Source organism: Homo sapiens, chromosome 12 (genome assembly GCF_000001405.40).
Source record: "Homo sapiens chromosome 12, GRCh38.p14 Primary Assembly".
Taxonomy (NCBI): domain Eukaryota; kingdom Metazoa; phylum Chordata; class Mammalia; order Primates; family Hominidae; genus Homo; species Homo sapiens.
In genome coordinates, this window is record NC_000012.12 from 27,946,706 (window position 1) to 28,018,159 (window position 71,454).

The following is a 71,454-nucleotide window of genomic DNA, read 5'->3' on the forward strand; positions in this document are numbered from 1 at the left end:
CCAGTGGAAGGAACCACATGACAATAAATTTAGTTGGTGTGGAAGGTGAAGGCTAGGTTACAGTAGGAGATGAAAACAAAGAGGGCGGGTCAAGCTGGGAGAGGCTTTTGAAAGAAATACTCGGAAAATTGTGTTTGATTCAAAGTGTAATAGGAAATCAATGTAAGCTCATGAGAGGATGTGGTCAAAATGATGAACAAGGAAAACAAAAAGAGAAAAGGAGTAACTTTGGAAATTACAGTCCTACAAACACAATTTATGTACCAGTAAATATTATATAATCTATTTGAAAACAAGTAAACCATATTTGTTGAATGGGTGGAGTGAGTTGAATGCAATGGTGAGTGAACACGTGGGTATGCTGAGGGAGGTGGCTTCTAGAACCCAGGTAATAAGTGCCCATAATCAGGAGGGTGGCTTGTCAGAGACTCTCTGTGCGAATGTCAAGAGGGATAACAACAATAATGATTATATACACACATACATACATACCTATATAATATCAGGCACCAGGCAGCACTCCGATGAAACTATAATAAAACAGGTGAGGTAGATAAGTCCCTGGCCTTTAGGAAGCTTAAAATCTAGAGGCAACAATTCATACCCGTTCGACAAATTCTTGTTGAGCATTTGATACTGGCCAGGGTATGCCATGTGCTGGTGGTGGAATAAAAGATACAGTTCTCATGAAGCTTACAGTCCATCAGGATATAAACAAGTAGGCAGGTAATTAACATCAGTGTAAAGAGAGTCTCTAGGGGAAATACAGAGAGCCAGAGCTAGACAGAAGGGGCGGACTGAACATGCACAGAATGGAGTGAGTTGCGTTTCTAAAACTCAGGGGAATTACAATTATACTATTTTGATAAGCATTTTGGAGGAGGGTGGCGAGCAGGGGAGAGCTCCAAGAAGCATGCTTGAATAGCAATTATGGATCATTAAATTCCTTTCTAAAGAGATAGAGGCTGGTAATCTTCAGGGCTTTTCTTTTGCTGAACTGGAGATTCAAATCTGATGCTAGAGGGAAACTTTTCACAGGCCACAGAAGAGAAGCTAATTGCTGGCTGCCTCAGGAGCTCCCTCTCTACTCTTCCCCCACATAGTATATGGCTTCTCCTCTACACAAACATCTAAGAGAATTGATTTGAAAAGGCACTCATGGTTGGCTTGTATTTCTTGGTCTTGATTCCATTTTGCAGGGTGCTATGGGAACATGTAAGTGGGGCGCCTATCCCGTTTTGTTGGGCTGGGGAGAGGGGTAGACAGTGCTTCATGATGTCGTAGTTCAGAATGATGAAAAAAGAACTATGATCCCAGGGAGCAGCTGCCAGAGAAGACTTGGAAGGAGTTTGGTAACAAGAAACCCAGGAGAAACTACCTGATGCTTTAAATCTGTCTTAATATATGTGAATAGTGTGTCGTTCCCTCTTTATCCTGCTTATCTCTGTGGTCTCAAAATGATCTGTTAGTGCAGCTTGGGCACTCACAGAACTCTGAAGTACATAGGTGCTGTTGGTGAAGAAGTGAAAGTCAGAAAAAGTCAGAAGTCAAGCTTGTTGTTCAGAGCCTTTTGATCCAAGTAACAGAGCCCAACCAAACTATGTTATGAGCAAGGAGATTGCTCCTCTCTCATCCCTGCCCGCCTCATATCATTAAAAACTTTAGGAATGGGTGTGCAATGGACTGAATGTTTTGTTCCTTTTTTCATATATTGAAACCCTAATCTCCAGTGTGATGGTATTAGGAAGTGGGGCCTTTGGAAGGCAATTAGGTCATGAGGATGAAGCCCTCATAAATGGGATAAATGCCCATATAAGAAGAGGTGGGAAAGTGAGCTGGCCTTTTTTCTGCCATGTGAGGATACAAGGTGAAGCTGGCTGGCTGTAATCTGGAAGAGGGCCCTTACCAGAATCCAAATATGCTGGCACCCTGGTTTCAGACTTCCCAGCCTCCAGAACTGTAAGAAATAGATACGTATTGTTTCAGCCACTCAGTATATGGTCGTTTGTTATGGGAGCATGAACTGACTAAAACAAGGTGGATCCAGGGCATAAGCCATGGTGTCAGGGTTATCTTTTCCTCTCTCGTCTCTGCTTTTCTTTGTAACTCAGCTTCTTTCCCTGTTATCCTGGACAGCCTCCTTCAACCAGCTGGGGAGACGATGAACAAGAAAAATGCCAACATTTTTCATACAATTCAAGATTGTGAAGGAAACAGGATGATCATTCTCATTATGCTCAGCAGAAAAGTCTAGGGAAAATTCTGATTGGCTAATTTGATTACGTGCTCATCCCTGAACCATCATTATGGTTAAGGATAATGGAGTTCTCTGACCAAGTTTGGGTCATTTCCCACTTTGTGGACTGGAAGGTTGCATTAACTCTCCTATCCCTGAAACACACATGGTTTAGAGAAAAAGAGTGGACCTATCAAGTGGAAGATAACTGCTAATAAAATATAATTTTTTAAAAAGTAAAATCATGGGGGACTGGGTGCAGTGGCTCACTCCTCTAATCTCAGCACTTTGGCAGGCCGAGGAGGGCAGATCACCTGAGTTCAGGAGTTCGAGACCAGCGTGGTCAACATGGTGAAACCCTGTCTCTACTAATAATACAAAAGTTAGCCGGGCATGGTGGTACGTGCCTGTAATCCCAGCTAATCTGGAGGCTGAGGCACGAGAATCGCTTGAACCCAGGAGGCAGAGGTTGCAGTGAGCTGAGATCACGCCACTGTACTCCAGCGTGGGCAACAGAGTGAAACTGTGTCTCAAAAAAAGAAAAAAAAGAAAAAAAAAAGTAAAATCATGGGCCAGGTATGGTGGCTCATGCCTGTAATCCCAGCACTTTGGGAAGCTGAGGTGGGCGGATCACCGGAGGTCAGGAGTTTGAGACCAGCCTGGCTAATATGGTGAAAGCCTGTCTCTACTAAAACTACAAAAATTAGCCAGGTGTGGTGGCAGGTGCCTGTAATCCCAGCTACTCAGGAGGCTGAGAAAGGAGAATCGTTTGAACCCGGGAGGCAGAGTTTGCAGTGAGTTGAGATTGCGCCACTGCACTCCAGCCTGGGCGACAGAGCAAGACTTCGTCTAAAAAAAAAAAAAAAAAAAAGAAAAGAAAAAAAGTAAAATCATGACTGATACAGATGTGTAAATAAGCATATATAAAAGATTTATTATATTCACTAATCAACGAGAAAACCAATGTTGCAACTCGTTCAAAAAAGAAACTGATTTAGGGATATTGAAATAAATGTCCAAATGGGGGCAAAATTATTTTTTCCAGAGTGAGTGGGAAAGAAATCAATCAAACCTTTACCAAATAGGAAAAAATTACAGACAAAAATCACTTTGCATTCCTATTGGTTACCTAAAAGTCACAGAGTTGTAAATACCTCCCACAGTGTCAGAATCTGATAACCCAGAGGGGTTTCCTCTAGAGTATAGTTGCATAGTTTTCAACTGGAAGCACAAATATTTTGCCTACACCAGGCAGACAAACAACATGTGTTCACTAAACAAGGGATGTAGTATTTGAGAGAGAAATGTTTCCCCTTGTAATTCCAGGTGGCACCAGCAGAAAGCTTACCCAAATTCAGTTACCACAGGTAATGTATTGGTTCCTGGAAATAGGGTCTCCGCCTCAGTTGTCTCTGTGTTCTCTGGACCTAACACATGAGAGACATTTATTAAGTGTATGAGATGAATGTTGAATAGTGCACCTGCCATGTGGATTTCCTCTGGAGCAATAGAAAAGTGTCCCTACCTTTATGTTGCTCATACATAGCCTTGAACCATTTCTACAGCTCTTAGTTCTCAGCTAGCAGAAAAGCCCTGTAATTTTATTGCTACGAAATATATTGCATGTATGTAAAACATTAGAAACTTGGATTTGGGGATTTGTATTATAAATTACTCAAGGTTAATTTTGGTTCTACAGAGATACTATTTCTGTGGTGGCTGGCTATAGTAACACTAAACAAGCATGATGAATTGTTGCTATTATAACTACAGTAAACTACATTGTAATTACAGTAAAAAAACAGCAAACAGCAAAAGATGATAGGAACTGGGATTTGCATTAAACTACAGTCTATGTTGAATGCAAGCAAATGGAACTTACAATTCTAACGAATAAGATGTTTTTCAGGGCATCTAGTTACTCCCAACCAATGAGACACATACTTATTAGACCGTAAGCAGCTGCTGGGCCAACTCTCAAGGAAAAACATCAACTCAATAAGAAACAACGGCTAAAAATGTATAGGGAATAAGAAAAGATAAAATAAGCAATTGTGGGAATTTTTTTTTCTTTTTCTTTTTTTTTTTTGTTTTTTGTTTTTTGTTTTTTTTTTTTTGAGACAGAGTCTCACTGTCAGCAGGGCTGGAGTGCAGTGGTGAGATCTTGGCTCACTGCAACCTCTGCCTCCCGAGTTCAAGTGATTCTCCTTCCTCAGCCTCCCGAGTAGCTGGGACTACAAGCATGCACTACCACGCCCAGCTGATTTTTTTTTTTTTTTTGTATTTTTTGGTACAGGCGGGGTTTCAGCATGTTTGCCAGGCTGGTCTCAAACTTTTGACCTCAAGTGATCTATCGGCCTCAGCCTCTCAAAGTGCTGGGATTACAGGCGTGAGCCACTGCACACAGCCAGCAATTGTATTTTCAGTACAAGGTCCAGAAAGACCAGGCTGTATGTGAACTACAGGCCTCACAATCAAACTGTGGAATCAAGACTGCCTATCCTTTAACATGAACTGTTTTGAATTACTTCTCCTCCGAATTGCCTTTTAATGGTGACACCACAGCACATGTGATATCAGGAGAGAGTTAGACAAGCAGCATAGTAGTTCTCCATGGGAGCAATATAACTTAATCTGCCTTTAGGTTCACAGGGTAGCCTTCATTGCTTGGGGCAGATGAATCTGTGTGATTCTTGGAAAATGTGGGACAAGGAGACCCGTAATGAGAACTAGTCAATTTTAGGAACATGGTCTTTTACCATAGTAAAAGGTAAAAATATATTTTTCCCCCATTCGAAGAGTCAATAAAGTATATCCAGCCATTAGCCTAAGGCCTGTGTTTTCCTCTGGGCCATAAAACATATACTTAGTTGGGCATCTCTTTAAAAGATTCACTTAATGTAAAATGGAAAGACAACTTGGAGCAGGGCAGACTTCTTGACAACTGGATTGAGAGCTATGAAAATGAAAGAATAGAGAACAGATTTTTAAAAGGTAGGAAGTTTCAGACTCTCGGAGGGAAATCTGGGGAGAACTCAAGCAGCTTGAGTTGACAATGCTTTCAAAACAAGTCAAGCTAGCGCCTCTATAAGGTGGTGTCTGATCTTCACCCCCTACGCAAGCTGATTTCTTTCTAAATGGAAAGAAGCTGAAACTCAAATGAGGCCTGGCCTATTCTCCCCAGGGCGCCCTCCCATGATGAAAGGCGTTCTTCTTCCCTAATCAAGTCTATCCCAATGGAAAACTTTTCTTTCCTCTTTTCCGTGTAATTTAAAAATAAATAAGTCACCAAAAGCCAATCTAGAGATGAAAACCCATTGAAAAGAAATGTTGACACGCTTGTTACTGGCCCCTGTGTGGGCAGTGCACAGGGAGTGGGCACGCACTTCTGTTAGTTGGAGAAAGCATGAACTGCTGAAATTATTTCTGACTGCTAAATGAAGGAGGAAACCTGCTGTGCAATGTGCCAAGTGTTCACATAGAAAATCAGCATACCCCAGGGAAAGGGGGAGGGAGGGGGAGATGCCGAAAAACTGAATATTGGAGTTTTGGAGCAGGTTGAGAGGTAACAGGAGGGGAAAGATTTCATCTCTGAGGTGGTCCCATTTTAAATCTGCTTTCGCCTTCTTACAGAAAGTGGCTCTCTGTATACCTTTACACACCCGCCTGCCAGACAGCGCTTCCTCGCCTTCCTCTGCCACACTCCTTTTAAAGCAACAGCTGCCCATTCATGGGCCTGGGCAAACACCTGGGCTTCTTGGCTGTGTGTGTGTGTGTGTGTGTATGAGAGAGAGAGAGAGAGAGGGAGGGAGCAAGAGAGCATTTTAGAGCTTTGTGGAATCTAAGGTGGCAGTCAGCCTTACAAGATGCCTGGAAGGACAGAAGCTGGTAAAATGATGCCCTCACCGGGAAATAGAGGACTGAAGCAAAACAGGATTGTCTTGGACCTGTGATTGCCCTGAACTTGCCGACAACAAGACAAAAATAGTTTTGTCTAGAAGATGTTTATTCTGAACCGAGCTTTCCTGCAATATTTGTAAGCTATGGTGCACAGAGTACAAACTCTGAAGTCAGGCGAAACTTACTGTGAGTCCCATCTCTGCCACTTACAAACTTCATGAGCTTGGGCAAGTTGTCTAATCTGTCTCTGGCAAAGTTGCATCATCTGTAAAATAGAGACAAAGAATATCTTTCTCACAGGATGCTTGGAAGGATTAAATGAGATACAGTATAGTATAAATCAGATTAGAAAACAATAAATCTTTGCTCTATTATTTGTTGGCTAGGTATTATACTAACTTATTCTTTCTGACATAATAGTTATTCTAATGTTAAAAGATGTTGCTCTAAAACACAATTTCTAATTATTGAGGAAGATGACAATGAAGAATCTCTTACTATGTCATATGAAGAAAACACTATTCTCCCTAAGGAAACCTGCTAGCTTTCAGTTTCTTCCACCTATGAAGAACCATGACACATCTCTTTAATATATTCTTTAGTATTCTACATTGACTCAAGGGTTCTACTAAAACCCCTGACGAATGGAAGAAAGAGTAATGCGCATATACGGTTACCAAATTTAATGTGGCATGGTTTGTTATGGTTTTGCATTTATTTTGTAGAACATAGAACTCATCAGAGCTACTTCCCAGCAGCTTTGTAATGACAACCCAGTGAGCTGTGACCATCAATTACTTTACTCAAATGAAAGATGGATGGACTGTTTTACTCTTCAGACCCCAAAGCAATGTAGATTTGGCAGGGAGTAGTCACCGTTAAAACAATCCATTTTTTTAGAGGTGACACATTTTGTATTTATTCCAATTTGTAAATGTCTTCAAGTTTGGAGGAAAATGTAAGGAAACTCTTTGGAAGATGTTTTGGAGCTTAATTAAAATGCAACTTGAAAATGTACCCCTTATGCTTTGCACTTGTAAATATGAGCATATTAGGAACGTACACAGAGATGTGAATGTTCTCATCCTGATGTTGGGTTGGGAACTGTGTACATTAATCTTCTGTCAAAATAGCAGTGTGCCTCTTTTGCACAACTGAGCCCTGTGGGTAACTTCTGTGCGGTGTATTCATAGGAAGAAAACCTGATATTTTAAATTCTCCTCCCTTCCTCTGGGAGGTTGCTGTATACTCAACACAAACCCTTGCTTCTTGTAGTTACAGGGCTGGAAAAGTTCCCACTCAACCAGAGGCTAGAAAACAAAGGGCGCTCTGGTGAACAGTGGATAACTTAGAGCAGTTATTCTCTAAGCTTCTTGTTATCGGAATAAGAGAAGAGTGTGCCATGGGAATCTGAAATACTCAAAACTCAGATCCGTATCCTATTTCCAGCAGATTTTTGGGGTATAACTCTGCTTTTCAGTTGTTTAATACAGAAACTGAAAGAACTTTTAAATTTTGTTCAACAAATATTTATTGAGCACCTGCTATGTACTGATATTGTTAATTAGTGTTGACGGCATATATGGAATAAAACAAGGCTCCTGCCTTTAAAAGGTCACAAGCTCACTAGGGAAGTAACACTGACAACGTGAAAGGAATAGTCCTTATCTTAAGGAGTTAACCTCATGACACATGACAGTATAATTAAAGCAATACCTTTAGTCTTTGTACTCTTGGTAGCTACTGGTGTTTAACACTTTCCCTAAAATGTTCAATTGAATCTTTAGGAGTAGCTCACCATATGGCAGCATTTTGCTAACTATATGTAGAAACTTTCATAATAGTCTTGTACCTAACACCTTCTGGGTTGTGACATGAAGGGATGTGGCAAACATTTGTGCTTGGAATGTCTTTTACTCTTTATTTGAGGAAAGAGTGATGGCTCTGCTCTGCTAGGAACACTTCCTACCTGAAACTCTCAACAAAGTGAGCACTTTACACAATATGAACACTCTGTGGACATAGTTTCTGTCTACAACTGGTCCTGTTTTCCATGGGCTTTGTGGCCAAAGCAGGGAAAGTTGCAGTCAAACTGTAAGTTACTCTAATATTAAGTTCTAGATTATACTACCCAGTGACGGTGTAAGTATCCCAGAATTTCTTACAAGAGGCCACAACTTGAGTTCTTTAAGTATGTGGAGGTTATCTATCAAGCCATATTTCAGTATTTATTTGATGAATTGATCAGACAATAAAATTGAAGTAATACCTTCTTTTTCTTGTTGGGTTCATTACATAATATATTAAAGAGAGCATTTGGAATTTTAAAAAGATTGATTTGACTCCTTTTGTCCTTGTACTAAGAATAGATGATGAAAAATTAAAACTAAATTTGTAGCCATTATGGTTATAGTTATACTTTCTCCCAAGAAAATCTTCAGTTTCTTCATCTTTTTCAGATTGACACTGCCTGCATTCCAAACTAATTTTTGTAACAAGGAAGGGAGATGTCAATATTGACTTTAAATATTTTCAGGACCAATAATGTCAACACTGATTTTGGTTCATAACTTACGTAGCTCTAAATATATTAGTTGTATTATAAGCACATGCTTTAAAATGCACTTGTTTTACAGTGATGGCTATGAAAATACAGAGGAAAGGAACAGGGCCTTCATGCTTAAGTGTCACTTTCTATCTTTTGGAGGTGACCTCTATAATACCCATAAATACCAAATTTCTATCTGAATAGAATATGAGAAAGGTAGTGGTATGTTAGCAGATTAAGTTTTATTTTCTAAATGCCAGAATATTTAGTCCAACTTGCCTTTGTGTAAATTGTTACTGTTTTATAAACAGTACTTAAGTTGAAGATAAGCTATATTCACTAACAGTGTAATTTGCTAGGAGTTTGTTTACATTAAAATACTTATTATCTTAAACTACATATTTCAGTTTTTCTTTCATATAAAATGACTCTTTTACCCAAATATTTTTGCCTCCTTCATCTCCCAACTCCATCCCTTATCCTATGATTTTACTCTTTATCACTGCCAGAGGACCCAGGGTATGACTAAGGGCAATAATGGTATTAATAATGTTTTGGTAATAATTGATAACTATAAATCCCCAAGTTCCCTCTTCCTCCTTTCCTTTTCAGGGACAGGTTACTTGTGAAGCAAAACTTAAAGATGGTATACACTTAAAGGTGAATCTCATGCTTTCTTGCCTTGATAACTAAGTATTTACAAAGCTAGTGTTAGAAAAACTTATTTTTCATTTGAACAACTTATAAGGATTTGGTGCAATGCCACTTAAGATGTAGAGTTTCAAAACTGCTTCATGGAGTTTTGCTTGCATTTTATTAAGTCTTTGTGCATTGGCTTTAAAATTCTGAAGATTGCTTAGTTGTAAAACCATTTCCAACAAATTTTTAAGTGAAGCTAAGCACACGTTTCCTTATTTGCCTGCTAATGTAGGTTTAAAATTTATTTTTAAAAAATAGCCAAATAAGTCCTATTTTGAAGACTATGGAATCTAAGTGAAAGTATAAATTCAGTCTTAGAACAGTCCTCCCAGAAACATAATTCTACTCACACTCAGTTCATACTAATATCTCCTTATGTGTTTTTTCCCCTTTTCTAGCTATCTATAGGATTTTGGATCATTTCAGCATTTAGTTCTTTCATGTATATGTATGGAACAATCTACCCACTGGAGTAAAAGGCTCTTAAAGGCATTTTACTTCTTGTGCACCCCTCAAACATCTAATAGACATCTAACAGGATATGGGCACTAATAGAATACTTCCTCCATATGTGCTTGCTTGATTCATAGGTTTTTTGTTCTGTTTTTCACTAAGCTGCAGACAGCAAAGAAAACAGATCTGTAGAAGGAAATGTGTTCATGTTTCCATCTGAACATAATGGTAGGAACCACTAGGAGGATATTCAAAAGTCAAAAAATAACAGATGCTGGTGAGGTTGTGGAGAAAAAGGAACGTTTATACACTGTTGGTGGGGGTGTAAATTAGATTAGCCACTGTGGGAGAGAGTGTGGCAGTTCCTCAAAGACCTAAAGACTGAAATACCACTTGACCCAGCAATCCCATTACTGGGTATATACCCAAAGGAATACAAATTGTTCTATTACAAAGACACATGCATGCATATGTTCATTGCAGCACTATTGACAATAGCAAAGACGTGGAATCAGCCTAAATGCCCATCAATGATAGACTGGATAAAGAAAATGTGGTCCATATACACTATGGAATATTATGCGACCATAAAAAAGAATGAGATACTGTCCTTTGCAGGGACATGGATGGAGCTGGAGGCCATTATACTTAGAAACTAACACAGGAACAGAAAACCAAACACCACATGTTTTCACTTATAAGTGGGAGCTAAATGATGAGAACACATGGACACATAGAGGGGAACAATACACACTGAGGCCTATTGGATAGTGGAGGGTGGAAGGAGGGAGAGGATTAGGAAAAATAACTAATGGATACTAGGCTTAATACCTGGGTGATGAAATAATTGGTACAACAAACCCCCATGACACGTGTTTACTCTGTAACAAACCTGTGTATGTACACCTGAACTTAAAAGTTAAAAAAAAAATACAAAAGAGATTCCACATGGCATCACAACCAAGCTGTCTGCAACTAGAATTCCAGGAACTGTGATACCACAGGAAAGCAATGCTCACCTTTGAGAGCTTTTTGAGCAGTTACTTATTTCCCAAACTTGAGTCTTTCTCCTTTCTGTTAGGAACCTTAATAGGCAGTATTCTCAACTAGCTCTTTTATGCTTAATATCGTTGTTACTAGTAAGAGCAAAATCTCTTAAATTACACTTTACATTTACGGCCTTATAGTCTCTGACTGGCCTCTTTCCCTTTTTTCCAGCTCTGGCCAACCTTCTGGACTTAATGTCTTTAATCCTTTCTCCTGATTTCTTTCTGCTTCTTTTCTGCCCACTCCTGTCTGAACTTCAAATTGAATGTACTTTATAAAATGACATCTAGATAGTTCAGCCATGCTGTTGACTTGAACTGAAATATTGAACAAAATACATTTTAAGTTGTTTTTAACTAAAAGCTAATGTAGAATTTTTGGAATGTGTACCAACATAAACATACTGTGTTTAAGATTGTATTCAAATCGCTTTTTAAAAAAACATATCATGTTCCTTCTACTAAAAATCTTAAAGGATAGAATTCACTCTCTGAATCATGATGTAATTAGATTATATTTTATTAGACATTCTTTACAAATTTAAAATACTGTTATTTTTACATGCACAAAGGAAAATCAATTTGGATAATTATATTTAGGCATTCATTAAAATCAACCACAAAATAGAGACACTTCATTGTGTCATTTATCAACATACTTGATATGTATATCTAAAGTGCATTATGTTACAAAAAATATAGAAATTCAGCAGCACCAAGATACATTTACAAAATAAATACATCAATGGACAAAATAAATTATGGTAAATGTGATAATAATAATTGGATTAGCCTTGGCAAAAAAAAAATATTCACAATGACCAATGTGCAGTTTCATAGAGCAATGGGGGAGACAGTTTTATTCCAATGCATTTACAGTATTTACAGACAATAAATATTTCTAATACTTTCCATATGTTCACTATTACAGAATCCTGCAATATGTCCTTGGAAGGTCTCTGCTGAAAATTTCAATGCCTCCTGCAAAAAGAAGGAAGAGAAAGAAAAGGAGAAAACAGGTTAGTTTTCTTTACAAATGAAAACATAAAATATAAAGGATATAAGCTAAGGAATGCAAAATCACAATGGAAAGAGATTCAGGGAACTTCTTGTAAATATCTCCTGCAAGAGGTATCTGTGGGATCCACCCAGATCTCCATAACCTCTGTTACAGGCAGGGTCTTCAACCTGACTTAGCCCATATGTGCGGAAAGGAAAAGGGCCTGCGTTTCCAATCATGCTGTCAGAAAAAGGAGACTGTGGAAAAATTTTCCAAGACTGCCAGCTGGCAAGTTTGGGAAGAGAAGGGACAAATTTAAGAACTTGGAAATGAGGTTACGTTGGACCATCCATCATTAAATACAATTCACTTGGAAGTTTATTCCCCAGTGACACCTGAATTAGGCAATCCAAAGCTTGTTTATTTTGTTCAGGTGCTCATTTGGACAATCTCTCACAACATAGTGGGCTGTGGTGAGGATAGTGGAAGTGTGGACTTTGGGAACAATTGGAAGGATGTGTAGTTAAATAGAGTTGATGGTATAATGATATCCATCTTAGTTGATGATATGATATTTGGCATTTCTTTAGCTGTCTTTAAACACTAATGAATGAAACTATTATTGGATTTTGTAGTAGTTTTCAAAGCCAAAACTAAAACAGAATCATTTGTCTCTCACTCTGTTGGTTTTTGAATGGATTTTTCTGTTAGCATTGGGAAAGTCTACTGTAAATGCGGGAATAATTAAGAATAAATTAATTTAAAAGTATAAAATATCAGTATTTCATATCACCATGTCTGTTTTATTATTCTGAAGTTACTAGAAACTGACACCTTTTCTAATCTATCTAAATACTGTAATGACAGTATTTTAAGATGGGTTAGCGGAGTTTTCTTTGCTTTTCTGTCTCCCTTTCTCTTCTCTTTGTGTGGTCTATGTATTTGTTCCCAAGGAAACAACTACAGAATGGAATTTGATTGGCTATGTCATTGAATTAACAGTCAGAGTTGTGGCAGAGTTTTACATGGCAGACATATATGGGTGTAAGACCTACAAAGCAGCATATTCTTAACAATTTTGGGGTTTTCTATGCTGCTTACAGAAAAAGCAAATTGAACATTTAAAAGTGTTTTAATGTCTTAGGTTATTGATCTCTTCACCAATGGTTTTGGTGGGAATGTTAAAATCGCTCCAACTGCAAAGAAAAGAAGAGTTTAAGATTAAAATTTTAATTGGTGGATGGATGTGGATAGATGATATGAATAAAGCCAAAAAGATGACCTCAAAACTCAATAATCTGCATTCTTTACTGATTTTTAAATGTGTTTGTACTAAATGGTATTTTGTGAATTGAGTATAAGAATAACACAAAGAGGGAAGGAAGAGGATTTTTAACAATTATTTCCTCAGAAAGAAAGAAAAAGAAGTAAGTTAAAGGACCAAGGAGAAATCTTCTATGTATCTCACCCTGCTCAGATGTTTGCTCATTCTCCTTTCTTTTGATTTCTCCTTTAACAGAGGCATGTATTGGAATAGCCAAGTAAAACACCTAACAGGATCTAAAAGTGTATGTGTATGTTTACTATATGTGTGTGCATATGACAGCATTTTACAGTCCTAGCTCTTTTTACTATGGACTTTTAATATTTTTATAAATCAGTATTTTCCAAGGCAAAAATGATATGATTTCTAACAAATGAGTCCCACTGTATCTGGATATCACATTTGAAGCATTGAAAATTCTAAAATATAATTCCTCCAATTTAAAGCTATATATTTTTCACTGAATGGTTCATGTGAGAGGAAAATAGACAATTTTACCTCAGTTGTTTTTTCTAAAAGAATGCTGTATTATTGGCCGGTGTGGTGGTTCATGCCTGTAATCCCAGCACTTTGGGGCAGGTGGATCACCTGAGGTCAGGAGTTCGAGACCAGCCTGGCCAACATGGCGAAACCCCATCTCTACTAAAAATACAAAAATTAGCCAGGCATGGTGGCGGGTGCCTGCAATCCCAGCTACTCAGGAAGTTGAGGCAGGAGAATCTCTTGAACCCAGGAGGCGGAGGTTGCAGTGAGCCGAGATTACACCATCTCACTCCAGCCTGGGCAACAGAGCAAGACTCTGTCTCAAAAAAAAAAAAAAAAAAAGAATATTGTTTTTCAAACTATTGTATGTATTATAATCAAGTTCATGCTTGCCATATCATCAGATCTCTTGGTTCACCATGTAACAATGCAAAAAGACTAAGGAGGGGACGTTAATAAAAGACTTATCACTTATAAAACTTTAGGTATTCTGAAAAGATTTTATCTGGATTACAAAACTTGCATGGCCCCATACATTCTCATCAATACACTCCTAAGCTTCCTCACTCTTCCCTGAACCTCTGTTGGATTGTGTTGGGAGAGTGCCAACATTTGGCTGCCAAACAGTTCTTTCCATGAATGTCCCTCACAAACAGGGAAGAGAAAGGAAAAGCAGAAACCTCCTATTTCTTTCAGCCCTAGGTCTGGATTTGATTAGGCCACTGTCTAATTTTCACTAGACCTACTTTAACTTAGGGGTAGTTCCAGGCGTAAGAATTGACGAGTGTTAATTTTCATCAATTCTCCAGATACTTAAAGAACATTGCAAATTTGAAATAAATAAAATCCATCAAAAGTTATTTATACCTCTTTTTATAACTCATATATATACGTATATATATATACGTATATATATATATATATATACGTATATATATACTTTTTGCCTCATAGAAACATATCCCCCTAGATAGATAGATAGATATAAATAGATAGATGATAGGTAGAGGATACAATCAGAACTAGGTCTAAAAACACCAAAATAATATGTTGCAATTTATTGAATGTTTACTATATACATATATGTTTATATATATATGTTTATATATATGACATGTTTATATATATGAGACAATGGATAAAAATAGGTTTTGGCAATAAAGTAGGGTCCTTACATTAGTTATAAATATATACAGTTAGGATCCTATCTTAAAACACACTAAATATGTGCAGTAAGCCAGAATTTATAGGGTTTGTTACCCTTTAGAGATCCATTAGATGTTTGCAGGATAGGTCATTCACTGTGCTCAAGATTTTTCTAGTGCCACTGCCCATTGATTACTGAAGCTGTACTACTTATCCCATATGATTGCTATTTTATGTGCTATTTAATGATGGGTTTGCCAGCTTAAAGAGACAAATAATGGTGAATAGGTTCAAGGTCCCCTTTGAAGCATCATCCTATAATCCTATCTGTAGCAGAGTCAAAGGAAATGACTAAAGAAGTAACAGGGGACTCTTAAATAATGAGATCATTAGTTGCATATGATGTGTTCTTCTGTTGTTTTCCTTTTTTTTTTTCAAACCCCACAGAAGTGCTGTACTGAAAAGTGAAAAGAAAAAAAAATCATTTCAATGGAAATGCATCGATAAAGAAGCAGGGCAAACATAGCACTGTCTACGTGTCAGAAAACAGGGAGATAAATCCAGCTTTGGGGCCACCTATTTCAATTCCAAGGACTACTCAGGTCTTTTAGCCGTGGAATGCCTTGGCTTTCTATTTTATAAAATGGGATTAATATTTGCCCCACTTTTTGCCTCATAGAAACATACCCCCCTAGATAGATAGATAGATAGATAGATAGATAGAAATAGATTATAGATAGGTAGATGGTACAATCAGAACTAGTTCCAAAAACACCAAAATAATATGTTGCAATTTATTGAGTGTTTACTATATGACAGATATTTAGTCCACATATAATCTCATTTAGTTGACACCAAACTCTATGAGGTTGGTACAATTATATTTCACAGAAGATGTAAGTGAGTCTTAGAAAGGCAGAGTAACTTGCCCTAGGTTGTGAACTTAAATAAATTCAGACCCAAGACTTGGCCCTAAGTTATTTGATCCCAAAGTCTAGGAGTGTCATTATTACCTCAATCTGTGAGCTAAGGATAAACAAGCCACATAAATGTGAAGTTTTATTTTTCCTACGGCATTACCCTAGAAAAATTATTTCATCTTGCCAATGAACAAAAAGATACATGAGAAAAACCTATATCCTTGTAAGTTAATACTTAAACATTTTCAGAAACCATTTATTTTGTATGAGCTGGTAGAAACCAGAGTTAAATTTAATTAAACAAATTTAAGGCATGTGTTTAAAACATAATTTAAGTTCTTTACATTAAAATAAATTTGAGATTTAATTAAATACATTTAATTAAATAAAAAGTGTGAATGGCTCAGAATCGTTTATGACATGATGCTGTTCTGCAGTGTTTGTAGATAATATCAAATGCTTCTATATTCTCCCTTGAAGTGAAAGAACGTAAGAAATGAAAAACACTGAAGAAAGTTTGCCCAGGTGTGAGAGTAAGGGGAAGAAACACACTTCTCCAGCAAATTATGAAGATGGTCACTAGCTTCTGAAGCTTGAATATGAAATTATTTGGTAGAGTGGTAAAGGATTGATGTTGGGTGACGGTGGAGAAAGAGGAATGGGCTCTAGCGCCTCTCTATGGTGCTGGAGGACAGGGGTGTGTGTGGTAGGGGGGTACTGCTTTAAGGCAGACAATATTCTGAGTTATTCTCTGTCAATTGCTACACAATCGATAGAGATACATAAAGGGAGAAAATTCTAGGTTTGTCCAAGCCAAGGCAGAAGGGAGGCTCCAAAACCCAGCTGAGAGCACCCCGCTGAGGCTACGGGCCAGAGAAGCCTGTTACCGTGAATCGAGCTCCAGCGACGTTGTGGAGGTGTCAGACAGGTGGTCCCCTTCTAGCCCACTCCCAGTCACTCCAGAGTCTAACCAGGCAGAGCGAGTTCGCCGTTTTTTCTTTTCCTGCTCCTTGCGTTTCCCGGGCTTGCCTTTCTTTTTCTTCCCAGGTGTCTTGAGCGGCTGCTCTTTGTACGTCTCCACCTTGTTAGTTTCCTGAGTTAGGTATCTGCCCTCATCATCAGACCCAAATCGGACGGGGTGGTTCTTTGTGTTGGGAGAGGGCTTGGAGTTAGGGGACACCTCCGAGGTAGCTCTGATTTCAGCTGTGTGGATTTCTGCGATCAGATGGTGAAGGAAGAATCGTCGCCGTAAATCTTGGATGGACTTCCCCTTGTCATGGAGGAGCTGATGTTCAGACACAGCTCTTTTGCTTTGAAAGAAAATATTAGAGGGGAAGAAAACAGTTAAATTTTAGTTGCTGATAGAGACAACAAAGACATGAGTAAATCTCTTTAGTTTTCTAGTTGGTCCACCGTAAGACACAAGCTGGATGGGTAGCAAGCTCATTGCGCAGGGAAGGGTAACCAGTGGGAAGGAAAGAGCTGGCAGTTGGAAGGCTCCAGCTCATGGTCCCAGTTCTACCACTCACTAGGTTGTGACCTTGGTGGGAACATGAACATTCTTGGGCCTCATGGGCTTCAACTGTATAAAAGGAAGGGGTCAGAGACAGTGATTTCTATACTTCCTTCCCGGTTTAAAACATATGATTCAGTTATGATCAGAAATAGACAGAAACCACGGAGTATCTCTTCACATTTTTCAGAGTTCTGCTGAGAAAATAAATCTAGAAGTCCCAGCCTGGGAAATAAAAGGCAGCTGCTTTTACCTGAGTATTCTCTCTCTCTCTCTCTCTCTCTCTCTCTCTCTCCTCTCTCTCTCTCACACACACACACACACGCCCCATTAAGAAAATAATAATATTGAAACAGCAAGCCGTAAGAGTAAAAACAAACAAAGGCTGAAGGAGAAGTGAGCAGTGTAGCCTGTCTAGGAAACCATCTGATTCACAGACTGAACTTTAACATTTTAGACTACTGGCTACCAAGAACATACATTTGAAGGCCAATCGTCAGAGAGAGAGAGAGAGAGAGAGAGAAAGAGAGGGAGAGTATGTGTATTTTTCTGTAAAGTAGTGGGTGGTCTCCTTAAAATGGGTTTCTTTGTGTGCTTAAATGAGCTCATTCTATTTCTTCTGTGCTTCATGTTTTTTTTTTAAATTTAGAACTTCAGAGAGTATGATCCTTACTACTTAGTTGAGAAGTTCACTTTTCTACTTGCTCTCTTTGTCTTAAAATTCTCTAGGAAAAAATATAAAGGATTTTTCTATTTAAATGACACTCTAATGAAAATATCGTGAGAAAGAATAAACTAATTCTCTATCAATCCTTTTAGATAACACCCAAACTCTTGCTTAAATGTCCATTGTGTATTCTTTTATTATTTTGTGTATATTATTAACCATATTTACGGACTGCATCTGTTAATCAGTCATATCATGCCTGCTTCAACTCTGCATTAACTCCAATTTCTACCATTGGAATAGTCCTCCAAACTGGCCCATCCTCAAAAGCATCTCAAAGTGTTTCCCAGGGCTACATCCCATGTACTCTTACTTCCCTGAAACAATGGTGTCTGGGTCCTTTGTTGCCTTTGTTGGTGCAATGTCTTTAACTCCTCAGAGAAATATGGCAATCATAAATAGCATTATTACTGCCCCCATTGTATTCATGGGGAAAGTGAGGTGCAGAGAGGTTAAATGACTTGCCCTAGTCTACACAATGAGAACTGGCAGAGCCAGGGCTCCAAAAACTAGGTCTTCTGATTCTAAAGCCAAGACTGCTTTTTCAATTTCCTCAACGCTTTCTCCTGCCTAAGCGGAAGCTGAAGCTGAAGTCCCAGCCTGTTCCTGTGTTGAGGCAACACGGTAAGGAGAGTACAGGGTATATGCATGGGGCATAGAGTAACAAGCCACCACAATAATAGGCAGATTGGACAGAAATTTATCAGTTTCCTTGAAGATCAAGCCTATTGCCCAGAAAGTTCATTTTCATCATCAAATTTAGGAACTACAAGAGTTTGGATTATCACTGGATGAATGAGTCAAAGAAAAGAGTAAGAGATGAAAATACAGTCATCATTTCTCTGGCCCTTCTAGCTAGAATGTCAGCTACCTTCTAGTATTTTAGTGTGTGGACTGACTTGAAGCCATGTAGCTCATTCAAAAAAGACATGACTTAATGGAAAGGAATTTAACAGGAGCCTGGTTTAAATGAGGCATGAAGGAGTCTCTCTTTCTTTTAGAAGGTGCCACATGTGACTAGATTAAAATTCACTTACTCTGCGGTAATAGTTAGTATTCTGGAAACTTTTAAGAATCTACAAGTTTGAGGCTTTGGTACAAGGTATTTATATCCTTTAATAACATTTATAAAATAATAGGACAGATATAATTGCATATTTCATAAGCACTACAGTTTAATAAGTATCTTTTAGCAAAATGTCACATTAAAAAGCAGTTCTTAACCACTGATAATTTATAGTATTGGGGGCTTTTATTTCTTTCTCTGTTCCTGGCAGAAGCCCTCGTCTTCTGTATTGCTCTCCAAATGGATAAAGTGTAGCCCATTTTAGCTTAACTTGAGGCCAAAACTTTTAATGGTTGGTCTATTCTAATTAAGCCACCATTGCTCATATGCCCCTTCTCATGGGCATATGTGCTTGTCATCTTGGCCAGCCTGTCAACTGTGAGTCACAGTGCCTTCCTAACTCAAGCTGCATTTTCCCAGGATAGTTCTCTTGGGAAATGCAGTGATCATTCCATCCTTCTAATTTATAAAAAGCCTACAATATGGCACAGCTTTGTTCAATTTAAAATAGTACATTGCTTACGAGGGACAAAGCTTTTCATCTGCCTTTTGGGGGAAACTGTTAGTATCTTGGAAAACACAAGTTTTCTTAAATGCTAAATTGGAAATGCTGTTAGACACTTTACTTAGTATTTCAAAAACTTCTGCAATTAAAGTATTGTGAAGAATGAATCTCTCACTAGGCAGTTGCATTAGAGGATCAGGAATATAATGGCATCAGTATAAACTAGGTATACAGAGGTAGTGAGTAATAAATTCAAATTAAGGACGTTTTCAATTTAGATAACTCTGAAATATTTAAGTTGTAAATATGGCCTCAATAATAGTCTTTTACTCAATTTGTCTGTAAACATTACATAGCACTATGGTTCACATGACACTTACATACCTAAGCTCCAAAATGGAAAAACAGGTAGGTTATGTATCATGTTCTCCTTTGATTATTGTAAAAAAAAATTGCAAAATTTTGGGGAAATGCTTATCATAGATAACCCTAAATTCAGCCCAAACATAGTTCTTCTCCTTTAAAAAAAAAATCACTCCAAGGGAGTTTTTAGGGAAGAAGCTTAGATTTCTAAGGAACTATCAAGGAACAGAGGGCATAAAAACAGTGATGGAAATTCCCTTTCCAGCACAGGAAGAAGCAGTATGCTTGTACTGATGCTAGGCTTCTAAGGACGGACTCTGTGTTTGAGAAGAAAAGTTCTGTGGTACATGCAAGAGACAGGGTTAGGGTGTTAGAGTTAAGATGACTCACCAGAAGGTCCTTCCAACCCAAATGACTCAGTAGAAAGTTATGCTTTTCATTAAATGGAATAGACCCAGTCTGGCTCCTAAGCAAATCAGCCAATGACGTTTTAGGTTTCTGAATCTGTGGAGTTCCCTCTCTAACTTAAACATAGAGATAGCCACCTGCCAGAAGCCTTGTTCATCTGCACAAGAACATCCATAGGCCTCACTTTCCAGTATCCAACTTGATCATGCTCTAGCTCCATTAATTAAAATCTTTGGGATTAACAGGTCAAAAAGACTCACAATTTGTAACTGCTTCCTTTGCATGGTTTAGGAAGTCTTATTGTTATAGTAATTTCCTCTCCCTTAAAAGTTAGCATCTAGTTAAAAAAAAAATCTATACTTCTAAAGCAGTTTCCCTAATACTTGGTGTGAAAACCGGGGAGTAATATGGTTTGATTATATGTTAAAATTTCTTTCAAGAAACTAGCTTGATTTAGCATAATGGTAGACTTATGTTTTGTCTAGCACACAAAATTTACTGTTACTTGGCAGCAAGACAAAAATAATGACTTGTTTTTAAAAACTCCATTTGGCTATGATAATTTGATGAAACATCTTCATCTACTGATGATTTCAGCCTCCATGAAAAACCATGCCTGTAATGTGATGATCTATTACCCATTAACTATGAGAATGTTTTGTGGTAGTTTTATAACCATCTGCTGAGTGTGAGTGTTTAACTACAATATTATATTTCACCCACAAACAAAACTATAACAGTCGCTGGCTGCTAAATGGTTTCTGATGTGTGTTTTGTAAGGTGCAACAAAGAAAGAGTTAAAAATAGCCTTTAGGACAACTTAGCAGTATTTTTATGCCATAGTTGTGTATATAATCGTGAATCATTTGCTGTTTCTCAAAAGAGAAAACAGGTATTTCTTAAGCAACTTTAAAGAAAAAATTGGCTCTGTTCCAAGGTAGTATTTCTTAGCCAAATAAATATAGTATTTAAGTGTGCTTTTAAAAATTCAGTCTTCATTTCTATTTATGTATGAATTTCAAATTATTGAATTTAAGACAAGTTTCAAAATGAGCAAAAAGTCTGAAGACAATTTTCAGAAACACATCGGTAAAATGTTGATCTGAAGAATACAATGCAGCCTTATCTTCGGTATAATGTTCTACACAATTTGCCTTAGGAGATTCATAATAGATTTTCATTTTGATGCCAAGGTTCCGACATGTCTAAAGTAATTTCATTTAAGGATTTTCTCCTCTAATAATAATAGACCACAAGCACGTATAAAACAGTTGCCTTTTTGTACACCCTCGGGAATTTACAAGGAAGCACCATAAACCTGACTGTAAATATTAGATACTGCTATTTTTATTGTTAGTGTAAAAATTTGCCTTAATTCCTTCTCCAGAGTCAAACGCATCTCAGTTCTCGAACTTTATAGTTTTCCCATTCTGAACACTGAGTCTGCAGTTTAAAGATCACCCAACTATGGTGTTATACACATTAGTGAACTGCTAGGTCCAACAGATTATTAAGATCATGTTACTCTATCACTCTTCCAAGTTTTCAGTCACACGACATAGTGATATTTCTCTGGTGTGCTTGGATGTATGATTATTTCAAAGTTGAAGTTATCATTAAAAGAATCACCAAGTGAGAATGCCAAAATACAAGTTTTCAGTCTACAATGCAAATATTTGACTCCAGATTAAAGAACTGTTAGCAATAACTCCAAGAAAAAAAAGGTTCCACACCTAAAATTCATTTTGGAATCAAGCGCTCTAGCGTTCCTGAACTGTATCAATACTAACATTGGAGTCGTGCCACTGCAAAGTTGTTGCTACTTTATTATATAATACGCTTTTATTATGTAATGTGTTCCTATTTTATATGCTTAAAATTATGTCATTCATAATAAAATTAGATGTACGGCTTTTGCTTTTTCACACGCAAACCGCCACCCACATTCAGTATGTATACAAGCGCGCAGGCCATACGTCCCCAGGACCGCTCAGCTTCCTCCGAGTTTCAGAAGCTTCCCGGGTCCTGACAGTAACCACCACCCCCCAACTTTTTTTCTTTTCCACTAGAGGCAGAGGATCTTTCCCTAGAAGAGATTCTGTGAAACGCTCCCTCTTATGGAAACACACATAAAGTCTCTCTCTTGCCTGTCTCCCGTTGAAGATCAACCAGTTCTCCTGCCAGGTTTGAGGACCCGGGCTCAGGCCCCGGCAGGTATCCGGGATGGTCCCTCTCCCTAACCCGGGCAAGGAGCATCGGTGACCGCTGCAAGCCCTCGGCAGCATCCCAGCTTGGCAGCCCCTCCCCCTGGCCTCCCCAACCCGGCGCCCTGGGGAGGATGGGGCACTTACAGGCGGCGGCTGAGACCCTCCACCGAGCGCCCGCAGGAGGGCACCGCGTAGCTCAGCAGGAACACCGCGACGCTCCACTGCTGAACCAGTCTCCGCTGCATCGTCTCCGCTCGCGCTCGGGACCTGCAACAGAAGGGAATGGGACCCGAGTGTCAGTCTGGACTCTCCATCTCCCCGCACTACTCCGCTCCCCCTTTTTAGCCCGCTCTCAAAAAGCCTCTTCAACATCAAGGGCATCTCCCAAGTTGAAAAGAAAAAAAATTTCTCTGGAGCCTCTCAGCACTTACTTATTTAGCAACCGGCTACTCCAACTGTGCTTTCTCCAAACCACACAGCCAGAAAGAGCAAAAAGGGAAAAAAGAAACAAATCAGAGGCGCTTCCTCTGAAATAATAGCGAAAATAAAATGGTTTTATATATGCATCAATGATAAGTAGTGTGTTTACACGTCTCCCATAGCAATGTCTAATTAATCTGGCCAGCAGTTCTCCTGGGTTCGTGGAACAGGGCTAACCGCCTCCTAAAAGAAGAAAGTTTCCCCCTCTGAAGTCAGCTTCTTTGCGAACCAGGCCCTTTCGTTCCAGAGCCACTTGTAGCGAAACCCACATATATATACATAGCTGTCTGTCTACCTCCTCTGGTGGGCTGGTTGCTTCCGGAAAGTTGATTCCACACACCCTGAGAACAAGTTTCAAGTGCGTGTGTCGTCGATCAGGAGGGCCAGGTGGCGGCGAGGGCGGGTCGTTAGTGGCAGCCGGAGCGGCAGGGAGGCGGCAGCCCCGCTTCACGGGCGGGGAGACATGCTGGCCGGGCGGCGCAGGTTGGAGGCGAGTTGAAAACCGAGCGGAGGAATGTTCACACGCTCCGAGGCAAACCTGCCGGAGAAGTGAGCTAGTCGCAAAGAGGTGGCGCCCTAGGAACGCGCGCGGGGCGAGCGAGGGCGCAGGCGGGCTGGCGGGCGGGCGCGCGGGGGGCGGGGGCGGCGACGGGCGGCCCGAACGGGCCCCGCGCCGCCCGAGCGAGTGGAGGGGAGCCCCGAGCCGGGAATGAGCGGCGAGCGGCGGAGCTCCCCCCTCCCGCGCTGCCGACCCCGGAGCTGTCAGGAGCTCTGCCGAGCCCCACCCCGGAGCCCGGGCCCTGTCGCGCCATCCCCGTGCCGGGGGCGTGGGCGCATCCGCTTGCTCCCTCCAGGCCCGGCCGGCTCCTGCCGGCGCGGCGGATCCGGGAGCCGAGATCCCCGAGGGCGTGCGGACTGCCCCGGGCAGCCGGCGGTCCCCGGCGCGCCGAGCTGGACGAGCGGGCGCCAAGACCACCAGGGGCGGACCGACGAGGAGGAGGCCAAGGAGCTGGGCCGGGGACCGCGGGCAACCGGGAGCCTGCGCGGAGAGGACGCGGGCTGTTGGCCTGTGAATTTAAGGAGCCCGAAGCTCGCCTGGCAGCTCGGGGCGATGCATGAGAACCTTCCTCCCTGGCCCATTCCCGGGATGAACTGAGTGGGGAGCATCGGCTAGAGAGAGGGAGATCTTTTGCTTAGAAGAACAAAAACAGTTCCAGATTTCATATCTAAATTGCACTTTTTGCTGTTTCAGAACTGCTGGGAGACATCTGGAGCCGGTCCCAAAAAACCCGCGCACAGGAGAGATCCCCCTTTTGAATTGCAGAGGGGGACCGACACTCCTGGAGCACGCACACGGCCCTTTTCACTCATGGTCGGGAGTCTAACCCATCCTTTCTCTGATACCCTACCTGCTTGTCCCCTCCCCCTCAAAAGTCCCAGGTTACAGATTCTTGGAAGACTGTATCCGAGTCGCTGCAGCCAGCGGACAGATGCAGTGGAACTATGGTTATGTGCTGCTCTGCCTGGGAGAAGCGACGGGAAAGCCGAGGTTCTTTCCAAAGCTAATGGGCGGGGAAGAAAGACTGCTCGGAATTACTGGGTAGTATCATCTAGGAAAGGATTGCAGCGGGAGTGGATACCCTCCCCAGGGCTCCTCTAACTTTTTGAAAAGAGCGCGAGTGGACTGGGAACCATTCAAGGGATATTTGTCTTCTAGGCAATCCTGCTGGTAGGGTTCATTAGTTTCTAGAAGGCTAGTGTGATTTAGATTCTTGAGATGATTCAAGGAATGTGGCCTTTATCAAGCCCGACTTTCCGGGTGATGCTCCACATATTTTACCCAGGGTGGGAGAAATAGCACGCTGTCACCGAGACCCTCGCTCATCGGGGCTCCCACTGGTTCACTGCAGCTAGCTAGCAGTTAAAGTTTACTGCTTAGGTTGGGTGGGGGGGCATATTTTCTTAGAAGCTCCTGCCTTCCTCAGTTCATTACTGTAAACCCCGTACCTTAAAAGACTCGGCTTCTTCTCACTAACAAAGAAAAAAAGCAAAACAAAACCAAAACACACACACGCACACACACACACTCTCTCTCTGGGAATTTCCACAACTTCCCTTGAATGTGTAAGGATTTCTAAATGTTAGACTTGTTTGGATAGTATGAAAGGACAAAGTATCAGCACTCAGAAATGTCAACCTTTGAACCTCGAACACTTTCTGATTTATAAAAAGAATCCTTCCAAAAAGATGCAGGAGCCCTAATGTAATCGTTAGATCTGAAGGGGGAAATCTGTAAAAAAAAAAAAAAAAAAAAAAAAAAAGTCAATCACAAATGAGCCATTTAATACTTGCAAGTTGTTTAACATTGAAATGATAATATTTGCTTCCACAATAAAAAGTCCAAGGTACCTAGCCAAGTTTCAAACTATCCAGGCTTTAAAAAGTCAACCCTTCTCCCAATAGAAGGTTAAAACAAAAATCAGATTGAAATTATCAAATCACTTATGTTGTAAATAAATTCACTTTACTTTCAGAACATTATAAATTAAGGACTGGCATCAATAGACTGCTTTGATTTATGTTGCTTTTTCTACTAATTAAACAAAATTAACCCCCCACTCCTTCCCTCCTTTCTTTTTCCCCACACACTTTTCTGGTGTTAATGGCAAAACATCTATCAAATATTTTTAGAATTTCCTCTCCTCCACAAAAAGAGAAAATATAGACACAGGAAAAATAAATAGTCTTTATATACTCGGAATACCAAAGTTCCCTCCTAATTTATTACTTCACCTTTTCCTTGATTTACAATCTTCTCTCTGCTCTTCTGGCTGAAAGAGGGAAATCTTCTCAGCAGTCTTTTCCAGAAATATTTTTTGTTGTTCTTCAGAAAACATAAAATTAAATCTTAAAATGAATTAAAAGCTTCTTGAAAGGAGACTTCTGTTCCCACTAAAGGCAATTATTAGAAAGCAGGTACCTCTTCCAAGCTGCCCTGTTTATTACTTTCCGTAGAAATTCTCCTCAATATATACCCAGGACCCTGACTTTTTGCCTGTTTTGGAAAGGATATTTTCTGACATCATAATCTAGTTCCTAACATAACTGAGTAATCTCCATCATAATAATGCAGAGGATGCATGACTGCAAATGAGACACAGCAAGAGCACCCCCTACCACCTCCCTCCCCCCCCCGTCCCCCCAGCCCACACACACACCTTTTTTCTAAGGTTTAGAAATAGAACAAGTGCCAATAGAAGCTAAATGTTTGCTTAGGCCTTGCTGTCATGTAAATGCACCTTAGCAAATGGGAAGGCCTGCCTCTAATCTGAAGTATTTCCATGTTTAGCATTATAAGATCTACACCTACACAAATGCCTAGCCCATGAGCACCAGGCTTCCATCTTCCCATCCCCAGTGGCAGTTTATTACAGTATATCAAATTTTAAAAGAGGTTGAAAAAATTTTAAATGCATTACTCTTAAATTCAGTTGAATACCCAGTTAATGTATATCTCCTGTCATAGCTTAGAAAAAAGTAAATAGCATTTATGCTTAGCCTCTTCATCCTTCTTTCTTCTTTCCTCCTTAACCCAAACAGCAAACAGATATACATTATAAACCAAATATGAATCTATAGCACTTTAAACAGTGCACCTGGGCTTGGGAATTCTCTTATTACCAATAAGCATCCAGATTTCACATTTACCAATCTGTAGCTGCAAGCTATGTCTCTAAAATCCCCTGGAACCAAACAACTAAACTCATCCCATCTCTTCTCCAAACTTTTTTCAATGTTTACAAAGAGACGTTGCATAATCAGCTCAAGTAATGCTCTCATTGGATTCCATTAGAATGTGGCTCTCATCGCTCGCCTGGACTGAGACTTGAGAGGAGGCTGTTGCCAGCTGACCTCAAGGTAGCAAAAAAGAAAAAAAGATGTAATGCCTTCAAACCCCAAGTAACAATAGGAAAGGGTGTGTTTCTTTATTAAATCTTTTTGTAGTTAGGTGAGGATAAGACTTCTCCAGGAACAGGGCGGGCTGCTAACCTCTGGAGGAACTGCCTCAGGGAGGAGTGTATAGATATGCATCAAGCTGATGGGATCCTCCCATGGGAAAAGTGGGCCTCACACCCTTCCTCACCCTTCCCTACTTCCTGGGCAATGTTCTGCTTCCCCCAAACTGAAGCAGGAGGCCCAGAGAGGAGGCGGTTTCCTGGGAGGAACCCAAACCAATGTGAGATGAGAAGGTCTTTAGGAAATGGGGGTCTCTGAGAACCGGTTCTTAAAGGTCAAGCACTTGAGCACCTCGCAAACTCCTGACAATTGAAACATATCTGAAGAGTCTTCTTCAGATATGTCTCTGTGTGTGTGTGTGTGTGTGTGTGTGTGTGTGTGTGAGAGAGAGAGAGAGAGAGAGAGAGAGAGAATATGAATGTGCAGTGTCCCAGTCCTGATCTCCTGGACTGGTGCCAGCCAGCCAGATGCCTGCCCTTGGCTGGCCAAGTTTTTGGCTCCTGAAAGTAGGCAGCTCTGGACTTGTACGAGGCCACAGAGAGAGTTCCAAGCCCCACCTGGCTCAGGCGACAACCTCTCAACCTGAAGTCAATCTCCGGTGGCATCACAGGGCCCTCCTGGCAGCAGCCCAGTTCCCCACATGAACCGAATGGTCCTTTCTTAAATTTTGAGCCGGGGGCTGCCTAAAAGGGGCTGCCCCCGCAAGCATTTTACCTCCCTAACACCATTCTCTGCCCGTGCCACGCTGGCCTCGAAGTCCCTTCCCAGGGCAGCACCCGGACTGAGATGTCTAAACTCTCCGGCAGGAAGGATACCTATCCAGACACCCGCACTGGATGTCCTGTCTGTTTGGCTTTGAGCTGGTCATTACGGTGTCTTTGGATCCTGCCTAACTTTTCTGTAATTTTTATCAGAAATAAGGCTTCAGGAGAGCAAACGTTGAGTTATGCGCTCCTTCTCTGGAGTCTCCTGCCCTGGTGTTTGCGCTCCCACTGCAGCAAGGGAGGCCTGAGTCTCTTAGGGCAGGGGTCCAGGGTCTTGGGAGAGGCCTTAGGGCAAGGGGGATGATCTTTTTCAGCCTCCCCTCCCCTCCTCCCACCCAGCGTCCTCATCCCCACCGCCTGCGATAGACTTGGGTCGCCCATTAGGAAGCTGATCCGCAGGGACGGGGCAGGCTTGGCTCCTGGGGATCTTAGGCTCCATGGGAACTTCGGGGGTCTCGGGGCCCGTGAGCGGATCTAGCTACTACTTCCCCTAGGTTCTCCTCGGGCTTCAGTCCCTAAGAGTCTGGACTCCGGACTGCCGCACAGAATCCTTCTTGCCCGGAGCGGTATTATTGAGGTCTTTGCGTTCTGCCCCGCCCTGTCCCGCCGGCTTGGGTGCTTGGTTTCTAACCCGAGTATACTCGGAGTCTCTGGTCCTGCGCGCCCCCCTCCTCCCGGGAGAGCCCCGTATCTGGCTGCGGGTAAGGGAAAACTTCGGGAACCCCGAGACCCAAGGACAGGGTCGGAGGGAGCGCGCGAACTTCCTCTGAGCAGGGCTCTTCCTCCCCTCCCCTCTCCCTCCAGGTCAATTTATGACTCAAACATGAGATAAGCCCTAGGCAGACGGTGACGCTGACTTCCCCGTGGGGGCGCGGGGAGAGAAGGATGAGGCAGACGTACCCCCTCCCTGGCCTGGCCCTGTCCGGGGCCGCGTCGGGGTGTGGAGGGGCGACTCCCTTCCTCCGGGAGCCCCGACTCGCTCTCTCCCAGCGCGCCTCCCCTGCGCCCGTAAAGCTCGGCCCTGCCGGAGCCCCGGGACCCGTCTGTTTTATTTCACTTAAAGCGATCTGCAAAGTCAAGGCCGGGTGAGGTGCGGCGCGGGAGAGGAGAGGATATGAACGGACGTGGAACGAAGTTCTGTCTGCCAACTCCCTCCGTCTGATTCTTGGAATCCGGTGGCATCTTAAAGGACGGAATTGAGGGCAAGGAGAAGATTATTAATCCCCGAAGCCCGCTCTGTCTATATATAACTGCTCAGTGGTTACAGTTGGCGATCGCAGGGTGGGGGTTGGGGGTGTAGACCGTGGGCCATGGAACACGTGGCATCTCTCCAGGGCATAAAAATCAATCTAGCTGGTGGCTCCTATGGAGTTTGTAAATTGCGCAGAGCTGGCTGGGGGAAGCCAGTGAGCTGTCCATGGTGGTTAAGGCTCGTTGATGTGCGTCCTCGGGCTGTCCTGGTGAGGCACAGACCCCCCTACCCCAGGGGCCGCAACGCCCCAGAGCCCCAGCCTGCCAGCGATCCAGCCGGTGTGCGCCCGACACGAGGCTGGACGTGTGTTTGCACAACTCCAGGACGCGCTCTTGCACAGAGGCCGAATTCCAGAGATAGACGGAAAAATCTCCCGATTCCAAATTGTGGGTTTCCTTTTAGTTCCTTCCTGAACGTGTCTTTCCCCACTCAGGCAACGTTTCACATGCTTTAAGAAACGTCCATCCATTTTAGTAGCCTCTCTCCTTTTCCTTTGCTAAGGTTCTGTTCTCTAAAGAGAGAGAAGCAAGTTGATGATCTTGTTAGGCTTCTGTTTGTTAAAAGCATCCACCAGCATTTGCACCATGTGGGATGTCCCCAACACCTGCTTTCATTGAGTGGGGAAACTGCTGCCAGGAGATTGTCCGGTATCTCAGGAAAATTGGACAGTTTCTTCTCTAGGAGTGGTGAAGCCCTTTGTAGCATATTGTTCAGTGGGGCGACTTCATTAATCACCATTGTCCTGAGCAGTGTGTCTGATCGCCACTCCTAGCAAAGGAGAAAACAAATGCTATGGGAGTTTCCTTGTAGGTACAGTTTTGCCCAGTTCTTGTGACATATTCTTATGAAAAAACATTTACAAAGGTAAGCTTCTATACATGTTTAAGGCAATTAAATTATCTCCACATTTTACTTTTTTGTCTCTTAATTTATCCTGGCAATTTTCTCCTTACTTAACTTGGATAGAGATCTCATCTTCAACTGAATAACGAATTACCTCAAATACTACAAAAGACTGCAAAATATTATAAACATTTATAACTCATTTGTATTACACACCTTTATTTATGGGAATATATTTAATAAACATCCAACACATAAGAGAATCTTTTACTTATTTCTGTACAAGATATCAGATTGCTGCTTTTACCCTTCCTTCTAATTGTGGTGTGGCAAATTAACAAAAGGGTGTGTGTGGGCGTACTTATAAATAACTTTTAGAATATTTGACATTCAATAGAAAATATTAGGATTCAATAATTTTTAATAGCTTTTTTCCTCTCTCAGCTTCTGGGTCTAAGTATAAACATTGTCCGTGGGGAAAATGAAATATTTCTATAAATTCTTCTAAATGTTTTCCCAAGTCAATAAAATCGATATAATGTATTTTACTTTCCTTCTCTCTATTTACAAAAATTAAGGAAATAAGATTTGAATGTGTACCCAGGTTTTGAAAAGCAAGAAATAAACCATCATCGTAATATTGTATTATTATTTTGAAATGTGGGAGTTTAGTTTTGTTCCGTGACTCTTTGGTAGCTGGCCTTCTGTGCATCTCTTAGACCTCCTTTCTATGAAAGAAAAGAATATATAGTAATATAAATAGATTTCATTCTCTTATACTTTATCTGCTTGTACAACTTAGGGTGCTTTTTTGTTTTGTTTTTACCCTCTCTGTGGCTTCACATTTTCCTGTCTCCCATAGTGATACTGATTGAGAGTTTTCCCTTTAAAGTTCAATCTAATTTTCTTCAGTTTCCTTATTGTTTTTTAAAAGAAAGTTTTCTCCAACAGCTTCTTATTAGATTTTAAAGATCTCATTATTTGATCAATTAAATTCATCACATTTGTTAGGGAGAAAGCATTCTACCAGTTGTTCTGTTGAAGATGCTAGACCTTTTCCCCCCTTGCTTTTAAAAGGAAAGCATTCAACTGGTGGAACTGATCATGAGCTAAAACCCAAACAAACAAATAAGCACCTCATGAGTCTCTTGTTTGTGTTGTGATCACTTTCCCCATGTGCCCAACACTGCTGTGAGCCCAGAGCAGGTCCTCCAAAGAGATCTGTGGAATCAAATTGAATTGCAGTTCTCCTCACTTTTGAGAGATGAAAGTATATTTTTAATTATTTTAGACGTCTTTTCCAAAATCCATATACAAAGCTTTTTGATCTGTTGCTGGAAAACTTTGCTAGAGCATATTAAAAAAAAAAAAAGCCATGGTAGATTTGGGGGGCATCCCGGGTCCCTTTCAGCCTCAAAAACATCTCCATGTGCTGAATGCATGGTATTATAAGCTTTCCTGAAGCTATTTCTCTCCTCACTTCATTTGTGCTTCTCTTCCCAGGGACAGGTAAATAAGGGGGCGTGGGGAATGAACGTGGACTCTTGCTGCATCATGATATATTGAGATCAATTATTATGTGGGAGTACTTTATGCTTAAAAAAATTTCAACTGACCTTAGCACAATTCTGTTGCACTTTGCTCTTTTACTTTCCATCCTGCTAAGCTGTTAATTACACAGAGAATTGCCAAGGTGCTTCTAATGGTTAAAAAAAGGAAGCCGCTTTTTGTGGAAAGGATAAAAAAAGGTTTTTGTCCTGTAAACACAGGTCACATTCTTTGTAAAGCTGTTCTTAATAGGCAAAAAAGTACATGTCTGTAACAGTTAAATTACTCTTTAAAAGACCTATGATGGCCTTAAATGGAGCAGGAGCTCCAGTGTGGTTGATATGGTTCCAAAAAACCCACGTCTTAAAAAAAGTTTCATTGTCGAGGTGCACCAGGGTGTACTTTCAGATCTATAATACACAGTCTGGCCATCACAACCGCATTATTTCCCTCATCTCATTCCAACCCTGGTGTGGTAAAACCAAAGAGACACAGGATCAAGGAAAGTTTGAGGATATGCAGGGAAAGGGCTGTGTAAGTATAGTGAGTACAGATTTTTAAGATCTTCCCCAGACTTCTAAACAGTTGAGAAGGTAGCTTGTTTGCTAAGTAGTGCAAAGTGTCTCCAGGTCTATCGCTGGAACTGCTGACATAATTAATGATTTCATTCGGAGCCTGAAAGAAGGTACTTGTATTCCCTCTGGCATGGGCAGGCCAAGTTCATGTCCAAACTCTAATACTTTGGGTTGATTTTAGCTAACAAGACTGTTGGTCCTCTTGTTGCACACCCAGAACATGAAAGCCAAATATTATATTAGGCCTTGATACTTCCCAGCCTTGAGGAGGTTGACACATCCTAAATATATAAACAGCCACTATTATCTAAAGATGGATTATGTTTGGCTGGGAGAGTCATTACTCCTAGGTCAAACTGAGAAAACTAAAAACCATAGAACACCCTACCTCACCAAACACATAGCAAACTACTTAAAAATCATTATTTTCCACTCAAACCTTACATGCAAAAATTTTCTTGTCCCATCTCATACTATGAGGTTAATGGCAATCCTTGAAAATTAATTATGTACTGAAAAGACTTCAATAATATTTCTGCTAAAAATAAACTGGAGGCAGATTAGTGCCCTGGATTCATGATTGCTTACATCTGGTTTCTATTTCTGTGAGTTTCATTTGGTTCTCAGAGAGTTCATTCACAGTCATCACAAGTCCAGTTTCCTGTTCTCCAATGGGAGAGCTTGTCTTGATGACCCATATATTTTTTCATATGAATGCTGCTTTTTTTTTTTTTTTTTTTTTTTTTACATTAGGAGATATGGAAAGGGAGAATGAAAAATACATCAGGTCTAATCCAGCCAAACTAAAACCTGAACAACATTTTTCAGCACCTGGCTTATCCAGAATCCAATGGCAAATAACAATGAAGAAATCACTCCATGTTAGACCCTTATAAAATGAGGTAGGAAAGAAAAGAGAAAATAGAAGAAAGGAGAGGAAGGGAAGATGGAAGGAAGGGAGGGTAGGGGAAGAATGGAAAAAGGAATGATTTAAAGGAAGGGCTTCTTGCTGAGAAGAATGCCCATACTTGTCCCATCATATTTCCCATTACCCGTAAGACATGGGCAAGTGTTTTTCTTTCTTACCATGTTAACATTAAGACTTTTCTCAAAAAAGAAATCGAGTTGTACTGGCTGCTCATTGAACACAATCTCTTGAATTTCTTCAAACACTTAGGGTTGAAGAGGCAGAATGTCATACAAGCCTTACTTAGTTCCTGCTGATCTGGCTTACGTAGACCAGCATGACTCTAGCTTATAAGCCATCCTGTGTAACATCATTTTTCACCATCTAGAACTTCTCAATTGTTCTCCTCTGTGTAAGTAACACCTTACCCCCTTTTTGAGATGATGATTCTATCTAAAGATCCTGTCTAGATGATACTTCAAATCTCATGTAGCCTGTTTTTCACCCCATCATATGATTTTCCTACATTTTCTTCCTGCTGATAGCTCAAAAACCAAGCCTCCAAAATATCCCAGATGTTATCTACATTCAACAGCAATAATTCCAAATATTATTGAGCTCATGTACCTGGCACTCTGATGACTTGAAAATAGTATTATTTCATTTACAACATATTGCTGCCTTGATTTTTTCTAACTAGGTTAAATAATTACTAGAACTGAGACTGGGATTCAGTTTTGCCTGACACTACATTGCCTCTTTAGTATGATGCACATCCATGGATTGTTAGCCTTGATTTGGCTGATGTGACCGGCTAGGCAACTGGTATCTTCTCTCACCCACCTGTGTGGATTCCTGAAAGCTGTGCACTCAGATGAAGAAATTGATAAGAGCCATTATTTCATCAAGGGTTATTGAGATGCTGAACTCCTCTGGTGGGAAGCACACCATAGGATGCTTTAACTCTACAAAGCAAAAAAAAAAGAACATCCTCTCTTCTGCTAATTACACGGTCTTACTACCATGCTATAGAAATAATCTAAGGATCAACTTTATCTGAGGGTGTTATGTCAACATTTATTGACAGTCTACTTTATATTAAGTTCTATTCTTGGAACTTTAAAGAAAGCCACACGCATTGGACTATTATTACTCTAGTGCCCATAGAAGTACTTTATTGGGTCAGGTTTTTTTTTCCTTTTCTTCTAAAATCACATTTGGACCTGCCCATCTCAGCAATAGCATACTTTTTAAAAGGTCATGTGAAAATATGTACATATCCTTTGATAAACTGCTATCAAATAAACTTTCACTTAAGCTATTGATTACCTACTATGTTCAAGCCCTCTATTAAAATACAAAAGAAAAGCCATATGCCAGGACTATATTTCTTCTTTTATTGCTTGGGCCACATTCTTTACCTTTTATTTGTAAATTACTTCAAACCTGTTTTAAAAGTAAGCAAGTACAAAAAGAAAACGTGGCATGGAATTGAGATACACAGTCAGGGCTATTTACAGAGCCCATAAACTGTGTTCATTAGTTCATTCAGTCACTCAACAAATTTTTTTTGAAATATTTGAATGCATATGAGCCCAGCACTGTATTAGGTTCTGGGATTACACTGATATAAAATTTGCAGTCTATTCAGAACTGCAAATTTTTAAATTCTTGTTTATTAAATATTTGACAATTTTTTAAATTAGAAATCTTTGAATTTTGTCATACTAAGTATTTCACTTGGTTTATTGTCTGTCTCTTCCCATTGGAATAAACGCTAATTTTGTGAGGGTTAAGATTTTTGTCTGTTTATCTCTAGCACTTAGAACAATACTTGGCACATGGTAGGAAATCAAAAAATATTTCAAAGAATAAAAGAATGAATGAAGGTTGAAAGGCGCAAATACTTTTCCTCTACATACGTATATTGGCACACTAACAAATATACATATTTCTTTGATAAGACAGATTTCTCCCCTGAGTTGGCAATTTTCTTAATGATCACTACATACTTTTTATATCAATAAACTAAAGGATTACTGGTATATGAAACTAATGTCAGGTTAAACATGATTACCTTTTGAAAATCCTATGTGATAAGTTAGACTTGCCCAGAAATAAATTGTTTTTAGCCACAATAATATTTTTATTATAAAGGCAAGCCTTATTTTCATTCCTATATTCATTTATTTTACCTCCCAAACTATAACACAATTAAAATAGTCTCTAAGATCTGATCATGTAGCCAAAGTGGATAATGTTATTTTACCACACCCAAGTAAAGATTCCTGCTAGTAGGAAAGACTGGTTATTGTCCTTTAGATGGTATCATCATAGCTGAATCATGAATCAACGAAAGCTTTTGTATGTTGAACTTGTATTTTTTTCCTACACTAAGTTAAATACATTTTCTTGTCATGGCAGATGAGTTGGACAGAATAGTGTCTGTCATACCTGAGTCAGTTCCCCACTCCTTTCCCTGACTGCCACATTCAACTCTATAATAAAGCCTAGGAATGCATTTTCAGTAATTTTTTAAAACCACATTTTCCCCTCAGATGACCTATGATAGCTGTGATTAAGCACTACATTTTCCTTACAATCACTCTGAACAATTCCCTTTCAGTTCACCATGGCGTTATGAGCTTGATATATTTGCTATGTTGGTTCAGAAGAATGCAGAATTGTGTTAAAAACCAAAAAAATCAGATTTACAAACCCCATCTCTTATAATTCTACATATTAAATTTTCAGTGGGGTTTCAGACCTCTGTGAATGTGTGAGACCTTATTATTGAGTTTTTTCCTATCCCATCAAGAAGGGCTAGTTACATACCCCAGTAGATAAAACCTCAAATGCAAGCAACATTGCATTGTTTGTTAGAAACACATCATTGGATAGGACTTGGAAATCATAGTTGCTGTCTTGTTCTTGGCAGGAAGACTGTTTGAATGGAGCCTAACTCAGGCTCTAATAGAAGTTGCTGGAAGAATAAAAGTGGGCAACGTTTCTGGCAGAATGCCAAGGGTAGTGGAAACTACTTTCATCTTATAAACTGGAGATAATAGAGCAGAATGACCTTAAGGGGTGCTTTTAAAAGGGACATCAGACCACCCTATGCTTAACGAGGTATCACACTTTTGATTTAGAGGATGATTCAAATAATTAGGGCTTCAGTGCATGTATAAATAATGAAAATCAGGGGAAAATTGAGTGCTTTAACAACTTCAGGAGACTATTCCTTGTTGTCACTCAGCCAACCATCAGCACATTGTACATTCCAAGTCCCCTTGGGAATATTGCCCATTCATTAGATTCTTCCAGTTGCTCCTCAAAGAAACGTTATCATTATGTTCTACTGAACCAAAGAAAAACAGATTGTAAGGCAAAGCCACAGGCTTTATATCAAGAAGAAACACCTGAATTGCAACCTGTTGGCTTCCAATTTTCGCTGAGTTTGTTTAGGAACTGAGGACTATATTTATCTTTTGTCTTGAATATATATTGGCAATGTGGGCTGTGGAAAGAGTGAGTCAAGAAGCTAGATTTTAGTTTTGGCTCTTCCTTTTACCAGCTGGTTTTATAAACTCAGAAAAGGCACAAAACGTCTTAGAGTCTGACTTTATTCACATTTAAGATGGGAATAGCATTAGTGTACACTCCATCGGGCTGTCATAAGAATCAAATGAAGTAATACAGGTAAAGTTGCTTTATAAGCTAGAAAGCCCTATTGAAATATTTAGTTCAGTGCATATATTATATTTAACCATTATTCTAGGTAGAAATACATAGATCTTGATTTAAATTGCTCCCTTCTCAAACACTTTTACGCTGCTGTTGGAAATGTAAATTAGTACAACCACTTTGAAAAATAGTAGAGAGATGCCTTAAAGAACTAAAAGTAGATGTACCATTCGATCCAGCAATCCCACTACTGGGTATCTACCCAGATGAAAAGAAATCATTGTATGAAAAAGACACATGCACACACAGTTTTGTAGCAGCATTATTCTCAGTTGCAAAGATATGAAATTAACCTAAGTGCCCATTGACCAACAAGTGGATAAAGAAAATGAGGTATATGTAAAACATGGAATACTACTCAGCCATAAAAAGAGATGAAATCATGTCTTTTGCAGCAACTTGGATGGAGCTGGAGGCCATTATTCTAAGTGAAGTAACTCAGGAATGAAAAACCAAATATCGTATGTTTTCACTTATAAGTGGGAGCTAAGCTATGAGGACGTAAAGGCATAGAATGACATAATGGACTTTGGGGACTTGGGGGGAAAGGATGGAAGATGGGTGAGGGATAAAAGACTACATATGAGGTACAGCGTACACTTCTTGGGTGATGGATGCACTCAAATCTGAGAAATCATCACTAAAGAACATATCGATGTAACAAAAAACCACCTGTACCCCCAAAACTATTGAAATTAAAAAAATTACTTCTCAGACATTCAGATTAGCATTTTGTAACACATTGGGACAATTAGACAATGAAAATGACCTTAAGACTGAAGATTTTTGTCTGGCTTTTTACTCTCTCAATATTTTCCTTCTTTTACCTGAAAAATGTTAGTATTGTATAAATCAGTTCAGGAAATACCATCTTACCTGATTCCCAGCATGAATACCATATTGAATATCTTTTAATAAAGGGTAGCGAATTGATTTGTAACAGGGTTTTGAAAATAGCTGCTATTATCTAAGCATCTTTGTTTGGACAGCAATTTCAGCTGTGGCTATTACAATCCCTGTGGCATCCCATGAGTCAGCAATGTTCAGTTTTGGGGAGAGTCAGTTTGACCCTTTGGGTAACCATGGTATCTAAGGACTTCTCAGACATAACAAACTTCGAGGCTGGGGTCAGAATAGAGAGATAAGAATTAACAGTGGAGGAATCAGAACCAAAGGGCATGAGTCAGGATAGTCAGCAAATACACTGTGTCATAGGAAAGGGGGAAAAAACCCAAAGCTCTTAACTGGGGAGATTAAATAAGGCAACAGGATAGCAGAAAGAAAGAGGAGAAATATCAAATCATATAGAGACTTTCATTTAAAGTTACTATTTGTATGTACATCTGTCTGAACATATTGAAGTTTTGATATACCCTACCAAAGGATTTTTCAGCCTACTAATTCTTAGAAATGAGGTCCCATCTAGGTGGGAGAAGCTGAAAGGACATGGATTGGTAAGATCTGATCAAGGTCTGAATTTTTCCAAATAATGCTTGTCTGCCTTAGGGACTGTAATTTTTTTCCCACTGCAGCCAACTCCATGGCTATAAACAGCAGAAATTCCATCCTGAAAGTTTCTGTATCTGGGTGATATTTGGAATTGGAATTGTGGAGAGGAGAGTATCTTAAAGTCCAAGGATCTTTGCTAATGCACACAGGCCTACCTAGCTTGGAGCCTTAATTCTCACTGTCATGAAGATTTATGTTAGGCCTGGAAAGAATTAATGAGATTAATAATTCAGCTTATCATTTATTTACTGAACTGAATTCTATAGGCTATATAAATATGAAAAAGACACTGTCTTTTCTTTCCCTTGAAGGGTTTACAGACTTGTGTGTGTGGGAATTAGGCTTATATAAAATAATGACGGCCTCCTTTTTTACTCCTCAGAGTAAAATCAAATATTTATGGGAGGAGTAAATTGAATACAAAATGCAATCATATGCAGTGTTATTTCTCCAGTAAGAAAGAAAAGATAAGTAAAACCTTCAGCTCCTTTTAATGGCACCGGGCTTCCAACAGAGAAGCAAATAGCCCAATGTGCCACAGCGCAGTAATACTTATTCCTAAAGAGGGGGCATAGCTCTGTTAATATGAGTATTCTTTTATCAATAATGATTAGAATGGACCATCCCTAAGAGAAGTTCATATTTTAGAGAGATTACCTACTTAGCAGATACCGTTGGTTACCTCACATCTTTTCTGGCACATCTTTCTTCCTTCCTAATAGGACCCTGATTTTGCTCAGGCATTCCCCACTTCTCCATGTGATGATATTCTTTGGGGTGGGCAGGCCCCAGCTCCAACTTTCAGCCCTGGCAATTCCAGAGTCCTGGCTGGTTTAAACCGATTATGGTGGTCCTAACCCCTTACCAGTGATTTGTTAAGCATAGGTATGTGATCTAACTCTGTTCAATACAATCTTGGCTGGAGAAGTGCTGAGGGATTCTGGGAAGAGTTTCTTTGCTCCTCAGAGAAACATAGAGCGTCCGCTCTTCCTCCTGTAGACACTGTTGTACCAGATATGACGCCTGGATTTGTGGCAGCCATCTTGCTCTCTGCCTGAGTACGAAGCTAACATTCAGAGGAAGGATGAGCCTGGAGGATCTTAGAGAAGCAGAGTTTTGACTTCATTTATGTGATGCCTGGTGATTGACTTACCTATGAAATTTTGTCATGAGAGATAATAAATGTTATAAATATTAAGCCACTTTGAGTTGAGTTTTGTTATTTGTAGCTAAGACATTTCTAACAGGTGGTTACCTAGTGAGGGAACTGGAGACTCCATAGCTGTCACTGGTGTTCTGTATTTGGAGTTTAGTTGAAGAACCCACCTTCACCCTTGCTCATACCTGAAGCCCATCTTTCACCCAGAGGCCATGAAATTGAGCAGAGGTAAATGTCAAAGGTGACCTAATTGAAGTCTAGGATACGCCTTGAGTTGGAGAATTCTAACTATCACACTTTATCCAAATATCACACTTTATCCCATGGAACTAGTGATGTTTTTCTGGAGAAAGACTTGGAGTTGGTTGGTCTGGGAGGCTTGAGAAGGTTGATGTATGCAGAAATCTGCATTTTAAAATGCCTTCCCTACTGTGACACAGTGAAAGTCCAAATTAGTCAAAATTATGTTTTTTAATCCTCCTCTCTGATAATGCTTGTTGCAATGCCTGAGTAAAGTACTTTGAATATGTATTATAGTCTTGTGTGTTAGGCCGGTAAAAACTGTAAGACAGTGGGCTAGGAGTTGAGGTTTTTCCTCAATTTCATAGTCTTTAAGGCACTACTAACTGCTTTTTTCATTGGATAGACTATGCCATATCATAGCAATGAAAGTGACCCACAAACTTGGAGTCACCAGGGAAGACAGAGCATATTTCATTTTTTTTCTAGGACACCGTTTTTCCCCCCCTAACCTATTAACCTCTCTAAAATTACGCCGCACCTCACAATTGCTGTTGGCCAAGTGGCAGTCACAAGGGAGTTGTAATTGCCTATTCACATGCACCAAAACTCATAGAATTGGCTCTAGTGGCTTGGAAGAAACTCCTAAAGATTATAGTGGAGCACTCTTAAGAAATGCTATATCACTAACTGCCTCGGCCCAACGGATGATATTGCATATGTAAACATGGACACGATTGATTCTGAGTCTGAAGGTCATTCAGAAAAGCCAGACTCCGAATGTGAATAACTTAACCAATACATTTTATGATGAAAACTTATGTCTATATGTTTAACAGAGTTTTCCCATGAGTAAAAACATAAAAATTTCAAGTTATAAGAACATACTGGGTCAAGTGTGGTTGCTCATGCCTGTAATCTCAGCACTTTGGGAGGCCGAGGCAGGATTGCTTGAGCCTAGTAGTTTGAGACCAGCCTAGGCAGCACAGCAGGACTCCATCTCTACAAAAAAAAATTTAAAATTAGCCTAGTTTGGTGGCACGTGCTTGTAGTCCCCGCGGCTCAAGAAGCTGAGGTGAGAGGATCCCTTGAGCCCAAGAGGTCGAGGCTACAATGAGCTATGATTGTGTCACTGCACTCCAGCCTGGGTGTCAGAGCAAGACTTTGTCTCAAACAAAAAAAAAAAACCAACCAAACAAAAAAAAATCCACATTGCATCATAGCTCCATTGGCATCATTACAAAATTATTTTAGCGGTATGTGAAATAATGCTGCATCTATAGTTGATAACATCTTAGATTCAATGAAAGATGGTGACTAGAAGCTCAGACCCCATTGTCAAGCAAAAACCAGATGCTTCCTTTTTTTTTTTTTGTGAGATGGAGTTTCACTCTTTTTGGCCAGGCTGGAGTGCAATGGCGCAATATTGGCTCACTGCAACTTCCACCTCCTGGGTTCAAGCAATTCTCCTGCCTCAGCCTCCCGAGTAGCTGTGATTATACGTGCCTGCCACCAAGCCTGGCTAATTTTTTGTATTTTTAGTAGAGATGGGGTTTCACCATGTTAGCCAAGCTGGTCTTGAACTCCTGACCTTACAAGCGATCCACCCGCCTTGGCCTCCCAGAGTGCTGGGATTACAGGCGTGAGCCACCATGCCTGACAACCAAATGCTTCTTATGCCATCCTTGCCAGGAGATTCTTTCCTCTGAGCATAGTCAACTCTCCGTCGCTCTTTTTTGAATCAGTATCTCAAGTGGCTACTCCTGATTGACTAGATTCAGTCACATGACAGCTTCCTAGCTGTGAAGGAATCTGAGGATATGATTTGTAATTTCTGTGGTGGGGAGATGAGATTCATGACATGAGACTATCTCAAATTGTAGAAAGGTAGGCACACTTGAATAAAGAAATAACATATGACATGGGCTTCAAAGGTTAGGTGCCATTTTTAACTAGTAGAGATGAGTAGGGAAAATATTTTTTGTGGAAAAATTGGCATGAAGTCAGAAAAACATTGCCTATGTTTGAGGATAAGAAAGGAGTGTGACACACTAATGGGAATTGTAGGAAAGGTCTGCTGGAGCCAGACGGTGGCAGGGTTTCAGGCTTAGGAATTTCTGTATTCCAAGGGCCATATGGAACCATTAGGCGTGGGGAGTGGAAGATTCTGTGGTTGCTTTAGTCTCAGATAATCCATGGACTCCAGCATACCAAGGACTGGATTGGTTCAATGATACTCTTGGGAACTTAGAAGGGATCTGCCTTTAAACTGAGATTTTCTTTGTAAATATATTTTCTAAGGTTCTAAAAAATATATACTTAATTAGATACCTCAGCTCCTTTTTAATGAAATGCTCACACTGTGTGATTATTTTCTAAAACAGTCATTGTAGGATTTGGTATGGATGTGGACTGTATCCTTCATGCATTTCCTGACCCTTTCTTCTACCCTCTAGCAAGAGAATTTGAGGTGGTTTGAGGTTTGGAAGAAAGGTTGGAAGGCACATGCTCGAGCATGCCAGTCTTCACTAATTGAGCGAGTGTTGACATAACAATTTCTTCCTTTTCTCTTTGTTCTTTTCTCCTCTTGGCCTTCAAACCATAATTCTTATTTTATAAGTGTAAAATCTGTTAAGTGAAGTTCCACTGTGATGGGAAATGGATATAGGCAAAGGGTTATATCTAAACTTGAAAGAGCTAAATCCAGTCACTTCAATAAGGCAGAAGAGCTGGCTCATATACTCATTACCAGCTTAGCTCTCTACAAAGGCTGTGCTGGGAGAAGGAGTGAATCACAAGGTTTTTGTTATCAATAAATCAAGTGGTTGATGCTGCTATAGCTTTGTGATTTTTTTTCTGTTAGTACTTTCAAAAAACAAGCCACTGTACATAAAATGTATTATGTACATTTTATTCTTTTTAAAGTATACTGTTGATAGCAGCCACTAACTCTGAGCCTATGATATAAAAAGCTGATGCGATTAGCAGTCTCTATGCCATACACAGTGTCTTTTTGTTCTTTAGTGTTGCTGCTACTTGCAATGGCTGTTGTTATTTGTAAATTGCATCTTAGCTTTACGATCTACCTGATTGTTTTGCTTCCAGAATCACTTATTGCATCAGTTAGCTTTCGCAGTAGACAAAGCATCCAAAAAATAAGGGCTTAATACTACAACCACTTATAATTGCTCATGAACTACAAGTCAGTTTGGTGCCTCTGCTGATCTAAGCAGACGCACAAGTAGCTAGGCTCACTCATGTGCCTGTGGTCAGCTGGTGACTTAGCTGTGGACTCTGTGTGAATGAGGATGTGTCTGGTGGTTGTCTCACTGTTTGCTGGGAAGATGGAGGTGACTGGGCCACATGTCTCTCACCATCCAACAGTTTGAAAGCTATCAGGTCTGTTAAGGCCCCGGTGCAGAACTCTCATGCTGTAACTTCCTCTACATTCTGTTGGTCTCCATAAGTCATATGACCAGCCCAGATTCAAGAGGTAAGGAAATAGACTCCACCTCTTGATGGAGGAGCTGAAAAGTATTTTGGCTGTTTTCTCAATCACAATCACTTTCTCTCAAGGTAGAGTGACTGACTGGTATGCCTTCCCCTATAGTTTCCCAGTTGCAAAAATCTATGCTATGCAAAGTTGTTTCCCCTTGATTCACTTTGTTTATGATGGATTCTCTCTGGTTATAGATTGAAAATTTTGCTCTCTTTCTTTCTCCTTAAACATTCAGTAACCCAGCTACTGTGGGTAGTGAAAAGAGCACTAAAGTTTTGGTTTTATTTTGATGTGTAAAGAGGCACTGAGAGAGTTCAAATTTCATCAACTGCAAATTGAGAGGAAAAAATCTTTTAATTCAAAATCTTTTCATGATAAAAATTTTTGGTTGGGCACAGTGTCTCATGCCTGTAATTCCAGCATTTTGGGAGGCTGAGGCGGGCAGATCACTTGAGGTCAGAAGTTCAAGACCAGCCTGGCCAACATGGTGAAACCCTGTTTCTACTAAAAATAATAAAAAAAAATTAGCCAGGTGTGGTGGTGCGTGCCTGTAATCCCAGCTACTCAGGAGGTTGAGGCAGGAGAATTGCTTGAACCTAGGAGGCAGAGGCTGCAGTGAGCCAAGATCGCTCCACTGAACTCCAGCCTGGGTGACAGGGCGAGATGATGTCTAAAAAAAAAAAAACCCTTTTTCAACAAACTAAGTATAGAAGAAATTTATCTCAACATAATAAAGGCCATACGTGAAAACTCACAGCTAGCATTATACTGAAGGATGAAAAACTGAAAGCTTTTCCTCTAAGATCAGGAACTAGGCAAGGATGCCTACTCTTGCAACTCCTATTCAACATGCAACTGGAACCCCCAGCCAGAGCAATTAGGCAGGAAAAATAAATGAAAGGCATCCAAATCAGAACAAAAGCTGTAAAATTATATGTTTGCAGAGGACATGATCTTACATATAGAAAAAGACTCCACAAAACAACCCTTTTAGAACTAATAAACACATTTAGCAAAGCTTCAAGATACAAAACCAATATACAAAAATCAGTGGTGTTTCTATACACTGACAACAAACTGAAAAGAAAATTTTTAAAAATCCCATTTGCAATAGCATCAAAAATAGTAAAATATTTAGCAATAAACTTAACTAAGGAGGTTAAAAACCTGTACACTGAGCTAGAAGATACTGATGAGAGAAATTAAACACAAATAAGTGGAAAGACATCTCATGTACATGAATTGGAAGGCTTAATGTCGTTAAAATGTTCATACCCAAAGTGATCTACAGATTTAATACAGTCCCTATCAAAATCCCAATGGTACCTTTTTACAGAAATAGAAAAACAACCCTAAATTTCATATAAAACCACAAAAGATCCTGAGTAGCCAAAGCAATCTTAAGAAAGGAGAACAAAGCTGGAGGCATCACAATTCCTGATTGTAAAACATATCACAAAGCTATGGTAATTAAAACATTATGGTACCAGCATAAAGAAAGATATGTATACCAATCAAACAGATTAGGGAGCTCAGAAATAAACCCATGCATACACAGTCAACTGATCTTTGACAAGGGTTCCAAGAATACATGATGCGGAAAGGGTAGTATCTTCAATAAATGTTGTTGGGAAAACTTGATATCCATGTGCAAAAGAATGAAATTGGTCCCTTACACAATACACAAAAAACACCATATACAAAAATCAACTAAAATGGAATTAAATATTAAAGTGTGAGACCTAAAACTACTGAATAACTCCTAGAAGAAAATGTAGGAGAAAAGCTTCATGACATTGGGCTCAGCAATATTTCTTTGGTATGACACCAAAAAACACAAGCAACAAAAGCAAAAACAGACAAATGGCACTGTATCAAACTAAAAATCATCTGCATTGCAAAGGAAACAATCAAAAGAGTGAAAAGGCAACCTACAGAATGGGAGAAAAATATTTTCAAACTATACATCTGATAAGGGGTTAATATCCCTAACATATAAGGACCTCCTACAATTCAATAGCAAACCACAAATAACCCCGTGTTAATAATGGGCAGTGGATTTGAACAGACATTTCTCCGCAGAAGACAAACAAGTGGCCAAGAAACATATGTCAGGGCACTCAGCGGCACTCATCATCAGGTAAATGCAAACCAAAACCAGTGAGATATCACCTCACACCTGTTAGGATAGCTATTATAAAAATAAAAAAGATAACAAATGTTGGTGAAGACATGGAGAAATTGGAACTCTTGTGCAATATTGATGGGAATGTAAAATGGGTTCAGCCTCAATGGAAAACTGTATATAGTTTCCTCAAAAAAATTATAAATAGGACTACCATGTGATCCAGGAATTCCATTTCTGGGTATACATGCAAAATAATTATAATAAGGATCTCTTTATTTTTAATTTTTTTTTTTTGAGATGGGATTTCACTCTGTCACCCAGGCTGTGTAGTGCAGTGGCACAATCAGAGCTCACTGAAGCCTTGAACTCCTGGGTTCAAGGGATCCTCTTGCTTCAGACTCCTGAGTAACTGGGGACACAGGCACTCACCACCACACCCAGCTAACTTTTAAAACTGTTTTTGTGGAGATGAGGTCTCATTATGTTTCCCGGGCTGAATTGAACTCCTGGGCTCAAGCAATCCTCTCCCCTTGGCCTCCCAAAGTGCTGGGATTACAGGCGTGAGACACTATGTTCAGCTGAAATCAGGATCTCAAAGAGATATCTGCACCCCCATGTTCATTGCAGCGTTATTCACAATAGCCAAGATGTGGAAACAACCTAAATGTCCACTGATGGATGAATGAATAAAGAAAATGTGGTATACATACAAAATGGATACTACTCAGCCTTAAGAAGAAGAAAAACCTGCCATATGTGACAACATTAATGAACCTGGAGGATGTTAAGCTACATGCAATAAGCCAGTTACTGGCTGGATGTGGTGACTCACACCTGTGATACCGGCACTTTGGGAGGCCGAGGCGGGAGGATGGCTTGAGCCCCACGGTTTCAAGACCAGCCTGGAAAACATAGTGAGATCCCTTAAAAACAAAGCCAGCCACAATCAGACAAATACTGCATGTTTCCTCTTGTGCAAGGTATCTAAAATAGTTAAATTCATAGAAACAGAGAGTAGAATGGTGATTGCCAGGGACTGGGAGGGAAAGAAAAATGGAGAGTTGTTCAGCAGGTATATAGTTTAATTTATGCAAGATGAATACGTTTAGAGATCTTCTGTAAAACTTGGTGCCTATAGTTCGCAAGACTGTATTGTGCACTTAAAAATTTGCCAAGAGGGTAGATCTCATGTGAAGTGTTTTTATCACAATAATAAGAAAAAACCCCAAACTTTTCCCTGCCTTTTTTATAAGGTTGTGATAGGTGATGCAGTGATGGTATAATTCCCCTGACATTTTTGAAAACAGTAAGGTACAATAAAACTACTTGGTTTCTATTATTATTGCTATTTTAATACTGTTTAATACTGATGGAAAGCTTATACTTCAGAATCTTCTGGCGATGGCTGTGCCTTTGCCTTTTTAAGGATCACTCGTTGTAATTGACGAAACTATTCAGAAAGACAGTATAATGTATTTATTGCCATTATTTAATCAAACAACTATTTGCTAAGCTTCTATTGTGTATCCAGCAATGTTTTAGACACTGTGGGAAATGAAAACACTGTACTAGATGGACGTCATTCTTGTCTTAAGGCGGCTGAACAGTTTATTTAGAGAAATGAAGCTAGCATATAGAAGACTATTAGCAGGGAATGAAATAGTAATGAATCAGTAATAAGCAGGCTCAGAGCCCAGTTGGAGTTTGGAGAAGAGAAAGATCTTGGAGGTGTGAGTGTTTCACAAAATCTTCCTGGAAAAAGTGGGACCTTGAGGAGTTCAGAAGAGCTGGCTAACCAGAGAGGAGAAAGGTGATTGCAACTGCTATGGCTACCCTATGGTTTTTTAGACTCTCCCGAACTATAAGGGCTTTCTTGATTTAGTTGTCAATTATTAGAAAGTATGTGGCTTAGAAGTAGAATTCCTTCTCTGTCCTGGAAGGGAATTTCTTCCAACTTGTAAGATTTCCTTGGTACAGGCTTATTCATGACCTTGGCCCCTTTAAGAGTACAGGATGTTTCATAGGATCTTGGCAGGCAGCATTATTTCTGACAGGAGTTTATCTCTGATCCAGAAGATGATCGTCAGAAATTGACATTGTTCTACGTTTCCAGAAGCTGTACAGTTACTAAGTAGATTTACCTAGAGATGGACATCAATCAACAACTAAATTAATTGGCATCCTTTTCTCATAGTGTTTCTTTCTTTTTTCCTTCAACAGTTCCTTAACGCAGTGTTTCTCAAAGTGTGGCCTTTGGGCCACCTACACCAAAATCTACTGCATGTGCTGGTTAAAAATGTACAGGTTCCTGAAACCCATTCTAGGCCTCCTGAATCAATCCTTGAAGAGGGCTCAAGAATAAGCAATCGTGCAAACTTTCCAGATGAGGTTTTGCACACTAATGCTTAAGAATCATGTCTTAATGCTTGGTGAGCTTATAAATATTCTAATACCTGGTGTTCTCCTCCCAAACCCCTCAATGAAATAGAATCTCTGAAGTTGGGACTCAGGCATCAGTGTTTTTAAACCTTGAAGGTGATTGCCATGTGCAACTAAGGTTGACGACCACCAGCATAAGGCAGTTCTTTTCAAGATTTAATGTACATATGAACCACCTGGGGAGCTTATAAAAATATGATTCTGATTTAGGAAGTCTGAACTAGGTTTTAAATTTTGTATTTTTAATTACTTCTTAGATGATCCGGACGCTACCAGTCCATGAATCACAATTTGACTAGCAAGGGATTAGAGAAAAATACATTTAATTGCTTAATTGACCCATTCTTGATTGACACAATCTTCTGCATGGCTTATAGATGATTGAACCCAATATCATATTAACTATTTTATGGCATAGAGAAAGCTCCATCCCAAAGGATCATAGTTTCATTGACCCATCGTGAAGAGAAAAATGTTTTTAAAAGTTAAGGTTTAAATGAAAAAGTCTTCCTCAAACTGTCAGTGAGCCAATACAGGCAGGAAGTCAAGCAGGAAGACAGATTGGAGCAATTGGACAGGGTAGTTGAAAAGAAATGCAGCCTGTGTAGAGGGGTGAAAAGCAGCCAGGGTGACAGACCAAGGGGGACATCTTCCAGCAAAGGACAGGTGGAGCCTTCATGGTAGGTGAGCCAGTCAGGAATTAGGTCATGCCTGCTTCCCTATACATCCAAAGTTATGAATGGATGGATGGGTATTGAGAGGAGGATCACTTCAAATACACACACCCACACACACTTTCACACACACACTGTGATAGTGTGATAGTTAATTTTCTGGGTCAACTTGCTTAAACTATGGTGCCCAGTTGTTTGGTCAAACACCAGCCAGAATGTTGCTGTGAAGGTATCCTTAGATCTGGTTAACATCTACATCAGTAGCCATGGAGTAAAGCAAACCGCCCTCCACAATACGATGGGCCTCATCCAATTAGTTACAGGCTTACGAGCAAAAATGGAGATTTCCTGAAAAAAGAAGCAATCCTGCCTCAAGACTGCAACATAGAAACCCTTCCTGAGTTTTCATCCTGCAGATTTTTGACTCAGGACTGCAACTCAGCTCTTCCATAAATTTCAGACTTACCAGCTCCCACAATTGTGTCATCAATTCCTTAAAATAAATCTCTCTCTCTCTTGCTTCTGTCTGTCTCTGTCTCTATCTCTGTCTCTCCCTCCTCTATTGGTTCCATTTCTCTGCACAGCCCTGACTAATACACCCTCCCACAACATGCCCATAGACACACACCTACCTTTCCCTCCTCTTCCTTCTTGTTTAAAATCTTTTGCTAGCTTCCGCTAAAAATAGAGTTTCTTTCAAACTTCTTATTCTGGCCAAGAATATCTGAATCTCTAATCTGAACTCATCTCTTCTCATTGTAAACTGGCCTTCTCTCTGTACCTGAAGTGTGCCAGCTCATTCCTGCTTAAGGCCTTTGCCTTGTGGTTCCTTGTGAGGCTTTTCTCCTAGTTCATGGCAAAAGGGCCCTCTCCTTTCTTTCAGAATTGAGCCTAGATGCCATCTATTTAGTGGTGACTTCTCTGACTGCTTTATTCTATCCCATCCCAAGCAATGCATTCTCTATTAAAACATCATATCATGTTTTGTTGTCTTTATAGACCTTATGATCCGGAATTCCTATTGATTTATTACTTTACTTTTTAATTTGTGTATCTTGCCTCTCACCTCCCATATAGGCCACACGAGGGTAAAGGCCTGGTCTAGCTTGTTCACAGCTGGAAGCCCAGTACCTTGAACAGTGCCTGGTATATGTTGGTTGATCCACCAGTACTCTTGAAAGAGTGAATGGCAGTCTGTACAATCATCTGGAGGAAAGGGCTCAGAGTCTGTTGGGGGTGGTTATTTAAAATGCGAATTCCTGTATTCCAACCTCAGAATCTGTTTTGGTAGTTTTAGATTGAAAAACAAAGTCCTAAAATGTGTGTTCCTTTCTTGATTGAATTTCTTGGATAATAGCTATGGGTTGAGGACTTCTTTTAGAAAGACAATCTTTCACAGAAATAGAATATATTTCACTTGGCTTATGAGTGAAAGTGGATCTTGAGGTAGCTCTCAAACCATGACACCACATCAGATTGCACTTCTGATCTACTGAAGCAATATTTCTGGGTATTAGTTCCAGGAATCACTATTCCTTACAAGATCTCCAGGTGCCGCTGGTAAGTATCCAATTTTGTGCAGCTCCAGAGTGTGAGGGACTCATGATCAAAACTGATGGGACACAAAGCAAGCATTGATGTGACTTCTCCATATGCATATAAATAAAAGCCTGTGAATAACATACCATATCTGATAGATGTATTTTTGGGGCAAGCAACAACAAACAACAAAATCTGATTAACAGTAGATTAAACAATAGGTGCTATTTTTGCCTCTCATTACAAGAATCTTGAGTTAGGTGTTTGCTGGCATCGGTTCAGTAGCTCTGCAGAGCCCTCAAGGATCCAGGTTATTTCTCCCTTTATCTTTCACCATCCTCACACGCTTGCTTTCTTCCTCATGCTTATAACTCCATGTTTGCGTAACACTGACACAGCTTCAGGCATCACATTCACATGCAAGGCAAGATGAAGAGTCAAGGGCTCTTCTCTTTATCTAGAAAGAAAAGTCTCTCTCAGGAGCTCACTCAGAATACTTTTTGTTTTTCCTTGGCCAGCACTTGGCATTTTACACTACAGGCAAGAAAGTCTGGGGACATGAGTAGACAGCTCTCCTTCTCCAGACTCCACAGTGGGAGGTGTCCAGTGAGAAGGGGATTGGAAATGATTTTTAAGGGGCCAAGGAAGAGCATTTACCACATGTACCTGTGGTGGGAACATTGCGTAGCCCAGATAATGTCCAAGAGGGAGACATCTACCCTCTTTTGCTCCATTCAGTCTTTGCTTTTTTAGGATTATTTTTTTCTTCACCAAGAGAATTTTCCCGAAGTGACTGATTCTTACTCCCAAACTCTTCATGTACTTTTGATGGCAACAACAATTTACTATATGCCAGACATTATCTATAAGATGTGTGATATGTGTGTGTGTGTGTGTGTGTGTGTGTGTGTGTATAATCTAAGTGAAACATAACCCATATGTCCCTTAAGCTACTTAAACCTTCCTTAGATAGTCAAATGGCCTCTTCTTTTGATTTAATATATGTAGTTCAACTTGGTCTGTGTCTGGAGAATGAATTCCATTTCTGATAATTGTTAGGGGTAAGGATATTAAGTATACCATGATTAAAGGATATGAGTGTCTACTATTTTGAACCATCAGAGAACAAAGAAAATAACAAAGAGGATAAAGAATAAAAACTTTCAGACCAGGCATGGTGGCTCATTTCTAGAATCCTAGCACTTTGGGAGGCCGAGGTTGGTGGATCATTTGAGGTCAGGAGTTCAAGACCAGCCTGGCCAACATGGTGAAACCCCATCTCTACTAAAAATACAAAAAAAAAAAATTAGCTGGGTAAGGTGGCAGGCACCTGTAGTCCCAGCTACTCGGGAGGCTGAGGAGGAGAATCGCTTGAACCTGGGAGGTGGAGGTTGCAGTGAGCCGAGATTGCACCATGGCACTCCAGCCTGGGTCGCAGAGCAAGACTCTGTCTCAAGAAAAAAAAAAAAAAAGAATACAAAATTTCAAAGAAGCATGGGACCATGAGTGGCTTTGGTCTTCTAGGAGTCTTGGGCATAAGCCATTTATCTCAAATTATCTTCTGCTTCTGAATCAAAACACTCGGTCATAGGCAAATGTCCAAGTGATGAAGACAATGGTATCTGATATGGTTTGGCTGTGTTCTCACCCAAATTTCATGTTGAATTGTAATCCCCACATGTCAGGGGTGGGAGGTGATTGTATCATGAGGACAGATTTCCCTCATCCTGTTCTCATGATAGTGAGTGAGTTCTCATGAGATCTGATGGTTTAAAAGGGTGGCACTTCCCGCTCACTCTCTTTCTCCTGCTCTGCCATGGTAAGATATGCTGACTTCCCCTTCTGCCACGATTGTAAGTTTCCTGAGGCCTCCCAGTCAGGCTTCCTGTTAAGGTTGTGGAACTGTGAATTAATTAAACCTCTTTTCTTAAGAAATTACCCAGTCTTTGGTAGTTCTTTATAGCAGTGTGAAAATGGACTAATACAGTATCCATATATTTATCTCGCTAGTATCAATGGTCCTTTACTGAGATTTTTTTAGCTATTTTCTTCTAGAAAACTCATTTTCTCAGTACCTCAGTCAGTACTCTTAAAGGTGGATGTTTTGGCAACAAGAAAGAGAAACTCCATCAGAAGTACCAAGAAAAAGCTCTGAGCTCATTTTCTGTGTACTTAAGGTCAGAACTACATCAGAGCAAACACACACTGCCTATTTGAATACACAACATAAAAGAAGGGCAATCCATCATTCATTAAGTTCCCCTCAAACACACTTGCACCTGCAGATTTCCTGGAGGTTCTTTTTTTTTTCTCTTCCTTAGGGGGAGGGTCTTGAAGTACCAGGACTCTCAAGCACCTGGAGGCCAACAACTGCAGATGTCTGCCTGAAGGCAAAGATTTGATCAGGTTTATGAAACCAGCATGGTATGCCCTAAAAAAACAATGATCTACAGAGATTATAAAGCTTGAAGTGTTTTTAATCCTGAAGATATGCAAACTATATGCCTACAAAAGATTTGGGAGATTCTGCAACAAAAATATAGAATGATTTTCAAATGCATCCTATCAAGAAGTAGAATTTTGGTTGACATTAAGGGTTTTGTGTGTGATAGCACTTCATTTTATGTTGTGTGAATATAGTAAGAGAATCTATGATAATTGCAAATGTGTCTTCAGTAGAGAAGAAAAGAAGGTTCTTTATGGCCACATGTTCAGAATCTGTATTATTGTTAATAGCCCAAATTTGGACTCTGAATTTTCCCCAGAATTTAAACTATCAGGTTTTTAAAGTAAAAATATATCATTATTTACTTCAATAACATCTCTAAAAATGTCTTGGCTACCTAAAATATATCAAGATTTAGACTTAGTCAGAACTATTAAGTAAATTTCCTTTGATTAATAAATTGTTTTCCATTTAAAACAAAAGAGGAAAGCAAAACTGTTTTCTTAGAATCAGCCAAGATGTTTGTCTTAAAACCTGTTGGCTTTGCCTATCCCTAATTGTTCCTTTCTGATTCACATTAGAAGCCTATACTGTTGCTAACAAACCTGACCATTTTGGCAAATTACTACAGTTGCACTGCTCCAAGTTAGACTCTATGGTATTGTGTAAAAATTGAGCATTTAGTGGCTTAGTCACACCACAAAATTGCAAAAGTTCTTAAGTCTAGGTCAACTTGAACAAGTTTGTTCTTGATTTACATGCCACCTCCAAAAATATGTCAGGGTATTTATTTGCTTTCAGAATAGCTTGCATCTCTCTTTCAGAGGAGAGGTGAGGCAAACATAGGTTGTGATGATGAGTGATTGCCCCCACACGTGCAACTATGAGAGCGCTTTTTTGGATTTGGGTAACACCAATTTTAAATATTTAACCCTTGCGATCACTTACTATTTACCAATACCATCTTCTCAGCTTTGTTCTAAATTATTTTCTTAATTTTTTTTAAGGCCAAGAGCCAGGAGGTCAAACCTTCTGCCCCTCTGACCAGCTGCATGCAGGCAATTAGAGCAATACCACTTTTAAACACAGGTTTGAGCACTACAAGTGTAATTCTCAGACTTATCTGTATCCGAGGGTTATCCTCAAGAATCTCTTGACTCATACTCTAAGATTCTCAGAAATATTTACTGGAAAAAAAATCCAAACTCTGAGCAGCTATCACATAATCTCTTTCATCTGCTGAAGCCGCCATGTTGTTCATAGCGGTAGGGAGACACAGCAGAAAACTGGTCCATCGTTATTTATGTTATTCACTTTCAGGAGAACTAAGGCATCTCACAATGGAACAGTCCAATTCTATTTTTACTGATTTCTGAATGCTGCTTCAGACAGGTTTTTTTTTTTTTTTCTACTGCTGTTGTTAGTGCTTTCAGTTAACTTCAGAGAATGAATACATATCTATCCAACCAGTAAAGCGACATATTCAGAAAGGATCCTATTTTTGTTTAAGGGCTTGCTATATTCTTTCAGATTTATCCATAAGCTTATAATAGGACCTGGAAACACAGGCAAAGATGTGAATTGAGATGATTAAATAATGTTTTCAGGCTGTCTTTCCTCCTCTAGCTGGATTGATCGGGTGCTGTCGTTCTGTGCGTTAGAGTAAGGCTGACATTCGCTCCTGCATTGTGCCTTGTGTTGGGCAGAACTGAGACTCGTGGGTGGAGGGCAGTGGGGATGAGCTGATTGGACCACTTTTAGGCCAAGTAAGAGAGAACACATATACTTGTGTTACAGGAAAGGTGTTCGATCCATACCCCAAGAGAGGGCTCATACTCCAAGAAAGAATTCAGGATGAGTCCACAGTGCAAAGCAAAGGCAAGTTCATTAGGAAAGTAGAGGAATAAAAGAATCGCTACTCCACAGGGCAGCCTGAGGGCTGCTGGTTGCTCATTTTATGGTTATTTCTTTTGCTGAACAAGGGGTGGATTATTAATACCTCCCCTTTTTAGACCATATAGGGTACTTCCGGATCTTGCCGTGGCATTTGTAAACTGTCATGGTACTGGTGGGAGTGTAGCAGTGAGGACAGAGGACACTCTCGTGGCCATGTTGGTTTTGGTAGGCTTTGGCTGGCTTCTTTACTGCAGCCTGTTTTATCAGCAAGGTCTTTATGACCTGTATCTTGTGCTGACCTCCTATCTCATCTATGATTTAGAATGCCTTCACCACCTGGGAATGCAGCCCAGTAGGTCTCAGCCTCATTTTACCCAGCTCCTATTCAAGATGGAGTTGCTCTGGTTCAGACACCTCTGACACTGGTTCACCTGCAGAGAGGATGTTGAGGAATAAGTTTCATGTACAACTCACCCTTATTCAGAGCTGTTTCATATCAATCCTGAAAAAGGAATTTAGCAAAATTAAGAGTTAACTGCCTATAACCAGTTCAAGCCGTAAGTGGATTGAGTGCTCTCTAAGAATAGACAAAAGCTTTTTTTTTTCCTGAACAATTGATTATTGAGCAACCAGAAATAAAATGTTGTCAAGCTAGCCTTGAATAGGAGACTAAAGAAGTTCTAACCAGGATTTCAGAAAAAAATGTCTTTTTATTTTTAAGTGTGAGCAATGGCAAGACCAAGTAACTCTGTTATGGACTCAGCTGCTCCCAAAGTCACAGGGATCTATTGATAACCACCCAATCCCTCATGCCCCAGGCCACCAGAATCTAGTCTCCCCACTTTAGTTTAGCCTCCGTTTTTCTGCCAGAGTTATCTTTCTAAAATTCCAGTCGAACCATGTTTTCTGCTTGAAAGTATTTGATGGGTGTCCATTCACATAGAAGACAAAGTCAATCCCTGCAGCTTGGCATTCGAGGCCTTTCCTCATCTGGATCCTGTCGAAATTTCCAGCCTCTTTTATCCTGATCCAGCTTACTCTCAGCCACATGACGCTTTTCACTATCTCTTGAGCAGACCCACTCTTGTGTGTGGTCCCCTCCATGTGGAATGCCCTCTTTCTACCAAGGTCTACATATCTCACACAACTCCTCCAGAGGGTTTTTCCCTTGTCTTAGCTCTTCCCATTTCTACTCAGAAAGAAAAAAAAAATCAGTGCTCCCATCCTGAACTTGTTGCATTCTGATAGATAATTATGTTCTCACCAGTATGTCCTACCAGGCTGTGAACTGAGTTCCTTGATGGAAAGGATAATGTATTACTCAACTTTATCCCCACAGTTTCTTGTGGAGATGTGGCATATAACACACAGTTAATAATTACTGACTTTTATTGAATTGTAGAAACAGCAGGTTTGGGCAGGATATAATGCAAATGTTGAGTGATAACAGTTTTAAAATATTTATTTATTTTTGGTTCCCATTACTTATTCCGCTAGAATAGCACTGTCCAATAGAAATATAACGTAAGCTACAGATGCAAATCACAGATGTGATTTTAAATTTTCTAGTAGTCAATCTTTACTTTTATTTCATCCCATAATCTCTCCAATCTTCTATTTTGAGGATTTTTTTGGTGTTTTTAACTGTTTATTATATTTTATTAATTATTTCAAATATACTTATTTCATAGTATCATCTGATAGGATTACTTGTTGAAATTCTTAATTGTCTAATTCTGCTGACTTTTGCTTACACTGTTTCAGAATTTGGGGATTGTGAGCTTCTTTTCAGCATACCTTTAGCTGTGGGAATCCTGTGAAGTTTCAGGGAGGATTTGATTTACTTCTACCAATGACCCATTTTATTGTTAATTTCTTAGCTTTCAGTAGTCTCACTTAAAAATAATGCAAATTTAAAAATCGATTGTATGTCAGCATAGACCCATGACTAAACATTTTCTTTACCCTGTATTCAGTGGTTTACAGTAAGTTAGCCTGTTAGGGTGAGGGGCACTGTATTGATAAACTGTAAAAAATTGTGTATTCTCTTTCTTTTTTTTAAAATTTACTTATTTTATTTTATTTATTTATTTATTATTATTATACTTTAAGTTTTAGGGTACATGTGCACAATGTGCAGGTTAGTTACATATATATATATACATGTGCCATGCTGGTGTGCTGTACCCACTAACTCGTCATCTAGCATTAGGTATATCTCCCAATGCTATCCCTCCCCCCTACCCCCACCCCACAACAGTCCCCAGAATGTGATGTTCCCCTTCCTGTGTCCATGTGTTCTCATTGTTCAATTCCCACCTATGAGTGAGAATATGCGGTGTTTGGTTTTTTGTTCTTGCGATAGTTTACTGAGAATGATGATTTCCAATTTCATCCATGTCCCTACAAAGGACATGAACTCATCATTTTTTATGGCTGCATAGTATTCCATGGTGTATATGTGCCACATTTTCTTAATCCAGTCTATCATTGTTGGACATTTGGGTTGGTTCCAAGTCTTTGCTATTGTGAATAATGCTGCAATAAACATACGTGTGCATGTGTCTTTATAGCAGCATGATTTATAGTCCTTTGGGTATATACCCAGTAATGGGTATATACCCAGTAATGGGATGGCTGGGTTAAATGGTATTTCTAGTTCTAGATCCCTGAGGAATCGCCACACTGACTTCCACAATGGTTGAACTAGTTTACAGTCCCACCAACAGTGTAAAAGTGTTCCTATTTCTCCACATCCTCTCCAGCACCTGTTGTTTCCTGACTTTTTAATGATTGCCATTCTAACTGGTGTGAGATGATATCTCATTGCGGTTTTGATTTGCATTTCTCTGATGGCCAGTGATGGTGAGCATTTTTTCATGTGTTTTTTGGCTGCATAAATGTCTTCTTTTGAGAAGTGTCTGTTCATGTCCTTTGCCCAGTTTTTGATGAGGTTGTTTGTTTTTTTCTTGTAAATTTGTTTGAGTTCATTGTAGATTCTGGTTATTAGCCCTTTGTCAGATGAGTAGGTTGCAAAAACTTTCTCCCATTTTGTAGGTTGCCTGTTCACTCTGATGGTAGTTTCTTTCGCTGTGCAGAAGCTCTTTAGTTGAATTAGATCCCATTTGTCAATTTTGGCTTTTGTGGCCATTGCTTTTGGTGTTTTAGACATGAAGTCCTTGCCCATGCCTATGTCCTGAATGGTAATGCCTAGGTTTTCTTCTAGGGTTTTTATGGTTTTAGGTCTAACGTGTAAGTCTTTAATCCATCTTGAATTAATTTTTGTATAAGGTGTAAGGAAGGGATCCAGTTTCAGCTTTCTACATATGGCTAGCCAGTTTTCCCAGCACCATTTATTAAATAGGGAATCCTTTCCCCATTGCTTGTTTTTGTCAGGTTTGTCAAAGATCAGATAGTTGTAGATATGCAGCGTTATTTCTGAGGGCTCTGTTCTGTCCCATTGATCTATATCTCTGTTTTGGTACCAGTACCATGATGTTTTGGTTACTGTAGCCTTGTAGTATAGTTTGAAGTCAGGTAGTGTGATGCTTCCAGCTTTGCTCTTTTGGCTTAGGATTGACTTGGCGATGCAGGCTCTTTTTTGGTTCCATATGAACTTTAAAGTAGTTTTTTCCAATACTGTGAAGAAAGTCATTGGTAGCTTGATGGCGATGGCATTGAATCTGTAAATTACCTTGGGCAGTATGGCCATTTTCACGATATTGATTCTTCCTACCCATGAGCATGGAATGTTCTTCCATTTGTTTGTATCCTCTTTTATTTCCTTGAGCAGTGGTTTGTAGTTCTCCTTGAAGAGGTCCTTCACATCCCTTGTAAGTTGGACTCCTAGGTATTTTATTCTCTTTGAAGCAATTGTGAATGGGAGTTCAGTCATGGTTTGGCTCTCTGTTTGTCTGTTGTTGGTGTATAAGAATGCTTGTGATTTTTGTACATTGATTTTGTATCCTGAGACTTTGCTGAAGTTGCTTATCAGCTTAAGGAGATTTTGGGTTGAGACAGTGGGGTTTTCTAGATATATAATCATGTCGTCTGCAAACAGGGACAATTTGACTTCCTTTTTTCCTAATTGAATACCCTTTATTTCCTTCTCCTGCCTGATTGCCCTGGCCAGAACTTCCAACACTATGTTGAATAGGAGCGGTGAGAGAGGACATCCCTGTCTTGTGCCAGTTTTCAAAGGGAATGCTTCCAGTTTTTGCCCATTCAGTATGATATTGGCTGTGGGTTTGTCATAGATAGCTCTTATTATTTTGAGCTACATCCCATCAATACCTAATTTATTGAGAGTTTCTAGCATGAAGGGTTGTTGAATTTTGTCAAAGGCCTTTTCTGCATCTGTTGAGATAATCATGTGGTTTTTGTCTTTGGTTCTGTTTATATGCTGGATTACATTTATTGATTTGTGTATATTGAACCAGCCTTGCATCCCAGGGATGAAGCCCACTTGATCATGGTGGATAAACTTTTTGATGTGCTGCTGGATTCGGTTTGCCAGTACTTTATTGAGGATTTTTGCATCAATGTTCATCAAGGATATTGGTCTAAAATTCTCTTTTTTTGTTGTGTCTCTGCCTGGCTTTGGTATCAGGATGATGCTGGCCTCATAAAATGAGTTAGGGAGGATTCCCTCGTTTTCTATTGATTGGAATAGTTTCAGAAGGAATGGTACCAGTTCCTCCTTGTACCTCTGGTAGAATTCGGCTGTGAATCCATCCGGTCCTGGACTCTTTTTGGTTGGTAAGCTATTGATTATTGCCACAATTTCAGCTCCTGTTACTGGTCTATTCAGAGATTCAACTTCTTCCTGGTTTAGTCTTGGGAGAGTATATGTGTCGAGGAATTTATCCATTTCTTCTAGATTTTCTAGTTTATTTGCATAGAGTTGTTTGTAGTATTCTCTGATGGTAGTTTGTATTTCTGTAGGATCGGTAGTGATAGCCCCTTTATCATTTTTTATTGCGTCTACTTGATTCTTCTCTCTTTTTTTCTTTATTAGTCTTGCTAGTGGTCTATCAATTTTGTTGATCCTTTCAAAAAACTAGCTCCTGGATTCGTTAATTTTTTGAAGGGTTTTTTTGTGTCTCTATTTCCTTCAGTTCTGCTCTGATTTTAGTTATTTCTTGCCTTCTGCTAGCTTTTGAATGTGTTTGCTGTTGCTTTTCTAGTTCTTTTAATTGTGATGTTAGGGTGTCAATTTTGGATCTTTCCTGCTTTCTCTTGTGGGCATTTAGTGCTATAAATTTCCCTCTACACACTGCTTTGAATACGTCCCAGAGATTCTGGTATGTTGTGTCTTTGTTCTCATTGGTTTCAAAGAACATCTTTATTTCTGCCTTCATTTTGTTATGTACCTAGTAGTCATTCAGGAGCAGGTTGTTCAGTTTCCATGTAGTTGAGCAGTTTTGAGTGAGATTCTTAATCCTGAGTTCTAGTTTGATTGCACTGTGGTCTGAGAGATAGTTTGTTATAATTTCTGTTCTTTTACATTTGCTGAGGAGAGCTTTACTTCCAAGTATGTGGTCAATTTTGGAATAGGTGTGGTGTGGTGCTGAAAAAATGTATATTCTGTTGATTCGGGGTGGAGAGTTCTGTAGAAGTCTATTAGGTCCGCTTGGTGCAGAGCTGAGTTCAATTCTTGGGTATCCTTGTTGACTTTCTGTCTCGTTGATCTGTCTAATGTTGACAGTGGGGTGTTAAACTCTCCCATTATTATTGTATGGGAGTCTAAGTCTCTTTGTAGGTCACTCAGGACTTGCTTTATGAATCTGGGTGCTCCTGTATTGGGTGCATATATATTTAGGATAGTTAGCTCTTCTTGTTGAATTGATCCCTTTACCAGTAAGTAATGGCCTTCTTTGTCTCTTTTGATCTTTGTTGGTTTAAAGTCTGTTTTATCAGAGACTAGGATTGAAACCCCTGCCTTTTTTTTGTTTTCCATTTGCTTGGTAGATCTTCCTCCATCCTTTTATTTTGAGCCTATGTGTGTCTCTGCACGTGAGATGGGTTTCCTGAATACAGCACACTGATGGGTCTTGACTCTTTATTCAATTTGCCAGTCTGTGTCTTTTAATTGGAGCATTTAGTCCATTTACATTTAAAGTTAATATTGTTATGTGTGAATTTGATCCTGTCATTATGATGTTAGCTGGTTATTTTGCTCATTAGTTGATGCAGTTTATTCCTAGTTTCGATGGTCTTTACATTTTGGCATGATTTTGCAGCGGCTGGTACTGGTTGTTCCTTTCCATGTTTAGCGCTTCCTTCAGGAGCTCTTTTAAGGCAGGCCTGGTGGTGACAAAATCTCTCAGCATTTGCTTGTCTGTAAAATATTTTATTTCTCCTTCACTTATGAAGCTTAGTTTGGCTGGATATGAAATTCTGGGTTGAAAATTCTTTTCTTTAAGAATGTTGAATATTGGCCCCCACTCTCTTCTGGCTTGTAGAGTTTCTGCTGAGAGATCTGCTGTTAGTCTGATGGGCTTCCCTTTGAGGGTAACCCGACCTTTCTCTCTGGCTGCCCTTAACATTTTTTCCTTCATTTCAACTTTGGTGAATCTGACAATTATGTGTCTTGGAGTTGCTCTTCTCGAGGAGTATCTTTGTGGCGTTCTCTGTATTTCCTGAATCTGAATGTTGGCCTGCCTTGCTAGATTGGGGAAGTTCTCCTGGATAATATCCTGCAGAGTGTTTTCCAACTTGGTTCCATTCTCCCCGTCACTTTCAGGTACACCAATCAGACTTAGATTTGGTCTTTTCACATAGTCCCGTGTTTCTTGGAGGCTTTGCTCATTTCTTTTTATTCTTTTTTCTCTAAACTTCCCTTCTCGCTTCATTTCATTCATTTCATCTTCCATTGCTGATACCCTTTCTTCCCGTTGATCTCATCGGCTCCTGAGGCTTCTGCATTCTTCACGTAGTTCTCGAGCCTTGGTTTTCAGCTCCATCAGCTCCTTTAAGCACTTCTCTGTATTGGTTATTCTAGTTATATATTCTTCTAATTTTTTTTTAAAGTTTTCAACTTCTTTGCCTTTGGTTTGAATTTCCTCCCGTAGCTTGGAGTAATTTGATCGTCCGAAGCCTTCTTCTCTCAGCTCGTCAAAGTCATTCTCCGTCCAGCTTTGTTCCATTGCTGGTGAGGAACTGCGTTCCTCAGATGGAAATGCAGAAATCACCCGTCTTCTGCGTTGCTCACGCTGGGAGCTGTAGACGGGAGCTGTTCCTATTCGGCCATCTTGGCTCCTCCCCCTCCCTTTTTTTTTTTAAAATAGGTTGGTTACTTAAGAATTCTGGATGGTAACAGAAAATAAGATGTATAAAGATTAAAGTACTATAAATGTATTAATAAAAAAACTTTCTAATAGTCACATTAAAAATAAAAAGAAACAAGTAGAATTAATTTTAATAATATAGTTTGTTTAACTTAATATGCCCCAAATATTATTATTTCAACATGGCCTTAACATAAAAAATGATTTAGGATATTTTACCTTTTTTTTTTCTTTTACAGTCTTTGAAATCTGGTATGTATCTTTCACATCTCAATTCAGACAAGCCATATGCCAAGCACTCAGCAGCCTTGCATGGCTGATAGCTAGAGCTGTGAAGAGCACAGCTCTGGAGATTTGTACCTCCATTCAGGACATTCCTGGGTGCTCTATAATAACTGCTTCAAGGGACGGATGACAAACCGAGAGGACCAAGGCTCTTTTGCTGGCTTTTGAGTTTCAAAATCCCAGGCCCTCTGTGGGGAAAGAAAGCCTCATTCAGAGGAAACAGACTTGGTAGAAACCTTATGATGGCTTCCTGTGGCATCTTCCCACCCCACCCTGCCCCTAAATGAACACAACTAAGTGCCTCCAGTGATGCATACAAGTGCACAAGTACATACGCAAGCAAAGATCCCCTAAACCAGGGAGTGGGGAGCATTTAAGGGGAAGCAGGAGGTGAACAAACAATGTGATCCTGGAGGAAGAAGGGTTCATGCTTCTCTCTCTCTCTCTCTCTCTCTCTCTCTGTCTCTCTGTCTCTCCCTCTCTCAGGTTCAGAGTAGGGGATAACTGAAATCCAAGCTGGCTTTGGATTTGAAGATTTGAGAGCAATGAAGGCCTGGGTCCCCTTTCTCAGGAGGAACTTAAGGAGTGGGCAAGTAGAAGGCTCTATGAAGTATGTCCACGCTGATGGACTTGAGATGACCTCACAGAATTTCCACATGTCCTGGAGCCTTATAATCACTCCTGTACACCCAGATGGCCTGTTGATCGTCTCATTTGGGTTTCCCTTTCTTTTGTAAGAGAAGCAAAAGGATCCCATGTGCCAGAAGAGAGAGAAAAGTACAGATAAAAAACAGAGAGAGAGACAGACAGGCAGGTAAACGGACAGATAAATACGCAGACATGGAGAGCCTGTGGTGGACAGTGACCTATATTGACATGGGGTCAGAGACGAGACAGAAGCAAGACAGCTGAATACATGTCACCATGGATAGGTGACGACTCTAAGAGGACATACCTCTCAGGCTCTGGCACCACATAAACTCTTCTGGAAATTATACACAACTCCAGGGAGAGGGAGGGTGGCAGGGATAAATTGACTGGGCTTAAGTTTCTTCTACCTGAAGCATGAGGACTTATATAATAAAAATTAAGTTCTGGCTGGATATGTTGGCTCATACCTGTAATCCCAGCACTTGGGGAGCCTGAGGCAGGCAGATCGCTTGAGCTCAGGAGTTTGAGACCAGCTCGGGCAATATGGCGAAACCTTGTCTCTACAAAATACAAAAATTAGCTAGGCGTGGTTGTTCGTGCCTGTAGTCCCGGCTACTCAGGAGGCTGAGGTGGGAGGAGCACTTCAGCCTGGGAGGTCGAGGCTGCAGTGAGCTGAGATCTCACCACTGCACTCCAGCTTGGGCAACAGAGTGAGACCCTATCTCAAAAAAAAAAAAAAAGAAATTAAGTTCAATTATAGAAAAACAAAGGAAGTTACATCTCTTACACAGCGGATTTTGTGGACAGAGATTCCAACATCCAAAGAATATTTTGGGTTCCCAGTGACTTCCATGTCTATTTTTAATGGTACTTAGACAATAGTCTTACCATCATCCTTAAATTTATTTTATTTAGGAAGGTACTAAAGTCACAGAAAGAATTTGAAAATATTTTCAATTGTACATTATAATTAATTATAATTAAATTCTTACTAGATTCAGATAATCTAAAAATTTTAAGACACAGACTTCCTCATGTAGTCAAGGAATGGATGGAACCTGAAAAACAGATGGTGCTGATTGTTGAGAAATGTAGGGTCAGCGAATTTAAGAATTCCCTGTTTCTAGTAACCTAGAGAAGTGATAGTCATGAGCAGATACCATCTTTCTACACGGGATTAGTGTGCCCTGTTACTCTTGCTACCTTGCTCTAGGAGTTATCAGAAAGAGAAGAGAGTAAAATCTAACCTGTATAAAAAGATGTGGACTCTGGTAGATTTCTTAAAAGGAAGGAACTAGAGATCATAGGGACTAAATTCAGGTGAAATAGGTTGGTGCCCTTTGCTGATCCAATAAGAAAAGATTCTGTCATTTGTCTAACCATTGTGGGTGGCTGGAAGTTATGGGGATAGAGAGAAATGCAGGTAAACTAAGTCTAGATTAAGGACAGAATATATTTAAGAACCAAGATTTGATGAGGCGAGACACAAACACAAAAGTTACTTAACTGTTAGCTTCAAAAAGGTTTGCATCATATATATTTGACATCCTCTCCTCTTCTAAAACTGAGAGGAGAAATAATGAAAAGCTCACCGGTTGCAGAATCAAGATCTTTAACCCACCACCTCTGGAAAAACCTCGCTTCTCGTCATGCTAGGAGTCTGTCTGACCCAATTAGTCAAGAGAAAATAGATTCAGAACTTTCCCAGCAGCTCAGAGGAGTACAAGGGAATCTGCAGGGAGGTGATAAAATGAGAACATTCTCAGAAAACTTACCTCAAATGACATGACTTCTCTGCAAGTTAAATATATTGAAATTTTAAAAAGGAGCTAGGAAAAAAAAAAAAGAGACCCAATTACCAAGAAAAGAGTTGTCCCTAAATAATGGGGGTGTGCATTGCCTCCCAGGGCCATTTGCTCATTTCTACCATCTCCCCAAGGGAAGCCATGTTCCCCCACTCTGTAACAGCATCGGGGGCTGTTAAAGCCTCCTTCTTCGTTTTTCTTTAGATGAGATAAAGGAGAGAGAACGTAAATGTTCACTTGTGGGATGGGACAGAGGAGTGCAGAATAGTAGGCAGGCATTTTTACTTTCCTGTGAGAAATCTTTCAAGAGATCTAGTTTTCATGATTACTGCTTGTGTGGGAATTACAGATGCTCTTTGTTGTCTCGTTTCTTAAAAGGTGAAACAATAACTTCCCTCAGAGGTCTTTTAAGAGCTAGCGGAAGAAAGTTTGGGAGCTAAAATCAACAAAAGCACAGAACATTCCAGAAGACATGACCATGTCAACGTCTTCTCCTTGGAATCCAGTTGAGTTTTATATTAGCCGTAGCAGCAATGGTATTAGCACTGGTAGCAGTAGTAATAAGTGAAGTATTGAATATTTGTTAAGACTTTATTATGTGTCAGGTATTGTAGCAAGCACTTTAATTATATGTTGACAAACTATAGTTGTATATACAATTTATATCAATTATATATATAATTGTATATATAAGTGATGTTATAATTTTTGAATGCAATGTGAAGTGATTAAATCAAACTAATTAACCTTTCCATGACCTCAAGTACTTGACATTTTTTTGTGATGAGATTTGAGATTTACTCTTAGTGTTATTGAAATAGACAGTGCCCAATTATTAGTTATATTCACTATGCTGTGCAATAGTTCTCAAAAAAATTGAACTTATTCCTCCTAGCTAAAGGCTTTATACCCTTTGGGTATAATCTCCCATTCTCTCCACCCTCAGCATCTGGAAACTACCATTCTGTTCTCTGCTTGTGTGGGTTGATTGTTTTAGATTCCATACATAAGTGAGAACAGGTGGTATTTGTTTGTCTTTGGCTAATTTCATTTAGCGTAATTGCGACAACATGGATGGAATTGTAGCAAGCACCTAACCTGGAGTTTCTAATTTAATTTTTCATTATAACTATTATTTTTACTATTATTCCAATTTTAGAGATGAAGAGACTGAGGCTTCAGGGCTTAAATAACTTTGCCAAGGTCACATAGCAAGTGGCAGAGCCAGGAGTCAGGCCTTGAACTCTGTTGTCATTTATCCTAACATGCAATTTTATTTTAATACTGAGGGCCTACTACAGCCAGGACTGGACACATAATTTGCAAGGCCTGTTGCAAGATAAAAATGTGGAGTGTGGAATAGTAGGCAGGCATTTTTACTTCCCTGTGGGAAATCTTTCAAGAGATCTAGTTTTCATGATTACTGCTTGTGTGGGAATTGCAAATGCTCTTTGTTGTCTCTTGTTTCTTAAAAGGTGGGGAAGAAATTATTAAGAAAGTCAAGATGGTGGCAGCAGAGCATTAAACCAAAGGTGGAGCCCCACATGTCTGGCGGTGTGGGTCACATGCCCATGAAGCTGGCCCTGGCTACATAAGGGGCCATTTGTATCCTCTAACTTTTGGGGATACAAATGTTGATGATACATAGTTCATGTCTTTAAGGTCCTACAGTCTAGTCAGGAAAACGGACTTATAAGGAGGATGTTTCTGTGTGAAGTGGTAAGATAAGGCCACCAAAGTCAGAGACAGAGCAACTACCACCCAGTCTGGGGTTTCTGGAAATGCTTAGTAATTCTGAATGGAATAACGGAATGACCTCTCTTAGTTAGTCCTTTTTTCTCCCCCACTCTTTTCTCTCTTTCTCTGCTTAAACAAAACACGACAAAGGAGACTGAGAGATGAGACAAATGCCAGCCTTACTCCTGATAAGCTGGTAGGAGAATGTGGCTTCGGATATGTGGCTAAATGGGCTTGCTCCCACCCCTGAATGAGACAGGTGGCTGCCTAGCCCCAAGTGCGGTGGGCAGTTTGGAAGCCTGCAGGCTGCCAGGGTAGGGGGACCTGCCCCACTTAGCCAATGCACAATGAAGAGCAGAACAGATCCTCTCTGTAGGCAGCAGATCCAACAGGAGAAGCTTGCAGGGTTTGGGAGCAGAAGTGTGGGTAAGCAGGGAAGCTGTTGGGAATGGTGTCCACTGAGGGTTCTCTATATGGAATCACAAGGAGGACAAAAAAAGGTCTCCCCTAGCAGGGCTTATGATTTTTATTTTAGATAGATTGGCTCACATTTTAATCTGAGTACCAGACCTTCACATTCTGGCCTTTTGCAAGACCACTGAGCAGGTTGAAAATGGCCTTTTACTAAATCCAATGATCTTTCTTGTAATTATATAATGATTTGTGAAGAACAAGAAGAGGGCCTATCATCAGAGTATCATTCTCCCAATTTTTCAGTCCCCAGGGAGTATGGAAAAATTTTCTTCTCTCTGGGTAGTTGAAAGCTTTTTATTTATGCATCTAAAGGCAAAAGGTTCCATTTTAATGTTCTGGGTTAGATTAGAGAATAACAAATTAAATTAGAAGATTAGAGAATCTACAATGCAGATGTTGATGAGTTCATGTAAGAGAGGGAGGTCAGGGTTTATAATATTTATGACATTTAAAATCTCATGTCAAGACCAAGGAAAATGAATGATTACATTTATCAGCCTTCTTTGAAGCCACCATTTTGGATTTTCAATAGTTTCTAATTTTACTCTCAGTCTGTACCCTATGTCCATTCTCCCAGTGGATCTCCCTCTTGGCCCTTTCATCCCCACCTTGTGAGCACCTGCAGTTGGCAGCACCTTTCCTTGGGAAAGCACAACCAAGTTTGAGGCCTGTTCTGGCCTGTGTATCAGCAAGCTGAAGGTTGGTAAAATAAACTTATAAACCCACAGACCTGTTTTAGCAATACATCTAAAAAATACATTTACAGTATTCACTGACCCTCCCATGTTGTATTTTGCAGTTAGAGCTGAGCATTTTTTCTGTTTAAGTTTACAGCATCATTAAAAAGAGACAGGGTGAACCTACAATGAGAACAGTGTTTCATTTTAATATTATCTTGAAATGTAACACATTATAAAATTTGTACAGACTAAGGTGTTGTTTTATATATTTTTACACCAGATCGTGAGCCCATGTCTGAGCTCCAGTCATAAGACATATGAACAATCTTAGAAGAGCCACCTTTCCTTGCCCAGGTGCAGGAACACTAAGGTGGCCATGGACATTTGGACATTTGAGCTGAATAGAGCACCTGCATAAATGCCCATGGGGCATTATTTACTCTTGCTTACTCTTCATCCACCTGCCACACACCCTTCTCTCTCCAGAGTTCTCTGTGTTCTGTGGTGTCTTTCTCTTTGGACAGGCCAAAAGATCACACAGGACAACGCAATGCCATTTACCTTGGACTCTGTAGTCTTCATGTTTTCCCAACTTGAATGTTTCTCCTTGATGGCAGCAACTGGATCCTACATTGTCCTATAACTCTCAGAACATATACCACAAACCTAAGCATAAAATTCAGTAAGTGTTCAGTAAATATTTACTCACTAGAGAACAAAGGTTTTTTTTCTAAAAAAAAAAAAAAAAAAAAGAAAAGAAAACAACCCAGGGAACAAAATCTCTAATGGTGAAATTTCAGTTACTTTGACAGGAATATGCAAGATATTTTGGAAAAGAGCACCTTTTTTTTTTCACTTCCAGTCGTATCTGTAGTGTTCTTATAGAGTGCAGACCTCCAGAAGCTTCTGAGAACTACATCCAAGGATGTCTGCTGGGGCTATGAAAGCTCAAGCCTTCTTATTGCAATGGTGGTAGCTAATATGAGGCCTAAATATTGGGTGAAAAATATGGAGGGGCTTCAGGCCTTCTAAAGGTATCCGAATTTCTTCTTTCATCTTTAAAATAAATACCTTCCCACCATTCAAAAATAAATAATTCTCTCAGAATCAGGAAGTTTGTGCATATTTATATCCTTATCCATGTAGGCTTCTGAAAAGGAGCAGAAATGTGATTCCTGTTTAATAGACGTATACACCCCATTGTCTAATTATGTGCATTAATACTTCTTGGAAAAAATGTGGTCTTTCATAACTAGTTTTATACCAGATTCTAAATATTTGTTGAAGTGTCATAGTTTCTTAATCCTAATTAGTATAATTGATTATTAGCAAATTTTTCCATTGTCAAGATATTATTTTTATTGCCAGCTAAAATTACTATTTTCATTTGCATCACAAAACTCTTAAGTGGTTTGGTAAAATATAAAAACATCACAAAACTTCCCTCGAGATGCACTAGATACATATTGGAATTATTTCTATTCCTCTGAGTAAAAGATGGAGAACTTGGCTGTTCTATTAATTCTTACCTCAGCATATTTTGTTGGACAAGGATAATTACCATAACATAAATTATTTTCCCCATTCTATAAGGGAGCAGTTTCTAGTACAGAGTTCATTCCAGAGATATTTCTGTTTTACAAAATGCATAGGAAATAGAGCCAGAGATCTTAGCAGATTCTAATACAGTATAGTAGCTAAAGAAAATAGTGATAATTGTGTTTTTCCATAATTTTTGCCGTCTTATTTGTCATTGTGTGAGGAAATGTTAATTAAAAGCCAGAATGGTTGAATTTATTAAAGTTTCCTTGTAGGTGAACAATGTTAATTAAAAAATGGAAAATAATTCTCTAAATTTTTAGTTATTTTTCATGGTTTCTAGGTTAAACTTCTAACTATAAGAAGTTCCCCATTTTGATTTATAGTTCTTCCTTGAAACTGGAACATATTCCAATTAGAAAGAAAAAAGTAGGTCAAGTTAGTTAAATAAGAATCAACAATGCCCAATTCAAAGTCTTGAGTCCAGTTTATCCTTCTGTGCCTCTTACGCCTATCATCCTTGTCCAGGACTCAACTGCATTACTTTGGATTATCTATTTCTTTGGTGCCCAGCCTGATATTGCATTGCACTTCCTCCCCCTGCTCTAGTCTCTTTCCACTGTGTTTTCCTGAAACCCATTTCAATATGTACCAAGATATAGAGATCTTTGTTTTTGCTTCTTAGCAATGTCCTGTGAGGTGCTTGCTTTGTTTTGTGAATGCCTTGGTGATCCCACTTAGAGGCTATGCTTCCAGGGCCTATGGCTACACGGATGCCCAGAGAAAACTGGGCATTCAGTTCTCTGGACAAGGAAAAAGGCAGAATGTGTGTGAGGGCCTGCAAGGGAAGTGTCTCAAAAGAGAGAATGAGACTCAACAGCTAGTGACCCAATGAGAGACTTGGGAAGACTTTTCTAATGAGGATCTTTGGAAAGAAATGCTGTGTACTGAGTGATGTAACATCCGTGCTCAGTCTTCTCAAGTTCTTAAGCACATTTTATTTGTTTAGCTGATGCTCTGTGTAGTAGTTTTTCTTTGGGAGAGAAGAATATGTGAATAAGTGCAGAATCTTACTTCAAGTCTGGCATGAGACAAGAAAATGTGAATAAGTGCAGAATCTTACTTCAAGTCTGGCCTGAGACATAGTGTCCCACTATGTCTCTCCTTTTGATCCCAGAAAATTTTTCAAAGAACAATCCACTGACTGTCTCTACTCCCTCACCTCTAGTTTGGTTGATACATTCTCTCTGTCAGTTTAATCCCTGCCTGTGGCTTAAACTACTACTAATAGGTGTAGATGATTCTCAAGGATGCCACCTAGTCCAATCTGCTCTCCAGAACTTTGAGCTTGTGTATCCGTTTCTACCTAGATGTTACAGAGTCCTGAACTTCATCTTGAAACTTCTAGGTTCATCATCAAAGTCAACATGTCAAATCTGCACTACTCATCTCCCTCTCCTTTCTCCTAAACCTACCCCTCTTTAGGCCTTCTCTATCTTAATGTTACCACTAGCTATCAAGCATTCTAAAGTAGACATCATACTAGACTCTTTCTTCAATCATCCCACTCAGTCATCAAACCCTATTGAATTTACCCTCAATACCATAAGTTAGTCCCTGACAATTTCTCACTTAGAAAACTGCACAAAACATCACTCTATTTCTTAAAGATGATTTTGTGTTTGTATTCCTCATCAGTCTGTGAGTTCCCTGATAGTGAAGACTGTCTTGTTCACCTCTTTCTTTAGTTCTCTCTCTCTAGAGACTAGCACTTAATGTAGTTGATCAGTTATCTACTGCTATATAACAAGCCACCCCAACACGTGGAGGCTATAAACAATTTGCTCATGATTTGCAGGGCTTGTCTGATGGTTAGTCTCTGCACTACATGGTATTGGCTGAGCTCACTCATGCATCTGTGGTCAGTTGGCACACTGACTAGGGACTGGGCTGGTCTTATTTGGCTTCATGTACATGTCTGGCAGTTCCTGGGACTGTTGGCTGGGGTACCTTGGTTCTCTGCCACATGGCTTCTCAAGTTTAAGAATGCTTGCTTGGGCTTCTTGGCATGGCAGTCCCCAAGCAGCAAGAAGAGCAGAGCAGAAGCTGCAAAGTCTCTTGAGGTCTAGACTCAGAAGTTGTATGATATCACTTCCACTACATTTTCAAAGTCAAAGCGAGTGGCAAAGTCAGTCCAGATTCAATGGGTGGGGAAATAAAGTCTACCACCTGACGGGAGGAACAGAAAAGTCATACTGCAAAGGAGTGTGCACACAGGGAGGAATGATTCACTAGAGCCACACATTGTTTCTGGCACAGAGTTAAGCTTTATAAGGATACGCTTCATAAATGCCTGTAGAATAGACTGAATGGATGGCTGGGTGGATGGAAGGATGGATAAGAGGCAGTATGGCATGGTCACTAGGACACTGGATTAGGAATTCTAGTCCTGAGGCTGATTATCATAAATCATTTGACCCTGGGCAAGCCCCTGTACCTTTTACCCATGTTTCCTCACCTACAAAATAAAAGTAGAAGACTGGATGTGTTTATTTTATAGCTAAGGCTGTCCTTGAGCTACATTTTATGATTCTATAGCTATTAATCATATCATTATGTCACAGGTAACAAAAATCGCTTTCTTGACCTGACTTGATTCATCCATGGCTGCACATTGTTAAGGAAAAATCATGTTGGTGCTCATTTCATAGGAACATCCCAAATGGTGTTTCTATTGTTAGTCAGCCAGCTAGAAGCAAGCACATGCCCATAACAGGCATTCTCTCCACCT

General features: G+C 39.9%; 1 protein-coding gene across 7 annotated transcripts, besides 7 other annotated features; it reads right to left on the reverse strand.

Moving 5' to 3' along the window:
• On the reverse strand, positions 11,379-26,028 carry PTHLH (parathyroid hormone like hormone). Of its 7 annotated transcripts, none has more exons than NM_198965.2 (6): positions 25,818-26,028; positions 25,222-25,314; positions 23,320-23,562; positions 22,689-22,811; positions 16,643-17,065; positions 11,379-11,863 (listed from the first exon to the last, which is right to left on the reverse strand). In NM_198965.2, exons 4-6 carry the CDS (start codon positions 22,787-22,789, stop codon positions 11,854-11,856), a joined length of 534 nt encoding a protein of 177 aa, NP_945316.1. In that variant the 5' UTR covers positions 22,790-22,811; positions 23,320-23,562; positions 25,222-25,314; positions 25,818-26,028; the 3' UTR covers positions 11,379-11,853. The 7 variants fall into 7 exon arrangements, with proteins under 7 accessions (NP_945316.1, XP_047285135.1, XP_016875164.1 ...); XM_047429179.1 differs by having other exon boundaries at positions 22,976-23,562; XM_017019675.2 differs by lacking the exon at positions 25,222-25,314.
• Positions 22,177-22,687: an enhancer, noted in NCBI's record as "H3K4me1 hESC enhancer chr12:28121815-28122325 (GRCh37/hg19 assembly coordinates)". NCBI's record gives its function as "activates a minimal SCP1, AML or CMV promoter by ChIP-STARR-seq in primed H9 embryonic stem cells {active_cell/tissue: H9 hESC(primed)}" and the evidence as "EXISTENCE:reporter gene assay evidence [ECO:0000049][PMID:30033119]".
• Positions 22,688-23,197: an enhancer, noted in NCBI's record as "H3K4me1 hESC enhancer chr12:28122326-28122835 (GRCh37/hg19 assembly coordinates)". NCBI's record gives its function as "activates a minimal SCP1, AML or CMV promoter by ChIP-STARR-seq in primed H9 embryonic stem cells {active_cell/tissue: H9 hESC(primed)}" and the evidence as "EXISTENCE:reporter gene assay evidence [ECO:0000049][PMID:30033119]".
• Positions 28,412-29,100: an enhancer, noted in NCBI's record as "H3K4me1 hESC enhancer chr12:28128050-28128738 (GRCh37/hg19 assembly coordinates)". NCBI's record gives its function as "activates a minimal SCP1, AML or CMV promoter by ChIP-STARR-seq in primed H9 embryonic stem cells {active_cell/tissue: H9 hESC(primed)}" and the evidence as "EXISTENCE:reporter gene assay evidence [ECO:0000049][PMID:30033119]".
• Positions 29,101-29,789: an enhancer, noted in NCBI's record as "H3K4me1 hESC enhancer chr12:28128739-28129427 (GRCh37/hg19 assembly coordinates)". NCBI's record gives its function as "activates a minimal SCP1, AML or CMV promoter by ChIP-STARR-seq in primed H9 embryonic stem cells {active_cell/tissue: H9 hESC(primed)}" and the evidence as "EXISTENCE:reporter gene assay evidence [ECO:0000049][PMID:30033119]".
• Positions 36,266-36,435: an enhancer, noted in NCBI's record as "experimental_27213 CRE fragment used in MPRA reporter constructs". NCBI's record gives its function as "activates a minimal promoter by MPRAs in K562 erythroleukemia cells, with activity observed for the introgressed 12:28135989 variant allele {active_cell/tissue: K562}" and the evidence as "EXISTENCE:reporter gene assay evidence [ECO:0000049][PMID:34662402]".
• Positions 37,750-37,919: an enhancer, noted in NCBI's record as "experimental_27218 CRE fragment used in MPRA reporter constructs". NCBI's record gives its function as "activates a minimal promoter by MPRAs in K562 erythroleukemia cells, with activity observed for both the introgressed and non-introgressed 12:28137473 variant alleles {active_cell/tissue: K562}" and the evidence as "EXISTENCE:reporter gene assay evidence [ECO:0000049][PMID:34662402]".
• Positions 53,357-53,557: a silencer, noted in NCBI's record as "peak1634 fragment used in MPRA reporter construct". NCBI's record gives its function as "represses an SCP1 promoter by STARR-seq MPRAs in K562 erythroleukemia cells {active_cell/tissue: K562}" and the evidence as "EXISTENCE:reporter gene assay evidence [ECO:0000049][PMID:32103011]".

Coding starts and splice junctions, on each gene's coding strand:
- PTHLH (XM_017019675.2), bottom strand. CDS start 22,789: ATGCAGCGGAGACTGGTTCAGCAGTGGAGCGTCGCGGTGTTCCTGCTG. Junction 17,066..22,688: donor GAGGGTCTCAGCCGCCGCCT/GTAAGTGCCCCA, acceptor TTTCTTTCAAAG/CAAAAGAGCTGTGTCTGAAC.